Genomic DNA, 69,223 nt, shown 5'->3' with positions numbered 1-69,223 from the left:
GACTCACGTTCAGCATGGCTGGTGAGGTCTCAGGAAATTTGCAATCATGACAGAAGGGGAAGCAAACATGTACTTCTTCACATGGTAGCAGCAAGAAGTGCAGAGTGAAGGGTATGAAATGCCTCGTGTAAAACCATCGGATCTCCAGAGAACCCACTCACTATCGTAAGATCAGCTTGGGGGTAACTGCCTCCATGATTTAATTACCTCCCACTGGGTCCCTCCCACGATACAACACATGGGAATTATGGGAACTACAATTTAAAAGAAGACTTGGGTGGGGACACAGCCAAGCTTTATCACCAGTAAACATGAGCAAATGTTTTTCTGAGTTTTATGAATTGCTTTCAGCAGAGTATTAAATCGAAAGGAAGGTTATAGAAACCCTTGAATCTGTAGCCAATTTGGACACCAGTTATGAGGACCTTGGGAGCCTGGGACTTATAACTAGTAACTGAAGTGAGGGCAGTTCTGTAAGTCCAAGCCCTGTAACTCGTGGAGTCTGCACCATGGGATGTGTGGTTTGCAAATATTTTCTACAGTCCGTAATTTGTCTTTTCATCCTTATAGCAGGAATTTTCACAAAGCAAAGGGTTAAATTTTGATGAAGGGTTAAATTTTAATTATTTCTTTTTATGGATTATTCCTTTGGTGTGAAGTCTGATAACTATTTGCCTAGTCCGAGGTCTGAAGATTTTCTTCTATTTTTTTTTTTTTCTAGGAGCTTTATAATTTTATATTTTACATTGAAGTCTATGATCCAGTTTAAGTTAATTTTTGTATAAAGTGTGAGGTTAAGGGTTTTTTTTTGTTTTTGTTTTTGCCTACGGATAGTCAATTGCTCCAACACTATTGCAAAGACTATCTTTTCTTTTTTATTAAATTGTTTTCTTTCTTTTGGCAAAAACAATTAGGCATGTTTATGTAGATATATTTCTGGCTTCTCCAGTCTGTTCCATTGATTTGTTTCCATTCCTCTGTCAGTACCACCTTTTCTTGATTACTGTAGCTACATAATAAGCCTTCAAATCATAGAGAGAGATTTATTGTTCTTTTTCAACATTGTTTTGGCTATTCTTAAAGCCTTTACCTTCCCATATAAGTTACAGAAAAAGTTTTTCTATGTCTACAAAAAATGCTGATGATTTTTGGATAAGAATGGTGTTAAACCTACAGATCAATTTAGGAAGAACTAACCTGTTTACTATGTTGAGCCTTTCGGTCTGTGAACATGATGTGTCTCCTCAAGTATTTAGGTCTCTTTTTTAAAAATCAGCATTTTGTAACTTTCATTATACAGATTCCGTATACAGTTTATTACAGGGGTCTCCAATCCCCAGGCCACAAACTGGTATTGATCTGTGGACTGTTAGAAATGGGGCCACACTGCAAGAGGTATGGTGGGCCAGCAGACATTACCACCTGAGCTCCACCTCCTGTCAGATCAGTGGCATTCGATTCTCATAGGAACACAAACTCTGTTGTGAACTGCTCCTGCTAGGCATCTAGGTTGCATGCTCCTTATGAGAATCTAACTAATACCCGATGATCTGAGGTGGAACAGTTTCATTCCAAGACCATCCTCCGCTCCACCCTCTGCCAGTCCATGGAAAAATTGTCTTACATGAAACAGATCCCTGGTGCCAAATGGTCACTGCTTTATTAGATTGACACTTAACGTATTTCATTTTCTTTGAAGCAATTCTAAATGGTATTGTGCTTTTGATTTTGGTTTCCATTTGTTCATTGGTAGAATATAGGATTTCAATTGATGTTTGTGAGCTGATCTGTATTCTGCAATCTAACTGAACTCTTAGTTCTAGGAGTGTTTTTGTAGATTTCTTAGAATTTTCTACATAGACAACCATGTTATCTGAAAATAGAGACAGTTTCATTTCCTTTTCTCCAATCAGTCTGCCTTTTAATTCTTTTTCTTACCTTATTACAATTAATACAACTTCGAGTGCTATGTTCAATAAGAGTGATGAGAGGTAACATTCTTGCTTTTTTCTCCGTTTTAGAGGAAAAGCATTCAGCCTTAAGTATTCATCCTTAAGAAAGATGATAGCTGTAGATTTTCTCAGATGCTATTTATAAGGCTGAAGAACTTGCCTCTATTCCTGAGAGTTTCTGGGAGTTTTTGTTTTTGAATTTTGATAAATCTTAAAGGGATGTCAAATTTTGTGAAATCTTTTAACCACATTATTGATATCATTATTTTTATTTTTTAGATTCTTGATATAATAAAACATATTGCTTGATTTTTAAATATTAAGCAAGGCTTGCATACCTGAGTAAATCCCCCTTGATTGAGGTGCATTATTCTTTTTACTGTTGAATTTGATTTGCTAACATTTTTGTGTCGACACTCGTGAGAAATACTGATTTATGCTATTCTTTCTTTTTCTTTTGGTGCTATCTTTGTCTGGTTTTGATATCAGAATAATTCTGGTCTCCTAAAGTGCACTGGAAAGTGTTCTCTTCTATTTTCTGGAAGACAGTATATAAAATTAGTGTTAATTCTTCTGTGAATGTTTGGTAAAACTCTACAGGAAACCATCTGGGTCTGGAGATTTTGTTTTTAGGAACTTTTAAATTGTGAATTGAATTTCTTTGCTAGTTATAAGGCTATTCAAGTTATCAGTTTCTTCTTGACTGAGTTTTGATTATGGTTTTCAAGGGGTTGGTTGATTTCTTCTAAATCTTTAAATTTATGAGTTTAAAGTTTTTCATAGTATATTAGATTTCCAGGGCTGCTGTGATGAGTACCCCAAACCGGGTGGTTTAAAACAACAGAAATGTATTGTCTCACAGTTCTGGAGGCCAGGGTCTGAAATCAAGGGGTTAGCAGGGCCATGCTCCCCCTGAGGCCCATTGGGAGAATCATTGCTTGTCTCTTTCTAGCTCTGTGGCTACTGGCAATCTGCAGTACTTCTTGGCTTCCAGGTGCCTAACTCCAACCTCTGCCTTTGTTGTCACATGGCATTCTCCCTGTGTGTCTCTGTCCTCACATGGCTTCTTCCTGTAAGGACATCATCATACTGAATTAGGAGCCTGCCCTGCTCCTGGATGACCTCATCTTAGCTAATGACATCTGCAATGACCCTGTTTCCAAATAAGGTCGAATTCTGAGATATTAGGGGTTAAGACTTTTACATTTCTATTTGGGTGGGGGAATGCATTCACCTCATAACAGTAGTCTTTTCTTATTAGCCCTTTAATGGCTGTGGGATCTGTTGTGATCTCCCTGTTTAATTCCTGGTATTGGAGATTTGTGTCTTCTCTCTTTTTATCTGTGTCCATTTTGCTAGAGGATTTTAAATTTTATTAATTTTTAGAAAAACCAAACTTTTAATTTTCTCTGTTGCTTTCCTGTTTTCAGTTTCATTGGTTTTCTGTCTTATCTTTAGTATTTCCCTCCTTCTGCCTATGATGGTTTGTTTGGCTTTTTTTCTAGTTTCCTGAGATTGGAACTTAATTTATTGGACTCACCACCACCACCTGAGGGGTTTCAGGAGGCACTGTGAAGTCGAGCCTGGCTGCATTCTGCATAGTGTCAACACCTGCTCTCCTTCGTCTCCACCACGCGTGTCTGGAATGATAAAGAAGATGATGTATAGGAAAGTTAAGTATCTGAGCTGTACTTGGAGTAAGACCTCCCCTCCCTCTTTCTCCCAACCTTCAAAAAGTTGGATGTATCATTTCCTTACAAGAATTTTATTCTTTTACTCAATAATAACTTCAAAATATAACCTCAATGCATTATAAATGATGTTGGTAATACTAAGGATGCCTCTGGCACCCACTTTTAGATTTCCCTTTAGGTCTGCCCCACATTCTTTTGGTGGAGCCTCAGAGGCAACCACTCTTCTCTTTCTGGTTGCTGATCTATGCTCTTTCAATGTGACTAGAAGAGCAGATTCAGCTACATAGGTATTTGGGACTTAAGTCTTTGCATCTTTGGGGGAATATTATCAGAGATTTGGATCTAAAATGCAGTATCTATCTACACTCTAGATTAGTCAAACATGAGTCACTATGATATTTAGAATAAAATAGGTAAGTCAAAGACATTGCATTGAAATAATGTTGAAGTTCAACTCACAATACTTTAGGGAATGGATGCTTTCTGTATATTTTGAGTGGAGAATATAATTATGCTTCAGTAAGTGAGCTACTAAACTGAAGAAGTATAAAAAACCACCATATGAAATTGTAAAGTAGAATATCATCTTTTCTTCAGTCTCTGCAAACAGGTTTTTAAGGTCTTTTTTGCATGTTCACTACAGGTCAATGTCAGAATCGCTCATTATAGTTCTTTGCCTCTGCCTTACTCTGCTGACAAAGCTGAATCCCATGGAAAGTTGGCCATTACACTATAATTGCAGTCAAACAGTATTTGGAGCCATTGTTACCAGAAACTTGAAAAATTGGGAGTGGCAGTGGAGAAAAGACTATGCCAGGAACCAGAAAAAGTACTTTGAGTCAAAGTTAGGCCGTATCATTGCTGTGGGCCAGGGATGAAAAGATTCTCTGACCAAAGAAGATCTGCATCGAAGGGAGTGTCTACAGGATTGTTGAAGAATGCATAGGTGATGGGATATTGGTCTTGACTATTTTTTAATTTACAAAAATTTATGAATGGCTTTTTTTCATGATCTTGTAAGGTGAATAATGAAGAAGTTATTCTGAGACTTTCATATCTATGCCTGAGACACCATCTCATGGACGTTATTCATTGTACATTTTTCTGTTCTGCCTGCTATATCCTCCTACTCCCAATTTTTGGAACACTTTTAAACCTTGAGAAAAGCTAAAGAAATAATATGCTTTGCCCATAGTGTCTTTACTTTCTGTATCTTTTTTTTTCTGACTTCTTAATAATTTTTCTCCTCATGACAGCCTACCATTGAAAAAAATTTTTAACACTGTAGAAACAGCCCTTATTGGTTGCAACATGGATTGGAAGAGGAGAGGTTACGACAGCTCCCACTCCTGGGCCAGCATCCAAAAAGCTAAAAAGAAACTTTATTGTGTATATTTAACATATACATGATGTTATGGGATACATATAGACAGTAAAATGATTTCTGTAGTGAAGCAAATTAACATACCCATCATCTCATATAGGTACTCTGTGTGTGCGTGTGTGTGTCTGTATGTGTGGCAGGAGCAGCTAAAACCTACTCATATAGCAGAAATTCCAAATACTGTACAATTTTATTAATGGTAGTTCTCATGTATTACCATTAACAAAATTGTACATTGGATCTCTAGACTTGCTCATTTCCCCTTTTCTGCTACTTTGTAACCTCTAACCTCCATCTTCCCATTTCCTCTCCCAGCCATTATTTTCTGAACCATTGGAAAGTAAATTACAAAAACCATGGCACTTCATCCCTAAATATTTCGTTATACTTCTCCCAAGAATAAGAAGATTCACTTTCATGTACAATGCAATGTACATTTCTTAGATCACATCTAAGAAAACTATCAGTAATTCCACAATATTATCTAATATACTGTATATATTCAGATTGCTAGAGTTGTCTGCAAAAGGTTTTTTATGGCTGTGAGTCTCTTTCAATCCAGGAGCCAATCAAGGTTCATGTTTTACCTTTTATACCTGGTATATTTTTAATCTAGAATGCGATCTCCTCTCTTTCCCTTTTTCTCTTATCAAATTGTCTTTTTTGTAGGATTAGCAGATTTAGAAAATGTAGAAAAGGATGCTCAGTTAAGCTGAATGTCAAATAAACGATGAATCATCTTTTAGCATAAAATGTTCTGTACTTATACTAAAAGCTGATTTGCTGTTTATCTGAAAATCAAATTTAGCTCAGCATCCTGTAGTTTATCTGACAACTCTGCTTTTTAAAAAGTTCAGACAGCTGGGCATAGTGGCTCACACCTGTAATCTCAGCACTTTGGAAGGCCCAGGCAGGCCAATCACTTGAGGTCAGGAGTTCAAGACCAGCCTGGCCACCATGGGGAAACCCCCTTCTCTACTAAAAATACAAGAATTAGCTAGCCGTGTGTGATGGTCGGTGCCTGTAACCCCAGCTGCTCCGGAGGCTGAGGCAGGAGAATCGCTTGAACCCAGGGGGCGGAGTTTGCAGTAAGCGGAGATTGCACCATTTCACTCTGGCCTGGGTGAAAGAGCAAAACTCTGTCTCAAAAAAAAAAAAAAAAAAAAAAAAAGGTCAGACCGGTTGTATTATAGAGGAGCTCAAATTCTGCATTAGCTTGTTTTCTAGTGATTTGATTTTGTAAACATTTTTTACAAAAATTTCTAGATGATGTTGTATATTTCTTATTGCATCACACTAGGTGGTACATAACTACTCATCTCATTTGTGAAATTAAGTTTGATTACTGGCTAAAGATGGTAGCTACAAATCTGTCTGGTTAAAAGCACTTTCTTTTTTTTTTTTTTTTTGGTATTATTAAATAATTGTGGAATAGTGTCCCAAGACCAGGTGAATAGCCGTTCTCAGTCATCTTCTGCACAGTAATTTTAACATTCCTTAGTGATCACTTCCTGAATTATTTCCTTGTGGGTTATGAAATAATGTTTTAATGATAGCATCCCTTCTACTTTATTACTAGCTGACATTCATCTGTAAAGAAAAATTTTCCATCTTTAATGCTCTCTTTCTTGTAGTATCACTGTATACTAAGGAATTTTAAAAATTCAATTTTTATAATGTGTTACTGTCATTATTCTGTTTATTGTTAAAATTACCCCAGTTTTGGTCAATGGAAGCCCCTTGCAACGCTGCTCTTTGGTCCCTTGGATATAACCCCATTTTGTCCTTGCATGCTTGCTTTCATCCTATCACGAAAAAATATCCCAGGCTCATTTTTGTACTCTCGTTGTCCAGGAGGAATAAGCCTTTTCCCCAATGAACAGTGCCAGCTGTCAGAGTTGTGCCTCCCTGCTGCAAATCCATTGCCTTTGCATTGCTGTGTGATGCTGCTGGAGTTGAGTCTTGTAAACATGCTTCCTTTGCCAGCTGGCACAGTGGCAAGCTTTGTCAGTAGGGGGCACTGGAGGGACACTGCTGTGCACACAGCGCACCTTATGGCACTCGTCCTCCAGCCAACTTCCTGCTCAGCTGGCCCGCCCCATGGTTTTCCTTCTTTGCTGGCCTCAGTCTGCTGGAATCTCTGTGGAAAGTCTCTTGTTTTCCAACATGAGGCCACCAGTTGGACCACTGTGGACCAGCTCCGATTCAGGATAACACAGCAGACTTCTCTGCCATCCCTTGGGCTGTGGCTGTATCCTTTGCAGTGAAGTCTGAATCTCAGCTTTAGGGAGAAGGCCCCTGCTTTTGCAAGTTGTGCCTTAGATGCGCACTCTCAGCCCCATGGTATTGTTAATGTTCTCTTTCATCCTCTCTGGTTTACCCCCTCTTTCTAGTTAATAATTCTTTAAATTAAATTTTTCGTGTTCAAATTACTGGTCTCTTTTCTGTCTTCTGAATGTACCCTGACTAATGGAGAAATGGCGCAGGGAAGTGTTGTTAAACAGTACCAGTATTCAAATGAGTGATTTCAGGATTAACTTGGTCATGCGCTTGGATTTGGGCATAGTGCCAAGTTCCTTGCTAAGCACGCGGGAACAGCACCATCAATCCAGCCATCACCTGCAGGCGAGTGTGAGAAGTGCCAACTGAAGCAAGTATGCTGGGAGCCTAAGGGGCTGTTGCACCTGACTAATGATATCTGCAAGGACTGCAGCATGGCATTGTCTTCTCATCGTTAGGAGAGGTTTCCTCACACCCAGACTGTGAAGTTACTCACTCATGTGTTTATCTAATATCTGTATAGTTTCCTTTTAAATCTATTGATTATTTTTTAAATTGATACATAATAGTTGTCCATATTTTGGGGGCACATGTGATGTTTTGGTCCATGCATTTAGTGTATAATGATTCAATTAGCATGATTGAGATACCCATTTCCTCAAACATTTATCTTTTCTTTATGTTGGGAACTTGAATTCTTATCTTTTAGGGCTTTGAACAAATGTATATACAATAAATTATCTATAGTCACCCTACTCTACTGTCAAATGCTGGATCTTTTTTCTTCCACCTAACTGTATATTTGTACCCATTAATCAACCTTTCTTCATCTGCCCCTAGCCCTCACCCTCCCCACCCTCTGGTGGAACCACCAATTTACAGTGTATCTCTATGTGATCAACTTTTCTAGCTCCCACATATGGGTGAGAACATGTGATCTTTGTCATTTTGTGCCTGTCTTATTTCACTTAACATAATGACCTCCAGTTCCATCCATGTTGCTCCAAATGACAGGATTTAATTTCTTTTAATGTCCATATAGTATTCCATTGTGTTTATATGCCATGTTTTCTTTATCTATTCATCATCAGGGACATTTACACTGCACAGCTTGGCTATTGTGAATAGTGCTGCAATAAACATGGTAGTTCAGATGTCTCTTCCACATACTGATTTCCTTTCTTTTGGTTATATGCTCAGCAATGGGATTGCTAAATAATACAGTAGTTCTATTTTTATTTTTGAGAAGTTCTCCATACAGTTTTTCATAGTGGCTGTACTAATTTACATTTCTTACCAGTGTACGAGTGTCCTTCCTTCCCCAAATCCTGGCCTGTGTCTGTTATTTTTTTGTCTTTTTAATAAAAGCCATTTTAACTTGGGTGAGATGATAACTTATTATGGTTGTGATTTGCATATCCCTGATAATTAGTGAGTGATGCTGAGCATTTTTCCATATACCTGTTGGCCATTTGCGTGTCTTCTTTTGAGAAATGTCTATTCGGATTTGTGCCCATTTTAATTGGATTATTTGGGTTTTTTTTTTATATTAAGTTGTTTGAGTTCCTTAGGTGTTCTGGATTTTAATTCCTTCTTAGATGCATAATTTGTGCATGTTCTCTCCTGGCATTTTTGACAACATAGGTGAGCTTAGAGGAGGTTAAGTTAAATAAGCCAAGCACTGAAGGACAGCTACTGCATGACCTCACTCATATGTGGAATCTGGAAAAGTTGACCTCATAGAAGTAGAGAGTAGAATAGTGATCACCAGCAGGTGGGAGAGTAGGAAGTTGGATGGGGGAGGTTAGTCAATGGGTACAAAGTTACAGTTAGCTAGGAGGAATAATTTCTGGTATTCTATTGCACAGTAGGTTGATTATAGTCAATAATAATGTATCATACACTTCAAAATAGCTAGAACAGAGGATTCAATGTTCTCACCACAAAGAAATGACAAGTGTTTGAGGTGATGGATGTGATAATTACCCTTTGATAATCATACAGTGTATGTATGTATCAAAACATCAACACAGCACCCCATGAATATCTACAATTATTATGTATCAATTAAAACCAAAATAAAGCTTTAAAAATGTTACATAGGCAGTAAAAAAGGTTATATTTTATTAATTGCTGGACAACTGTGGGAAAACAAATAAGCAATCGACACCACCAAATTCTTATTACATTTGAGATGAAAGATTTATTCACACCACGAAAGAAAGATAATCACAACAAAATATACACTAACTTAAAAAACAAAAGATCGTAATGACATAAAATGTTATTCTTTTTTAAGTGCGTAAAAGTATTTTGTTTTCTTCTACATAAATTTCTATTCATAAAAGAATAACAAACATTAAAATACAGTGACAGTTTGTATTTCTTCTATAGAATGAACATAGACATAACCCTGAAGCTTTTAGTTTACAGGGAGTTTCTATGACAAACTAAACTAATGATCAAACACATTAGTTATTTCCAGATTCACATAGATACACATTCACCCACTAAACTGAGAAATAAGCATTTCATATTCCCTTTCATTTTGCTATAAAGCATTTTTTCTTTCTACTAAATGTGAGAAATTGTATTTTTTCTTGTTTTAATTGACCTCAGAAGATGCACTATCTAATTCATGAGAAATGCGAAATTTCAGGTGTTTATCTTCTTCCTTACTTTTAGGGTCTACAACTAGCATATCTTCCTGGCTGTGAAATTCATGGCTATGGAACTCACGGCTGACTTTGGAAACTTCCTGACTATCAACCACTTCAGAATGCTCATTGCTCTCATCACTGGCTTTCCGCTTATGTAATCTGGACTTCTCATGGCTGTGGGTTTCCGCACTTTGGTCATCCAGCTGACTCATTTCATGACTGTCCTTCCCATGGCTGTCCCAATCAGAAGGCACGTTCAGGCTCTGGGCAACGGGGACGGCCTTGTATGCATCCTTCAGCTCCTCGCTTTCCATGTGTGAGGTGATGTCCTCAGTAGCATCAGGGTACTGAATCACAGCACAAATGAAAAAGAATTATATGAACAGCTAGGGATGGGAATATGGTAATCCTTTTCTGCTCTCTAACATTTAGGCCAGCTTGTACTAAAAATTGTCTAAATCTTGCTGAAATAATATTAGCATGTTACTTTGTATAGTACTTTACCGAGCCCTTTCACCTATGTTATCTCCTTTAGTTTAATATGTACATCACTTATGTATGTAATGAAACCTATGAGGTAGGTTTCATTATATCTGTTTTACATAAAGAGGAAGTGAATTGGAAGTTAAAAAGTAAAGAGAATAGCAAATGGCAAGTCTATGTCAAATCCAGATTCTCTGACTAAGGATTCAGTGTAATTTGCAACTCTACAATTGCTCTTAGGTATTTAACTTCAAAACATGACTATTATATTTTTAAAATAATTAGTGTTTTCCATTTTTTTAATCTAAAAGTAAGTGATCCAGGATTTGAAAAAGTAGAATTGTGTTTGAGAATCAAATCTATAGAGGAATTATGTAGACTTACAAAAATCACCAAGCAGAAAAAGATTTGTATTCAATGATCATGAAGTAGAATATGAACAACTTCTTGCTGAATGGATGAATGAATGGATGAATGAAAGAATTAATATGCAAACTATGGTTTCCTAGACTTGAGCTCTAGTCAGAACCATCAGATAATATCTTTTAAAGGATTTACCTGGATGTCAGATCTGCGGAATTTCTTAGATTTTGATCTCAGTCCATAACCCACACTATCACCTCGGCCATCATATGTGTCTACTGTGGGGACAGCTGGAGTGAAAACTTCGGTGGCTGGCAGGTCCGTGGGAAAATCAGTGACCAGTTCATCGGATTCATCAGAATGGTGAGATTCATCAGACTGGTGAGAATCATCAGTGTGATCTACTTCATCGGAGTCCTTCGAATCAACGGAGTCCTGGCTGTCCACATGGTCATCATCATCTTCATCATCCACGTCGTCCATGTCGTCATGGCTTTCGTTGGACTTACTTGGAAGGGTCTGAAAATTAAGATGGCCAGGAAAATTAGTGTATGGGTTTTTATTTTCCCTTAGACTTTATAGCATGTTAGTCTTCTATTGCCTTTCTTTTTATTTGATTTCAGAATCTTTGCATTCACAGTACACTCCATGGCTTTTAGGAGCTAAAGTGAGCATCTTCCAATTTTTCTTTTAACACGGGATAAATAATAACATTCTGAGGAAATTTTCTTACTTTCTAAGAAAAATTATTTTCATAGATATTTTCAAGCCAAATATGTGATTATAATCTTCATATCAATAACATTGTTTTTTCTTATACATAGTAAACATTAATTTACTAAATTCAATGTTGTAATAGATACAGACACATAATTATGAGACTGATTTTCCGATTTGAAATGAGATTTATCAAAAGAGAAGAGCATTCATATTTTAATGTGTGTACCAAAATCTATAATCACTTTCTTATTAGCATGGATAATTGAAAGGTGACTCTGTTATGCATGTGTATGTAAACTGCAGCTCAAAACTGTCCATTGAATTAAACAATATCTATTAAAGTTTCAATTGACAAATATATTGGGTCCTTTAACTTGCTTTAATATTATTAGTATATTCAAACTGAATCTTAAAGAAAATAAATTTACACTTTGCTTAGCAAATATATGAATGATTCTAACAAAAAGAATAGTTGTTGAATAAAATATTTTATTAGGAAAGAAAACATTCCTAAAGGCAAAATCTTAGATTTGATAGGCATTGATTAGATGCTTATTAGATATTAGTTAACTACGAAATACCTTAAATATATTGCAAGCAACTTAATATTTCAAATAACAAGCATTAATAAACATTTTCTATAATGCTAAAGTTATCTGAGGAAACACAGTATTTCTAATATTTAGTAATTACGTGTTTTCTTTCTGAGCAAGTTTTAGAGCGCCAATTTACTGGAAAATTTGCTAACGAAATTTTATCAGAAGAGAACCCAGGCAATGGCTTATTTCATTTCTTCAAGTGATGATGGGCCTCTGATTGAAAATGAGAACTTACCTCTTGTTTAAAGTCATCAGTTTCTTCAGAGGACACAGCATTCTGAAGAAGGAATGACACATGTTAGTGTGCATCACACCTGCCTAGCTTTTTCGTTCAAAAGCTAACTTTTTTAATTCAAAGCAGCGTTTATTTTGCAGCCTCATCCGTGGACGGCTTAACACAGGAAGAAGCTAACATGGCAGCTCAGTCAGTGCCCTAAGCACGTATTTGCCAAGCAGGCAGGCAGGATTCATCAGACCAGCCCAAATGGCCTGCGTGTAGCTGTCTCTCATTGCTGTAGCTTAATTTTGAGAAGTTTAAAAATACCTGTGGGGCTAGGAGATTCTGCTTCTGAGATGGATCAGGCTTTAGCCACGTGGCCACAGCATCTGGGTATTTGTTGTAAAGCTACGAAAAAGTTGCATGTTTATTATTATTAAAAAAAGAAACGGATGAACTGAAAAAAACAACCATTCCCCACCAGTTTTGATGACTAAGCAAATAGTCACCCAGACTTTTAGATACCCTTTGGTAATTTTTTTTTTTTCTTTCGAATTTTTATGAAGCACATACTGTGGGCTAGGCACTCTTTCAAACTGCTTTCCAAATACTAACTCGTTTGATCCTCTCATTCTCCTATGAGGTAGGTATCATTATTATGCCCACCTTTAACAGATCAGAAAACTCAGCGACCATGCAGTTCGGTGGTAGGAAATGGCAGAGCCAGGCAGGATTCACACACAGGCAAACTGGTTCTTTTTTTTTTTTTTTTTTTGAGACGGAGTTTCACTCTTGTTACCCAGGCTGGAGAGCAATGGTGCGATCTCGGCTCACCACAACCTCCGCCTCCTGGGTTCAAGCAATTCTCCTGCCTCAGCCTCCTGAGTAGCTGGGATTACAGGCGTGAGCCACCATGCCCAGCTAATTTTTGTATTTTTAGTAGAGACGGGGTTTCACCATTTTGACCAAGATGGTCTCGATCTCTTGACCTCGTGATCCACCCGCCTCGGCCTCCCAAAGTGCTGGGATTACAGGCGTGAGGCACCGCGCCCAGCACAAACTGGTTTTTAACACTGAACTTCACATTGTGCTTTCTTTTTGTATGTTTCCTGGGTAAATTTCCTCTCAGATAAGCACATCTAAAGCAGAGGTGCTCTTAATTACTTTGATCTTCATTGTGTGCAGTCCAAGGAACAAGAAGGAACTCTCTAAGGCTGAGCTGTCTAATACAGTATCCTCTAACCACATGGGGCTATTTAAATTTAAGTTAATTAAAGTGAAATAAGATAAAAATTCACTTCCTCAGCTCCACCAGCCTACATAGCCCACTAGCCCACATTTGAGTGCTCAATAGCCATATGTATCCAGCAGCTATCTTACCAGACAATGCAGAAATATAAGATTAAAATCATTGCACAAAAGTTCTATTGCTCTAAGGTGCCCAAGATGTAAATGAAATGGATTTTCTTTAGCCAAGTTATTTATCTGGAAAATACTGATAGTGTGGTACTGCAGAGGAGTGGAAATTGCGTTGAGTAAGTGTCATCTGATCGGCTGAATCATCCAGGGTCAATCTCAATGGCATGTCCCTGTCATTGAGAATGAGATCTCTGGGGGTTGCTCAGAGTCCCTTCTGCAGCCACCTAAGGAGTGGATGAGTAGGCAGAGAACCAGTCAGCAGCATTTAGGGTTTCTCTCATGGCTGGCTCTAACCAGATGAACTTCACATTGGCTTCTCTGAAAGGTTTTGCTGAAAGAAGGGGTCCCTTGCTTTAAGAAGATGCAAAAATGATGGGACAAGATGAGTTCAGAGTTTTCCTCTTCACTTTTTCGTATCTATCTATCTATCATCTTTCTGTCTATCCTCATGACACATGTAATACAGGCTCAGAGAGAATGGATTTATAAGTTAAATTTATAATATTTAAAAAATAATATGAAGAAAATAAAGGTAAACACAATGAATAGAATAAAAACCACCCAATAATCCTGACACAGATAACCAGTGTGTATTTTCAAGTGTATAGAACTTCCCCAATTTTTTTACTAGCTTTAAATTTCTGGGATTCCAGAAAGCTGAGCCTTGAGCTCTTCACTTATTTCTTAAATTGGTAAGGCTCCACTTGCCTTATAAAATGCATCTTTGCCATGTTTTTGTCTATTAAAATGGCACTAATTCTTGCCTCAAATAGTGTGACATCTTCTCAGGAGTTGTTAATTTTTCTGGTTTATTATTATGATTCAGCACCCGTGTTTTCAAATCAGTTGGAAAACAGACACCCTTACATACCCCACTCACACACATACACAAATGCACACACAAACACACAGAATACTTCTTTTAATGTCTTCATTAAGCATTCTAATTGCAGTGGTCCCCCAAAACTCTATTTCGGCCTTTATTCTGTTCAACTGGAATTGAACTCTGTGTGCCTTTTTGTCCAAGCTTCTGGGGACAATGCCCATTTGTTGTTTGGCTGGCACAGTTTCATCTGTTGTGGAGGGGTAGGTACATCTTTAGTGCTGATCGAATAATTATAATAATGAGTTTGGTCAGTCTTATGTTTGGTTAGAAAAATGTGATCTAACATCAGCTGACAATCACAATAGGTACTAACAGCACACACAGACTTTCTTTTCACAATGGGCTTCTCAGCTAATATCTCAGACAATATTGTGAATATTATGGTCATACAAACAGTTCTAATATCCAGTGTGAATTTTAAACATCACAATCCACTAAATAAAGCAAAAGATAGAATTTTCTGCTTTTAGATCAGTATGTGGACTAATGGAAAAAAAGTCACACAACTTCATATAACTCATTTTACATGTGATAATGGCCTAGACATTATTATATTTCAAAAATCTGGGTTGGTTTTACAAATATATTTAATAAAAACTATACTGTGCTTGATACTGGCCTAGATTCATAGCAGGCAGTCAATAAATACTTATAAACCAATAGATTTGACTGGAAAGACAAGTAATATTGCAGCAAATATGTTTGTTGCACCTCTTGCCATAATTGAATAAATGATTTAACTGTATAATAAACCTAAAAGATGCTTACCTGCTTTTCCTCGGAACTTCCAGAATCAGCCTGTTTAACCTTTGAAACAGAAAAGAGGAAGAAAAATTACAAGAATGTCCTCCTAGTACATGGAAGCACATAATTCATTATTTTCAGGAATTTTCTTTAAGATGCAGCTGTACTCACTGGTAGGGCATAGGCGATGCCTAAGAGGCAAAAGCAAATCACTGCAATTCTCATGGTAGTGATTTTTCCTGCAAAATATTTAATAAGGAATAGCTGACATCTTCATAGGTTACAACAGGGATACCTTTGTATACTACCACATTACAAAATAAGCACAAATAAAATATATTTTCTATAGGATCTTTTTACTTCTTAGAGAAGCCTTTTAGTGTTATGGTCTTTCAAGTTCATATTTATATTGCCATGTATTCTCCATCTTGCACTGTTAGGCAAGGGAAATGAAAATTTTGCAAGTCTGTATTTATTCAACTTTTAAATTTAGAGTTCCAGAAATTATACCATTACTACCTTGTATCTCTGGCTCTCTAAACCTGCAAACAGGTCAACAGTAACTTAATTACAATAATAAGCTAGGATGGGAATACTTACTTTTTAGATTAAAAGACACACAGAAAAAAATGAAAATAATTTGCTTTATACATTTTTCCAACATGTACTTTAAATATTATTTTTAACTTAAATTATTAAGTAGGTGCTGCCTAGGTGAAATGAAACTATCCATCTCTTAAATTTGTTTTTTTAAGTGAGATGTTCTAAAATTTTGAAATGCAAAAGAAAACATTGAGAATAGCCAACAGCTTTTCTATTTACAATAATAAGTCTGCATAGTGTTATACAGGTATCTTGGTGAATATTTTAACAGCTAAATTTAGCAGTAACATATTCAGAAAGGGGTTTTTTTCCCCTTAAAAATGAGACACATCATTTAAAAAATAGCATTGTAATTGGCTTAATTAGCATAAAAGATCCCTTTTCTTTTAAATGCCTGCACAGTCACCCATTTAAAATGATATAGGTATAATTATTTCCAAAGGGAAATTGAATTTTACTATTTTCTACCAGCAGCAGTAGTTTCTGTTCTTTTGAGGACCCAGTGGAAGTATTTTTAAGTTTTATATTTGACTGGCATTCGAATTATCTAGACACCTTTGTTCCAGGAGACCTACAATACATCTACTCTGCTTATTAAAAAAGGCTAGAAAATTTAGGTCTGCTTAACAGCATTACAGTTAAAAATATTTTTCCTTAGAACCTGAACCTCCCCATGAAATTCAGCTAAATGCACAACCCAGTAGCAAACTGCAGGCATACCTTGGTCAGTGTTTGGCTGAAAAGGCTGCAACTGGCCTGAGAAGAGTCAGTCCCAGAGGAAGCTGTGCTCTCTGTCTCCTCCTGCTGCTGCTGCTGGCAACCAAGCCCTTCCAGAATTTAAATGCTGCTGCAGACATCCTCCACCACCACAGGGAGGCGGAGAGATGTGTCATGAGGTTTTCTGCCACGGCCCAGCCCACCTGCTCCCACACTTCCTTCTCTGGTTTTGTGGTTAAAAAAAAAAAAAAAAAATTGCACACACACATCTACAGTTCAAACATTACTCATGAGCAATATCATTAACTAGCTTTTTCATTTACAGGATGGGCATTCAGCATCCAGGAAGAGCACTTAGGGAGCCCATGAAAAAGTGAGAAAGTAGGGAAAAACATCAATGTAAATCATCCCTAAGTAAAATGGAATAGAATGGGCCTTTGTTTCTTTCTGTTTAAGTAACATAAAGGCAATATCTGCAGCCACTCTTGCATCTATAATTATACTTATCGAAGAGCTAGAAGGCTATTGTTCAGGTTTACAAAGAGTTCAGAAAATCTGTCTCTGTTTTACTACTCAAGCTTAGTTTTGTCATTTCAAGTATGCAGTTGATTGTTACTTAGACAAATGGCACTAGTGACATTAAAATTCCTGTTCATGCCCATTAAGTTGAATTTACAGTGACTTTTCAAAGACATGGACTTTTGTTGTACTGTTTGAATCGTTCAGAGATGATGAAATGGATAGCTTGCGGTATGAAATAGAAGAATGGTAATTTACTCTAGATGTTGCAGAAGTAAAGCGGTTTCTGACTGAGAGCAAGATGACTGCTTGAGAGGGCTGCTTCAGGAGCCAGACGGTGGCTCTGAATTCCGCTGTGTCACTGATGACCTGTGCAACCTTGGGCAAATCGCCCAGCCTGGCTCTCCTTGTTTCCTCATCCATAAAATGCAGATACTATTACCCAGGTCATGGGGTTTTTGAGAGGTTTAAGTAAATTAGTATATATTAAACTAACAATGCTTAGCTCATATAAATGCCCTGCATATCTTAAGGACTGTATGTGTGTTAACTACTATGACATTTTTAAGAGGGGCAGGTAGTCATGAGTCATCATGTCTTTAAAAAGGATTTATTAAAATGAGAGTAGATGTAAGATCTTTCAATGGTATGCATCAATAAGGAAATTTTGCACATTTCTAAAGGAACAGAGTAGATTTTGGAATTATCTTTTTCTAGTTTTTCTCCCAGGGTATATAAAGTAGGCTACTTAAAAGGAAACACATTTTAAAATAATTTCCTGTATTAAAAAATGCTTTACTAGGTATTTAAAAGGTGTTTGAATAAAATAAAATTACAAGGGAAGTCTGAATATTAGAGCAGAATTCAGGGATAGCAAATTCAGAGGACCTCTGAGTCCTTTTAAAATATTTAATAGGGGCCGGGCGCGGTGGCTCAAGCCTGTAATCCCAGCACTTTGGGAGGCCAAGGCAGGTGGATCACGAGGTCGAGAGATCGAGACCATCCTGGTCAACATGGTGAAACCCCGTCTCTACTAAAAATACAAAAAATTAGCTGGGCATGGTGGCGCGTGCCTGTAATCCCAGCTACTCGGGAGGCTGAGGCAGGAGAATTGCCTGAACCCAGGAGGCGGAGGTTGCGGTGAGCCGAGATCGCGCCATTGCACTCCAGCCTGGGTAACAAGAGCGAAACTCCGTCTCAAAAAAAAAAAATAACAATAAAAAATAAAATAAAATATTTAATATTGTCTTCAGGTTACTTATCTTCATCTACTTTCTTAGTTGTGAAATGTAGATTGCACTATTCATTTACCTTACATCGTTACAGTAAGACTTGGGTGTAATCAAATGAAAAAGAAATGGTCCTATTTATTATTAGGTTGCTGCAAAAGTAATTATGGTTTTTATTTGTTCTAAAGTGTCAGCTTCTTTTTGCCAAATATTGCTTTTAATATAAATATAGATTAAACAATTGTTTGCAGTGTTAGTATATGGCTAATTCATAGGTTTCATGGACATTCGGTAGGGGGAAATATGTCTCCCTTAAATTGGATGTATTCCAGATGAATTGATATTATTGATTTATAGGTAATAAACACGCGTTTTAATAAGTGAGATGACAACTAGTTCTGTAAAATAGAAAGCACTCAGATTACGAAGTTTGCAAAATAGACTTTTTTCTGCTTTTAAAAACTATTTTTTTCCTTTAAACATATATCCACATAAGCTTGACATGCTGTCAGTTTAGGGGGGGGAAGTCCGAAAATTCTAAAAACAACACGATTTCCGCAGGATTTACTGTAGTTTACTCTGTGCCCACAGGAATGATTCAATATGAAGTTAGAATTAATTATAGGAAGAGATTATGCTGGAGTCCAGCCATCTTGAGATGAACCATATGACCCTTCACAGGACTCTTCTGGTCATAGCTCTATAGTGCCACACGATGGCAGCATTTCTGAAAAAAATTTCAGACCACAGTCTGGTTCTATCAACTCTCAATTTTCTGATTCCGGCAGGATACAACACCCATATATTTAATGACAGAGCTATGTACAGCTGTGGAGCTCTTCATTTCTTGGAATGGCAGGTGAGGAAATATTTCCCCACAGTGACCTGCTATGCAATCAGGGACAGAGACCCAGAGATCCAAAGCATTCTTGTTTTGCTCTGTTGTTGCCTTAGGCAATCTCAGGTTGACACTATTGTCTCCTTCCCCACTTCTACACTCACTCAAAAAGTTCCTAGTCCCAAGGCCTCTCTCAGAGAAAAGGTGTGAATTCACAGGAGAAGACTGTGCCTTGGACGCTTCCGAGTTGAGAAGATAAAATGATTTATAATGGGAGGCAATAATGTAAAATAGGAAATGGAGGCTGTGTCATTCTGACTATTGAGGAGGCTCATGTTTCTTGATGCTTCTTGCTGTTTGTATTCAAACATGCTGTTGCTGGTTGTTTTTTCTCAGTAGGATTTTCTAAGTGTCAGAATTAACATGTTAAATGATTTAAGTCACGGAGGCTCTATCTCTAATATTTCCGAAGTTTTCATTCTTGATTGGCTGATTGGTTGTTAGAATTAAAAGGTCAAAATGCACAAATTCCCTATATATCTTGTATGTGGAAAAGAAAAATGTTTAGTTGTCAAACTAGAATACAGAGAGTAATTTGTGATCTTAAATTACAGACAGTATAAGAGGACATATGAAAACATATAAAGAATCTTACGATCTTTTTTCTGAATTACGTGAAAATTCCCATGTAATAAAAAAAATAAGTGTTCAATGCCTCTACTTTGGTGGACAACTTTTAAAAACTGACTTCTAGTTTATTTGAACATTTCTAATTACATTTTTCTTAGTAAAGTGTAACCAACTATTTTAGTGTTTTCAGCTCTACAAATATTTTTTCTCTTGAGTCAAGGTTCAGATATGACTCTGATATCTTGATAACACCACTAATCTGTCTTAAAGAAGTTGGAAATGAAAGCTAATCCGAAGCTATCACCATTCATCATGTATAGACTGGGAAAAGGCGCCTTATTTATCACAGGGTAGCAAGCAAAAGTTCATGATAAGAGGATGCTATCTTCAAGTTTAGACATGAAATTAGAATATTTCAGAAATGAGAAAAGAACACCATACAACCTTTTATTCCATTGCTCAATAATGTAGACAACCGAAGTCAGCTCTCGAAAAAGTGGTTTTACTATTGGTAAATATTAGTTTCAATTTAAAACAAATGAAAAAAGTTTTTCTTTAGACTCATAGAATTGCTATGGAGTAAGTAAGGGCTCAATAAATTGTTGCTGATTATGCACTCAGCCCTGCATATATGACAATGAATTCTGACCTTATAGTTTTTGCTTATGAATACAATGCATAGACACTATGCTTGAATTCATATTATGTCTCATATATTGATATCTAATATCTGCCAGTGGTCAAGAATCTAGCATGTGTTCATTAAAGTATTATTAGTAATGCTGAGGAAATTCTAATGCCCTTTAAATGATAGATTTTTAAAAACTATACTTAAATTACTTTTTTTATTCTTACCCTCATGGAGCCCATTTATTCATGAAAATCAACTAGGAAATTTGAAACTTGAGTAACCAATGAGGTTAAGGGGGTGTGGCTAAACAGTAAACTTGGCAGCACCCTGGGTAGAGAAGGTATATGGTAGACACCCTATGTCCATATTTGGAGTTGAAGGGATGGGTATTCTGGGATTGGATTCAAACAGGAAATCCCCCTTCTCACATAACGTCAGTCACAGCAGCATAAACTCTAGATCTGTAGAGTTTAGACAATCTGGGGAACAATTGAGGAGGCGGTAATCAGAGAGGACCCAAAGAGGGAGGTAGAACACAGAGGAAAAGCGCAAATAGAAAGTCTAGCAGCTGCAGGAGGACTTTGTTCAGCAAAAGACATTCTGTGGCAATAAGCCACCAGTGACAGGGGAGAAAAGCGTTCTCTGAAATCGGTTTATGAGAATTCTTACTTAAAATCTGATGTTTGAGTAATTTTTGTTAGAGAAGCTATATTATAAGGTTGATATGAAAAGGTGACCATTTCAGCGCAGAAGAGAAAACAAAATCAGAAGAAAGGGGACCAAAACTAAACAACAAAAGCAGCTCGATCAGATATTTTTCTGGTCACAATTGGCTAAGGTTTTTTGTTTTGATAATTCTTGTCAAGGCATAATTTACATTAATGTCCCTATCCCATGGTATAACATTTCTGTTTTTTTAGAACATTCTGTATTAAAATTTGATTTCTTCTCTAATATTGGAATTTCTCATAAAGCATAAGTTCCACGATACGCTAATCCCTCCATAGTTTATGTGTCAAAATATATATTCAGTGAAGAAATTTAGCTCAATTATGAAATGTATATAATTGTTATGTAAATTGAATTATTCTTGCTGCTTATTTTCTGTTGCTTTCGTAAAGCCCCAAATTAAACATATTTATTTATTTATTTTTTGAGACAGTGTCTCACTCTGTTGCCCAGGCTGAAGTGCAGTGGCATGATCTCAGCTCACTGCAGCCTTGACATCTCAGGATTCAAGTGATTTTCATGCCTCAGCCTCATGAGTGGGTAGGATTACAGATGTGCACCGCCATGCCCAGCTAATTTTTTTTTTTTTTTTTTTTTTTAGTAGAGATGTAATTTCACCATATTGGCCAGGCTGGTCTCAAACTCCTGGCCTTAAGTGATTGGCCCACCTTGGCCTCCTACAGTGCTGGGATTATAGGCATGAGCCACTGCACCTGGCCTCCCAAGTTAAACATCTTTAGATTCCAAGAGGAGGAGTGTTCAGCTTGAATGAATTTCACCTGATAATTTCAGGCATGCTTCCAGTGCCCAACAATGATTGCTCAGGTGATTGCTATTTCTTACATAACATGAGGTACTCTGGGGTCTGGGATTCTTTCATCTCTTCAGCCTTATTTCCACCCAACTTCTCTCCTGTACTCCCTACAACCATGCAGAGCCACACGGGTTCCCCAGTGTGTCATTCATTGCGGGTCTCCATGCCTTTACTCACATTGCATGGTCCTTATATCTAGAATATCCCTCCAGTCTCATCCACCCCTGTCTCAGAAATATTTGCATGTCATGCATCAAAACATCCCATATAAAGCCTTTTCTGGTCAAAATAGAAACAACCAATTCCCACCTTTTTACCCCTCCTGCAGCCTGCACTTGATTTAGCATAGCACCTATGATATTTTATTGCCTTGTTTGTCCTCCTCACACTAAAAAGCAAACCCCATAGTCAGGGTCTGAGATTTATTCATGTTTGTATGCACAGTTTCCTGCTAGCCACTCAGTAAATGTTTACGGGAAGAAGTGAATGAAGGAGCATTAATAATGTTTAATCCTATGATATCCACAGGTAACATGTGTGTTGAGTATAAACTCCAGGAAGCTGGAGCTCCTGCTGGGTTCTTAAAATAATTTATATATACATTTTAAAAATACCATTGCAGAATTTGAAGAGCCTATATTTTCTTGTCTCTCTTCTCAAATTATTTTCTATGGGGTTCTGGCATATCCTTTCTCTTGTCTGGGTCTCAGGTTCCTTGACAGAGTTGATCTGGATTATTTTAAAGGTCAATTTCAGCTCTAAAATTCTGTGATCTATGTTTCCTTTTTAAGTTCTTGAAGAATAAAATATTGACACTACAACAAGAAGAGTAAACAGGTGGTAGAAGTAGAGACGGCCTTGAGAGAAGTTCACATCGTAGAAAGATTTGAACACAACAAGTCTTCAATAGACCAGTAGACAGGCCAAAGTTGAAGGGTTATGATGTTTTTAAGTAAAATATCATATGTCTCGCTATATTTTAAACTGTAGTTAAACATTAATGAGCATTATTATAATAATACTAGTAAAAATAAAACTTTTTTTTTTTAAAAGGAGGTAAATCATTCTCAACATACAACATAGATCAATCTTTCATGCTCTGAGAATTTTTTTTTCTTACTTCCTACAATATGGGTTTTCTAGAGGCATTTTCCTAGTATGGGTCACGTGAATTTCAGATTTCATTACCCAGAGGAGGAGACTGAGGAGAAACCGACTGAAAAGATTGGCTTGCCTCTTTCCTGGAAAATGCCTCTTGTGGTTTTGGGGGGTAGTTTTACTGCCAAACAGGTCAGGCATATAGGGCTTCTCCATAATCTGGAGATGTTTTTAGGTTTTTTGTTCCCACATTCACATTTCCTTCATTTCCAAGCATCTGTGGATGTTACTAGTCTAGACAACCTATTAATTTCACTTTGTATCTAATGATATTGTTCAAGAGTCATCCAGAATCAGTTTGTCCTCTTTCCACCCATTTCACACTTAACACAGTATCTACTGCTTGTTTTTTTCCCTAAGAAAAAAGGACATTTTCTTGTAATATGCCCTTAGCATTCACTTTTTCTACAGTAACAAAGAGTAAGCCCAAAACTCTGCCTTTGCCTTTTAAAAGAACAGATATTCAAAATAACAATAATAATAATGACAGCAACAATAATAGTAATTGCACCTATATTTGTGGGAAGCCTATAAAATATTAGATTTAAAAATATGCATTTTGTTTCATATTCCTAATGACTACACAAGTTTGGTATTATGACCTCATTTTTTTCCAGATAACTATAATAGAAGTCCTTTAATGTGCCAATCACTTCTGTTTAACTGATTGTATTTACTCTTTGCACAAATATTAGGTGTATATTTACAGGGTCAATAGGGTTCCAGGGAAGGAAGTGTTTAGTTCTACACATCAGTGTTAAGAAAAGCTTTCAAGAGTGTGCTAAAATGCAGCTCAGATGAGGAGCTAATGTTTAGAGACAGTTATTAATTTATTTATTTGAGACAAGATCTTGCTCAGTCACTCATGCTGGAGTGCAGTGGTGTGATCACGGCTCACAGCAGCCTTGACCTCCCAGGCTCAGGTGATCTTCCTGCCTCAGCCTTCCTGGTAGCTGAGATTACAGGTATGCACCACCAGTAAGGGGCATATTTCAGCCCTGTTTGTGTTACAACTCTTTTACCATCACCATTCCATGAGTCCTGAGTTCTTATCCTATGACCAAGAAGAATGAGGTACACAGAGAAGTGGAGGGTGAGAAAGACATGGAGGAGATTTACTGAGCAATAAAACAGCTCAGAGAAGACCCACAGTGGGCAGCTCCTCTCTGTAGCCAGGATGTCCTGACAAGTGCTCAGCTTCTGTTTCAGAGATGTAGATAGGTCATCCCAAAACGTGTTCAGTTCTCAGCAGAGCAGGTGGCTCCTCTCTGCAGCTGGCTGTCCCATCATCTCTCCATCCTCTGCCCTGGTCTGGCTGAGCCTAGGGCATTTATGGACCTCAGAGGTGAGGAAGTGCACACCAATTGGCCCCTGGGCAATGGCGAGCAGGCCTGGAAAAGGCATCCCATGTCTCCACTCCAGTCTGTGGGACTGGCAGCCTGGCCCCAGCCTTTAGGCTTTCCCTAGCCTGAAGGTGGGGCCTCACTGGGACCTGCCCTCTTCTGCCCAGGAGCCCTCGGTCTCCTGTGGCTGTCCATGTCGCCCAGGCTGCTTGCACAAAGGGGCACTTGCAAGCCATCACTGAGCTGCTCTCATTCCCATCTCCACTTCCCTCTGCCCCACACTCACCAATGCTTAAAGTATGGAGGAGGCTGAGGTGGTAGGGGGCTAGGGTGTCAGTGCTGTCCCTAGCATATGCACACCCTGCTGTGCTGTGACAGCTCTCTGGCTTGGCCCCAATCCCACTCCAAGACTGGAGTGGGTGCCAGGAGTGGGGAGAGACCAGGCAGCAAGAGCAGACAGGCCCCCAAAGGTACAGACTATAGAGGTCCTGCTCCTGGGAGGCCAAGGTTCCTGCCCACTCAGCTGGAGGTGACCCCTCTGGGAGTGGATCTCAGGTCCTGGGCCAGCAGTTGAGAGTATCAGGCCCAGTGGTGACCTCAATGTGGGGCAGACCCCTGGACACATCCCCAGGCAGCCCTGTGCAGAGCCTCATCCCAAAGTGCAGCAACCTGGCAGACTTGGTGGGGTGGATGCTGTGACTGCACCATTGGCCAGGTCCCGAAGCGGGCACTGATCCCACTTCCAGCTATGGGCCCCTGACATGCGCCCCTGGTCATTGCCTTGGCCCAGCCACCATGCTCTGTGTGCAAGCGTTGCACTGCCCCAGTCCCAGCTCTGCCTTGGGCCCCTCTCTGACTGACCAAGCTGCTCCTCTGCCAGCAGGTGACCTGGCCTGGCCCCATCATGGTGGGGACCCAGGGTTGTGGGCTTTGGGGACTGTCTCCCTCCTCCCCATGTCCTCCCTGCAGCAGCAGTAGGTGAGAGCAGCAACGTGGGGTTAGTGTCAGAGCTATGGAGGCTCCATCCAGGCCTGGGGGTGGGTCCTGCCCAGCCACGCTAGAGTGGGGGTATACAGTCGGCTGCTTCCAGGACATTGGGCCCAGGGGGCACAGGGCACAGGGGTACCCCCCCAAGCCACCACTGCTGTTCCCACAGCCGCTCCTGCCACCACCTCTGGCACCTTCCAGCTGCAGCCGGCAAGGTGACAGCAGCCCTAGGGATAGCCCATCATTGCCATCAATGCCAATGAGAAATAACTTTATATTGCCTTAAGTGCCTGATATCTCTTAAAATAGCAGATGTTACCTTAATTAACACAGTGTCATATGCATAATATTGCTCAATCCATAGCTTTCAGATTTTATCTTCTGTGTTCCAGATCACTAGACTCATGAAACTGAATTTAAGTTACGGTGCTATAAGTATCTATTTTCTCTTAATTTTTGCTTCCCCATTTCTAAAAGCCAGAATAAGTTCATGCGAGGTTACTAATATGTTAAAATTGAAGTTGATTATTTTATACAATAAGTATGTGATTCATTTAATTCCACAAGGAAATGGTATACAATATCAGTAGATAAGTGAGGAGGAGAGCAGGTTTCTCTTGATCCTGTTTTTGTTTTTCTCACTTTTGCCAGAAGAGAATCAACTTTGGTAAAGGTTTCAGTGGATGGTGCCCAATGTTGGGAATCTGGAAACCTGAATTTTATCTTGCCTATACCACATCATTAAATATTGTTAGGCTGGCTTATTTCTGAGAAGAAAGAGGCTATAGCTGCCTTCCATTAAATGATAAATTCATCTTGCGACTCCGAATTGTTTGCACAGCATCATTTGCTTTTACTGCTTAGGTGACATGTTTTTTGGATACCTTTTGTGAACTGCTGGCAAGGAGACAGTGACAGAGATCAGGTTAAATTGGCCAGGTTCAGTCCTCATGTCTGTAATCCCAGCACTTTGGGAGGCTGAGGCAAGCGGATTGCTTGAGCTCAGGAGTTAAAGATCAACCTGGGCAACATGGCAAAAACCCTGTTTCTATAAAAATAAATAAATAAATAGATCAAGTTAAAATCAACCTATCTAGTTATATTTGAGAGCTTAAAGTCATGTTCTCTGAAGGTTTTGAATGACTTCTGTTTACTAGTAAGGATGTGTTCACAGATTAATTTTAGTCTTAGTTGCCTCTCACCAAATCAAATATTGTGTGGGAGGTAAATTCTAGGAATCTTGGAGAAATTTAAAGCACTCTACCACCCTCATATGGAGATGACCATAATTAGAGGAAACAGTAGGTTATGTAAGAAGCTGTTTATTGTTGGGAGCTGAAGCTTTAACCATTTCCTGTATATTTATGTCATTGATATTCCCAAAGCTTTGGTGGCCTTTTGGTCTATGGGTCCTAGCTAGGCTAAGGGGTTAGCCAGAGTTCTTAGTGAAGCAGCAAAAGTTCCTGTGTGTGGCATATCAGCAGAGTGGTACACCCATTTGTCTGGGTTGGGGAGGAAGTGGAGGCTGGGGTCAGCAAAGTGGCTTTTTTTTCTGCCAGAGCATCTCAGACTGGGGTTTCAGCTTTATTTTTGTTTATATGGAGTTGGTTCAGACACTAGTGAAATTGTGGTGTCTAAACCTCTGGTATAATTTAAAACATACACGTTGTTTCATCAAGCTTGGTCTCTTACAAATCCAGCTTATCACAGAGATGACGTTATTCTGAATGTAGAAGGAAAAGGGTGACAGAGTTTCATTACAAAGATGACAAAGATGATGATTACCAAGGTTACAAAAATTTTGTAGTCTTTGAATAGGATGTAAATGAGCATAAAAATTTTACTTTACAAGAAGGATAGAAATCCTACATGCAGTAAATCTATGTTTCTAAACATATTTTAGTTCCACAGTAGTTTTATAAAATTGGCAGCTGACTTACTTTTCTGTGGTCCGTTCTTCTATCCAGAGTGTTAAGCAGGTGGACAGGCAGCTTAGGACCAGGAAATAAGATCAATTAAACTTTCATCCTACTGTACTAGGTTTGAGTGGGTACATGGTTGTGTGTAGATCTTTCTCTCACACGAAGGATTTGAGTGTTTTTTGTTTTTACAAAATTTATGAAACATAAAAGTATATAGTAAACAGTTGAGGAATTTACTTAAAGAAAGCTAAAAATTTAATACAATTTATAAGTGTTGGAATAAATACTGCAGGAAATATAAAACATCTCGTTCTATATAATGGCATGTAAATGTTAATTTTACTTGCTTTGAAACAACAAAATACAAGTACCAATTTCAGTTATTATAACTTAAAACTATGCATTGTGCGTATCTAGTCAGTTAACCAAAATGCATCTGTGAAAAAAAAGGGTAATAGCAATCCCAAAAGATAAAAACAAGACCTCTATTAAAAATAGTACATCCTAATCTAGTACCATGATTCCAGTCCTAGACTCTCCCAGCTGGAAAAGAAATAGTAGGAAGGCAGGGCATTGAGAAAAAAGGGGATGGTTCTTGACTCGTGGCTTCATTTCAGTGCTAAGACAACTTAAATTCTAAAAGGACAGAAAATCAGAAGGTATCAAGTCTGACTGGCAGACTCTGGCCAAGCAATGGATGAAAAATTACGTTGACACAGGTTTTTGCCTGAGAGAGCACGGCCACGTGGCTAGCACTGCTTTGGCACCACTGAAGAGCAGCCTGGTGTGCCGCCCTGATAAGCCAGAGAGGCTCTGCATTTATTTAGCACAGATTTAATGACAAAGGTCTCGAGTAAATACCATTAGTGAGTAATTAGCTTTGCTGACTCCCTGAGTAGAGAGAACAGTTCTGCATGTAGATGATCAAAGGTGGGTTTTAGGACAACAAGCTATTTAGATAAACTCCTTTACATTCCCTTGTTATCTGGTCTTTGCTATTAGCTCAAAGTAAGAGGATTAGGCTGCCCTCAGCTGTAATTATCTCTAGAGGCTTTTGCAAAACCTTCTAGCCTTCCAAGAAGGTTTGCATCTTTATAATTTTTCCCACCACGCTGACCAATCTCCTATAAGAAGGAATGAAGATTAGAGCAGATTTAGTTCAAATAGAATAGAATGCCCTCAATGATAGTCAATTCTATGTACTCAGAAAGCAGGACTGGAATTGCCATTATGAGCTGGGAAGGTGGGTTTCTTCTTGGCATTTGGGTCTTTTCTGTTATCTTTAATCTTTAGTAAGAAGAAACTAAAAGATTTCAGCTGCTTGCATCATTTGTCTTTATCTTTCTAGATCAGGAGTTCAAAAGTCTTTTGCCCAAATCCACTCATGGATTTTTTTTTTTTTTTTTTGAGGCGGAGTTTCGCTCTTGTTACCCAGGCTGGAGTGCAATGGTGCGATCTCGGCTCACCGCAACCTCCGCCTCCTGGGTTCAGGCAGTTCTCCTGCCTCAGCCTCCTGAGTAGCTGGGATTACAGACACATGCCACCATGCCCAACTAATTTTTTGTATTTTTAGTAGAGAAGGGGTTTCACCATGTTGACCAGGATGGTCTCGATCTCTTGACCTCGTGATCCACCACCTTGGCCTCCCAAAGTGCTGGGATTACAGGCTTGAGCCACCGCGCCCAGCCCATGGATTGTTTTTGTAAATGAAGTTTTATTGGAACATGGCCATATCCACTCATTTATGCATCATTTATAGCTGCTTTAGTATTACAACAGTAAAGTTGCATAGTTGGGGTAAAGACCATATGGCCTACAAAGCCTAAAATATTTTCTCTCTGGCCCTTTACAGAAAAAGTTTGCTCACCTCTCTTTCAGATGAAATATCTTTTTAATTTTAGTCTATTATTTAGCTGAAGTACATGAGTCAATCCTTCACCCTCACTCCCACCCTGTTATTTCTAGTTATATCAAGTCAGTTTTGAGGTGCAATGGACTGTATTCCATGTACTGTGTCAGATGTGTGATCATAGCTTTGAACCATTCAATTCAATGCTGTCTCTTTTGTTTTCACCCATCCTGGTAATGCCTTGTAGTATGGTCAGTATGGGATACTGAACCAATGTTATTAGGGATAAGTATTTAGTGATCTTTTGATCCCTTTCTGGTAATAACTAACAGTTCATTTTACAAAATCTTGTAAATGTACTTTGAATTTAAACTAGGTGTAAATAATCCTACTTGCATTTGACATGTAACTTATCTGACACTTATCTGTTACTTACCTGTTACTTTTCCTGCCTTTTCTTTACAGTCTCTTGTGAGATAATTCTGTAGGTGCCCCTGTTGTCCTCACTTCCTTAAAAAACTTCTTTTTTTTGAGACAGGGTTTTGCTCTGTCATCCAGGCTGGAGTACAGTGGCCCAGTCATGACTCACTGGTGCCTTGACCTCACAGGTTCAAGTGATCATCCCACCTCAGCCTCCTTAGTAGCTGGGACTACAGGCATGCGCCACCTTGCCCAGCCATTTTTTTTTTTTTTTTTTTTTTTTTTTTTTTTGTAGAGATGAGGTCTCACTGTGTTGCCGAGGCTCATCTCATGTTCTCACCTTCACTAATCAAAGATCTTAAAATCATTTGTAAATCTTTGAATTGTAATAATAATAATAATATCAGTATCTTTAATATGCATGGTCCTGGCCAGGTGCGGTGGCTCACACCTGTAATCCCAGCACTTTGGAGGCCAAGGTGGGGGGATCACAGGTCAGGAGTTCAAGACCAGCCTGGCCAGCATGGCAAAACCCTGCCTCTACTAAAAATATAAAAATTAGCTGGATGTGGTGGCACATGCCTGTAATCTCAGCTACTCGGGAGGCTGAGACAGGAGAATCGCTTGAACCTGGGAGGCAGAGGTTGGGCCACTGCGTTCTAGCCTGGGCATCAAGAGCGGGACTCTGCCTAAAAAAAAAAAAAAAAAAAAAAACTAGTATGGTCCTTTAAAAATTTGAAGTGCTTTCAAATTGACTATCTAAATTGATGCTTGTAACAGTGTTTGTTTGCTTCTGGAAAAGGAATCTGATTGGCTAGATAAAAGAATGGGAAGGAAACAAATTTACAGAGAAATAATTTTTATAGCTTTTAAATTTTGTTTGACGTGTACATTAGCTACCTATTGCTGAGTAGCAAATTACGACAAGTTTAACAGAGTAAAGCAACACACATATATTATCTCAGAGTTTCTGTGGGTCAGGAATGTAGGCACAGCTTAGCTAGTTCCTCTATAACAAGGTGTCTCACAAAGCTGTTATTAAAGTGTCAGTCAGGGTTGAGTCTCATTCAAAGGCTTTGTTGTGGAACTATCTGTTTCCGGGCTTACATAGTTGTTGGCAGGATTCAGTTCCTTGAGGACTATTGGACAGAGGGCCTCAGTTCCCACTTGTCTGTTTGCTGGAGGCCTCCCTAGTTCTCCATCATGACAAATTGCCTTATCAAAGCATACAAGCTGAGAAGGCAATAGGGGAGTTTACTTGCAAAACAGAAGTCAAAATTTTGTGTTACCTAATCATGAAAATACTATCTCATTACTTTTGCCATCTATTCTAGTCCTTAGAACAAGCTGTTAGGCCATCCCACACTCAAGGGGAGGGAATTACATGAAGCCATGAATACCACAAACTGGGGATCATGGTGGGCTATTTTAGGCTCAGCCCAGCACAAATATATATTACCTATTTAGTAAAATTAAATCAAGTGCTTTTAGGTATCCAAGACCTTTAAATGAAAATGCAAGTCTCAGTACAATATGTCAAATATGATTCAATTTTTGTAAATAAAAAAGAACATGTGCATATACACATGTGATGTGCACATACACTCATGTATAAAAATGTATACAAAATGATGAGAATGCTACACCCCCAATGGTTAGCAATGATTATGTCTGTGGAGCAAAGTGAGATGAATGGGTACAAAGAAACTTTCACAATTGAATCCGGCTCTTTGTTTTCTTCCCAACATGACAAGAAAGGAATTATGGTCATTTTATTAATACAAAGTTGTAGAGAATAAATGACTTTCCAATGGCATATACTTACTTAATTGCAAGACCAGGTCTCAGAATATGGTTTGTCTGAACAGCCAAGATTTTTCTATCTAAGTTTTTTATTTTTAAACTAAATTGTCTTATTCAGATTATTTATTAAAAAGTTTAAAAGATCATTTATAAGGATGATCAATATCAGTTTCTCCAATGATACCTGGCAAATCTCATTGGGTGGCCATCACCATTCAATATGTTTGATTATCAAGATATATTGTAACTCATGATAAAACAGAAATTTATGTTTAATCCTATGGTGGGTATTATGGTTTGAATGTTTTTGTCTCCTACAAAGTTTGTGTTGAAATTAATGCTTAATTCAACAGTATTGGGAGCTGTGGGCTTTAGGTGATGGAGTCATGAGGAGTCGACCCTCATACAAGTGGGGTTAAGTGTCCTTATCAAAGGGTTGGATAGAAGTTTGCCCCTCTTGTGCCCTGCTGTCTTCTACCAAGTGAGAACACAGCATTCCTGCCCCATTGAAGATGCAGCAACAAGGCACCATCTTGGAAAAGGAAGCCCTCAACAGACAACCAAACCTGCCAGTGCCTTCATCTTGGACTTCCCAGCCTCCAGAATTGTGATAAATAAATGTCTGTTTTTTAAATAAAGTATCCAGTTTTAGGTATTTTGTTATAGCAGCACAAATGGACTTAGACAAGAGGGAGGCCAGGTTTAGCAAAAGAAAATGTGGCACTTTCCACTTGTCGGTAGTGAAGTGATCTTTTCCAGCAGTCCCATCAGCTGTCAAGTTTTCCCTTTTGGGGAGGAAAAATCTTCTCATGTCTCGTGGTCCTATACATGCCTAATTCTGTCATCCATAGCCTTCTGCAAAGAGTACAAGGCAGATAAATCTAAAGAGGATGGTAGTTAACATCCCATAGTGTCAAACCTATTCTTAGCCAAAGGGTCTTTACTGAGAGGGGCCTCTAACCCCCTAAATCTTAGGAAGGACTCTAACCTTCCTAAGTTGGTCCTCAAACCTAAGTTTGGTCAAGCATCCTTGCATTTTCTTAAGAGGGGCCTTTAACTCACTCTGTCTTAGGAGAGACTCTAACTCCCCTAAATTGGGCCTCTAATCCAACCCCATCCTTTACCCAGCTATGCACCCCACTTACCCAAAGTCAGCCAACTGGTGCACACCGATGGTTTTCCCTTGAGCCGGGCATCTCTACAGTATTGATCCTTCAGAGTTTGCCAGGAAGATGTTACTGGACCCTACCACTTACCCAAAGGTAGCCTTTGAGTTGGGGGTTTCCTCAATATAATCCCTTCCATGGTCACCAGAAAGATATTACTAGAAAGGAATCTGGATCCAGACCTCAAGAGAGGGTTCATGTATGTCATGCAAGATAGAATTCAGGGCGAGTCCATAGAGTAAAAGCAAGTTTATTAAGAAAATAAAGGAATAAAATAATAGCTATTCCACAGATAGGGCAGCCTATTACAGGAGTTTGTAAGGGAATGACTAAAGGTAAGAAAGTGCCAAATTGAGTAAAAACAGGCCAAGTTGTTATAAATGTCCATTGTTTTGACTAAAGATAAGAAGTTATCAATTGGATAAGAACAGATCAAGTTGTTGGGAATGTCTATTAGCTTATAAATTTTGTGTTTTGGGTGGTTTTTAACACATCCTAGAATGTTTTTTAAATGATAAGATATAATGAGTGCTTAACGTAAGAAATTTTTGCAACTGAGAAATTATTTTAAAATACTTTACAAAAGTTGAACATTACTTTTTTTTTTTTTTTTTTTTTTTTTAGTTTTCATCATCTTTTCTGTTCTTCTAAAATAGTCATTAAACATCTCGGTGGGAGTATAAAGTAATAACGTAATTTACTAGTATAACTATGTCAAATTTGGCTTTATGACTATATTCCAGGAAAGCAGAAAAGCAAAACTCAATAAGGAAATAGTCTGCAACTAAACTTCAATAAATGTCCCAAAGCATGGAGCATTTGTGTCAAGGTCCTTTGCACATCAATTTAATATATTTTCTTTCGCAGTTTTAAATGCACTATTTCTTGAAGCTTATCCCTATGATGTAATATTATTGGATGACTGACCAGTTACTACATGAGTTCTAAAATTTCTACTTTTTTGATTGAGTAATAGCTCTCTGATGGGAAAGGATGACTATGTGTAGCCACAGAAAAGTGCAAGAGAAATGGGAATGTACTGATGTCTTAGTCCATTTCTGTGGCTTATAACAAAATACCTGAAACTGGGAAATTTATAAAGAAAAGGAATTTATTTCTGACAGTTATGGAGGCTGAGGAGTTCAAGATGAGTACTGGCAACATAGCAAGACCGCATTTCTACAAAAAATTAGCCAAACACAGTAGCGAGCATCTGTAGTTCCAGCCATTTGGGAGGCTGAGGCAGGAGGATTGCCTGAGCCCAGGAGTTTAAGGCTGCAGTGAGCTATGACTGCACTACTGTACTCTGGCCATGGTGAGTGAGCGAGACTGCCTCAAAAAAATTTTTTTTTGTCATGAATCACAGATCCATTCACTCCTCTACATTATATTATAGCATTACTTTTAGGAGCAAGGGCTTTGTGCTCAGGCTGCCTTAGTTCAAAGGCTGCATTGGTCACTTCCTAACTGAGGCACCTTAAGCAAGCTATTTATTTTCCTTGGGCCTCTGTAACCTCTCTGGGCCTTTCTGTACAACAGGGACAGAAATAGCACCTCCTCCAGAATGTTGTAAAAATTAAACGAGCTCACACATACAAAGATTGCTTAGTTCCAAGTGCCTGGAACTAAGGCTTCACTGAAAGTTGAATGTTATCTCTCAGAAACAATGTCTGAGATTCTAGAGTTTGTGCTAAATTCAAAGCAGAGGAGATACATTTTAGATAAATGCATAAAATTATATATGACATTAGATGTAGGAAATCATGTTAGTTTATGACTTTTCCATCTTACAAGCAAAGGAGAAGAGAAAACCAGTTATAGCCAGGAGATTTGACAAATTGGCAGCATTAGAAAAACATTTAAAAATGAAATTCCTTTAATCAGGCACGCTCTGCACATACATGATGAGAAATGCTGCTGTATGTTATAATAGCAGAGAATGCAGAGTCACTGGAACTTGGGAATCTGCAACAAAATGAAGATGGACAATGTGTTGGGAAATATCAAATCTAAAACTGTGGTCAACATTTAGCTTCTGTTCCCTTTGTTTCCTGAGTGTTTTCAGCTTACTGAAGTCAAATGATATTTTTTTGCAGATGGAAAATTACGAGCTGTTTAGGGAAATAAGCACATGTCCTAATTATGCTACATCATCTTTTCCATGAAAAGTGTAAATGCAACTATTAAAAATAGTTTAGATTGAAAACAATTGATAGAAACTTTGTTTCCTTGTTCGTCTCTCTCTATATGTCTCTCCCTTGCTTCCTTCCAATGAATAGTGGTGCCAATCTTTGCATTAACAAATATCAACCCAGCGAAAAAGCCTGCCGGCTGCATTTTTGAGGGGACCTCCATTTTGTCATTGCTGGGACACCAATTTTGTAGCAGGCACTAAGTCCTGCTATAATGATGTTGATGGCTGGTAGGGTCCATGCAAGATTTCCCCTGTGAAAACTCTGGAAACAAAATACTTAATTGAAAATAGCTAAATGACACTATTTAAACATATATTCAGGTTTAGGGAATGGTAAATAATCATGTGCACACTTCTCAGGGAATTTATGATAACACTTTTTCCCTCCAGAACAAAGTTAACCTTTGTTGACTCAAATGCATTGGTGTTCCCTTCTCACTTGACTCATGTGGCTGGAAATGAGTTTGCATGCCAATGTGGGGCTGGCCGTCTGATTCTTCTTGGAAAAGATAACAAGTATATCACTGTGATTTTGAGCTAAGAAGCATGAAACAGCAGCACATTTTCCTTTTACGTCTTCATAGCAAACCCACTGATATACCTATGCCAAACACAGGCCGTGTTTTGACACTAACCCCCTCTCCCCAGAATCTAGAGATGATTCTGACCTTAGGCTAGTTTAATGTCTTCACCTGCTCAAATGTGACAGAACATTTATTAAAGGCAATTACAGAGCGACGTTTATAGAACTAGAAATAAACACACAGGTTGCAAGTGAAAGCAATGAGAGTGAATGGTCATTATGTGCCTGGGCCCGAAGGGAGGTGGGTTGCAGTGGGTCTCCAAAGCTCAGATCTCTGTCTTTCTTCTAGTTTTGTTTATGCAGCCAATTAATTGCTACCACATCACTGCCCTTGGACTCCCTCCTGCTGCGAGACGCTCCACCATTCTACAAATACTCAGAGGGATGAAGAGCTCAGAGCAGCTAAGGTAAATGTGATCAATCACAATTTTTAGGGAGTTCATAAGTTTATGAGCAAAGGAGAGGATAAAATGCACATAGTGAAAGCAGGAAGTTTTGACAAAAGGGGAGCAATTACACAAAGCTGACAGAGGAAAGGAAGCTGGAATCCATGGGCAACTAGTCCCTTTCCCCGCTGTGGTCACACTGTTTGTATGCGCTAGCACCCATGAGAAGGAATGTTATTTCTTCCATTGTGATGGCAGTAAGCGGCATCTCTCCTGCAAAATCTACCTGGCCATCCCTAAAGAATTATTATCTTTCTCCTCTAAATTACCATAAAGCTTGAAATATGCTTCTTTTCATGGGAAATAATATCTGTTCTCTTCTTCAGCTAGATGTGGAGAGGGAGGAGAGGAAAAAAATACAAAGAAATCCAAATAAATAATTAGATTCAATAATTACAAATAAATTATTTAGATAGTGTGGTCACAGAAGGCCTCTCTGAGGGGATGCATGTAAACTGGGACAAAGAAATTCATGGGAGTTTGCTATAAAAGCAAGAAAAAGAATGTTCCAGAAGAGAGAGAACAGTATGTACACTATCTGCGAGAAGAGAGAGAGCTGGGGTGTGTACTTGAGGAGCTGAATGCAGGCAGATTTGACGGGAACTTGGTGAACATTCCTTAGGAGAAAAGAGCCTGACTACCACCTTCAATTTCATTGGCCAAAATGGTTTTTAAAAGTACCTTTTTTTTCTGGCATATATATTGCTTGACAGACACAGTAGACTTACTCTTAACATTTAGCATTCTTTGTTCAATGCAGAAAATATAGAAACTGTTTCTTATTTAATTGCTGACCATGGAAAAGCTTCAATTATAAAAGGTATTGCCAATTAAAGGTATTTCTACTTAATTTTGATTTTGTTCACAATATATATGAAGTTTATAAATGAATTTCAATTTAAAAACACATAAAATCCAATACAAGATAATTCCTTATTTTTGAAAAATACACATTTTTGTTATCCCATCACCATGGGGAAATCATGAACTTACCAAGTAACTTTATTATTATTCCTTCCATTTATTTTCCTTTGCATTTGAAAATCATAGAATCCAAAACTAGAGAAACAATAAGTAAGCAATGTATTGCTTAAAGGAGTAATATAATTTTTTTTTTACTAATTCTGTTAAGGTTTGTAATTACAAAATGACAGGAATATTTTATTTTGCATTTTCATGTTATGATGTAATTAATTTAACTATTTTTATAGAGCAAAAGAAACATGATACGTAAGTACGTACAGGTAACAATCAGAAATTCATTCATTCAGTTAATGAAATTGCATTGAAACCAAACAAAGCCCCTGCCTTCAAAGAGTTTGAATTCTAGCATGAAAGCTGATTGTAAAAAAGCTGACAACTAAATATATACCACAGCTGGGTGCTGTGGTTCACACCTATAATCCTAATACTCTGGGAGGCCGAAGCAGGAGGATCACTTGAACCCAGGAGTTTGAGACCAGTCTGGGCAACAAAACAAGACTTTGTCTCTACAAAAAATACAAAAAAATTAGCCAACATGGTGACACAGCCCTGTAGTTCCAGCTATTCAGGAGGCTGAGGTGGGAGGATCGCTTGAGTCCTGAGATGTCAAAGCTGCAGTGAGCTGAGATCTCTCCACTGTGCTCCAGCCTGGGTGCAGAAATATATTTATCCAGACAGGACAATCCCTTCGTCCTCCCTCCCCCCATATGTGTGTATATATATATATATATATATATACACACACACACACACATGTATGTATATATGTGTATATATATATACACATACACACACATATATATAAAATACAACATTATGTAATAATAAATGTATTACAATAGCCTATTGTGTTCATAGTGTTGAATAGCAAAATACTTATGTTCAAATTAGGCTGTTATAAAAATTTCTATTTTTGTCTATTTTAGAAAATCATGAAAAGCATACTCCTGTATAAAATATAATCAACATAGTTTGTTTCCTGTTACAAAAAGGTATAATTCAGAAAGCAACTTGGAGTTAAAGAAGAAGTTATCAGGCAGTTATTTTTGGCTCTGGTTTATGCAGTTTTTAAAAAAATATATGAAGTTAGGTTCATGAAGAAAGTTCTTGTCTCTTTAACTTCCTGGTTAAGTAGTAAAAAAGAATTCTAGGAAAGTCCACTATAACCAAGCTGTAATGACAGTTTATTCATTGGAGACCTTTTTTCTCCCCTGCCCATAAGCATAACATCAGAAAGATGAAACTCTCACCAGAGCACATGTGTACATTTTGCTCAATTGATAAAAATTACATAATTCAAATCCCAATCATCTAAGTTGGGAATTACACTGGAAAACTGAAACTGACAAGACTACAGTGATAAAAAGATCAGTATTTGAGCCCTCAAAATCAGTTGTTTGGAAGAGTAATTACTAAGAATTTAATAATTTAAAAAACATTCTTCAAAATCTGGTCACTAGATGGAAAATGCGATTCATACATGGAGATCCTTCTTTAGCTGGCTGAAAAAATAAAGAGAAATGTTAAAATAAGTAGCCCTGTTCCACAGTAATTTGTTTTGCATGTTAGCTAAGACAGTTATGTGTGCTTTAGAGGTAATGAAGTATTTGGAATGTTCAGAATGCTGGGAAGATGGCCGCCTAAGAACAGCTCAGGACTTCAGCTCACAGTGAAAGTGCAGAGGGTGAGTGGCCACTGCATTTCCAGATGAATTTTTATTGCCCACAGACCAGAAGGTACCCAGGCAGAGGGGTCGCCAGTGCCACTGTTCCAGCCAGTGAGGCTGTTTTGACCCCCACGGGGCTGATTTGGCCCACGTGGCTGCTCTGACCACGCCCTGTTGCGGCGGTTCTCCGTACAAAAGCCACTGGTCTGGGAGCCCTCTTAGCTGGTGATCGGAGCCCTGAGAAGGCAGAGTTGCCCATTCATCTGAAATAGTGAGCCAGGCCAGGAGATTTCTAGGCAAAAAAACTGCCAGGAGCCGGCGCAGCTGTTTGAGCCGACTTGGTGAGTTGCAGCACGGGAGATCCTGGCGCCTTTTCAACAAGCGACTGGAATGCAGGGTCGTTCAACTTAAAAAATAAAAAAAAGACTCTGAGTCAGGGAGCCAGGTGATCAGGCTCGGTTGGTCCCACCCCCCACCCCCAACAACAACGAAAACAAAAACAGTAATTGAAAATGCTCTGGGTTGAGCGTTTCACAGCAAGCACAGCCAAACCTGGGACAGTCGGGCTCTGTAGGGGAGGCACGTCCACCATTGCTGAGGCAACCTGCCACAACAGAGAGAGTCCGCCATAACAGAGGTGGGGCCACTGTTGCTGAGGCAGTTCTAACTACGCCCATATAAACAGGACTGCAGGCAAGAGCCCAGGGCAGCTGGGCAGAGCCCACAGCAGCTCAGCAAAGCCTCCACAGGCAGACAGTGGCTAAGTGGGCTGCCAGCTGGGCGGGGCAGGCCTGAAAAAAATAACAAAAAAGGCAGTAGCACAACGGAAACTCATAAAGCCCCAACTCCCCAGGACAGAACACTTGGGAACAAAAAGTGCTTTATGAGTTCAACTGCAGCAGACCTAAACATACCTGCCCAGCAGCTCTGAATGAAGAACAGAGCTCATAGCTCAGGACTTAAGCCGCAATAAAAGATAGACTGTCTCCTCAAGTAGCTCCCTGACCCCCATAGATTCAAAGGGTCACCTCATAAAGGAGAGAACGGACTGACAGTTGATGAGCATCCTTCTGGGACAAAGATAGCAGAAGAGGAAACTGGTAGCAACCCTTACTGTTCTGCAGCTGCTGCAGGTGATCCCCAGGCAAGCAGGGCCTGGAGAGGACCTCAGAAGTCCTACAGCAGAGGGGCCAGACTGTTAGAAGGAAAGATTTAAAAAAAAAAAAGAAGAAGTAACTTCAGCATTCACGAACTAGAAGTTCACTCAGAGACCCAATCTGAAAGACAGTAACTACAAAGACAATAGGTGGATAAATCCACAAAAATGGGAAGAAACCAGCGCAAAAAGGATGAAAAGTCCCAAAACCAGAACACCTCTCCTCCTAAAAGGGATCACAATTCCTCACCAGCAAGGGAACCAGACTGGATGGAGAAGGAGTGTGATGAAATGATAGAATCAGATTTCAGAAGGTGGGTAGTAAGAAACTAGAGTGAGCTAAAAGAACATGTTCTAACCCAACGCAAAGAAACTAGGAAGCTTGAAAAAAGATTGGATGAAATGCCAATGAGAATGGACAACACAGAGAGGAATATAAGTGAATTGATGGAGCTGAAAAACACAACACAAGAACTTCGCGAAGCATGCACAAGTTTCAAAAGCCAAATTGACCAAGCAGAAGAAAGGACATCAGAGGTCGAAGATCAACTCGATGAAATAAAAAAAAAAGGCAAGAACAGAGAAAAAGAGCACAAAAAGGAATGAACAAAATCTTCAAGAAATGTGGGACTATGTGAAAAGACCTAATCTACATTTGATAGGTATACCCGAATGTGATGAAGAGAATGAATCCAAGCTGGAAAATACTCTTCCGGATATTATCCAGGAAAACTTCCCCAACCTAGCAAGGCAGGCCAATATTCAAATCCAGGAAATACAGAGACCACAACGAAGATATTCCTCAAGAAGAGCAACCCCAAGGCACATAATCGTCAGATTCACCAGAGTTGAAATGAAAGAGAAAATGCTAAGGGCAGCCAGAGAGAAAGGTTGGGTTACCCACAAAGGGAAACCCATTAGACTCACAGCAGATCTCTCAGCAGAAACCCTACAAGTCAGAAGAGATTGGGGGCCAATATTCAACATCCTTAAAGAAAAGAACTTTCAACCCAGAATCTCCTATCCAGCCAAACTAAGCTTCATAAGTGAAGGAAAAATAAAATCCTTTGCGAACAAGCAAGTACTCAGAGATTTCATCACCACCAAACCTGCTCTACAAGAACTCCTGAAAGAGGCTCTACACATATAAAGGAACAACCAGTACCAGCCACTCCAAAAACATACCAAATGGTAAAAGAGCATCAACACAATCAAGAATCTGCATCAACTAACCAACAAAACAGCCAGATATCATCAAAATGACAGTATCAAATTAACACATAACAATACTATCCCTAAATGTCAATGGACTAAATGCCCCAATCAAAAGACACAGACTGGCAAATTGGATAAAAAGCCAAAACCCATCAGTGTGCTGTATCCAGGAAACCCATCTTACATGCAAGGATACACAAAGGTTCAAAATAAAGGGATGGAAGAAGATCTACGAAGCAAATGGAGAGCAAAAAAAAGCAGGAGTTGTAATTCTCATCTCCGATAAAATAGACTTCAAAGCAACAAAGATCAAAAGAGACAAAGGAGGACATTACATAATGGTAAAAGGATCACTGCAACAAGAAGAGCTAACGATCCTAAATATATATGCACCCAATACAGGAGCACCCAGATACATAAGGCAAGTTCTTAATGACTTACAAAGAGACTTAGACTCCCACACAATAATAGTGGGAGATTTTAACACCCCATTGTCAATATTAGACAGATCGACCAGACAGAAAATCAACAAGGATATCCAGGACCTGAACTCAGACCTGGAACAAGCAAACCTAATAGACATTTACAGAACTCTCCACCCCAAATCCACAGAATATACATTCTTCTCAGCACCACATCACACCTACTCTAAAATTGACCACATAATTGGCAATAAATCACTCCTCAGCAAATGCAAAAGAACGGAAATCATAACAAACAGTCTCTCAGACCACAGTGCAATCGAGTTAGAACTCAGAATGCAGAAACTAACTCAGAACCGCACAGCTTCATGGAAACTGAACAACTTGCTCTTGAACGTTGACTGGATAAACAATGAAATGAAGGCAGAAATAAAGATGTTCTTTGAAACCAACGAAAACGAAGACATAACATACCAGAATCTCTGGGACACATTTAAAGCAGTCTGTAGAGGAAAATATATAGCAATGAGTGCCCACATGAGAAGAAAGGAGAGATCTAAAATTGACACCCTATCATCAAAATTGAAAGAGCTAGAGGAGCAAGATCAAAAAAACTCAAAACCTAGCAGAAGACAGGAAATAACCAAGATCAGAGCAGAACTGAAGGAAATAGAGACACAAAAAAGTCTTCAAAAAATCAATAAATCCAGGAGCTGGTTTTTCTAAAAGATCAACAAAATAGACAGACCACTAACCAGATTAATATAAAAGAAAAGAGAGAATAACCACATTGATGCAATAAAAAACGATAAAGGGGATATTACCACAGACTCCACAGAAATCCAAACCATCATCAGAGATGATTACAAACAACTCTGTGCACATAAACTAGTAAACCTGGAAGAAATGGATAAATTCCTGGACACCTGCATCCTCCCAAGCCTAAACCCGGAAGAAGTTGAAACCCTGAATAGACCAATAACAAGGTCTGAAGTCGAGGCATCAATTAAGAGCCTACCACTCAAAAGAAGCCCAGGCCCAGATGGGTTCACAGCCGAATTCGACCAGACATACAAAGAGGAGCTGATACCATTCCTTCTGAAACTATTCCAGACAATCCAAAAAGAGGGAATCCTTCCCAAATCATTTTATGAGACAAACATCATCCTAATACCAAAACCCGGCAGAGACTCAACAAGAAAAGAAAACTTCAGGCCAATATCCATGATGAACATAGATGCAGAAATCTTCAATAAAATACTGGCAAGCTGATTGCAACAGCATATCTAAAAGCTTATCCACCATGATCAAGTAGGATTCATCCCAGGGATGCAAGGCTGGTTCAACATACCCAGGTCCATAAACGTAATCCACCACATAAACAGAACCAAAGACAAAAACCACATGATCATCTCAATTGATGCAGAGAAGGCCTTTGACAAAATTCAACAGCCCTTTATGCTAAAAACCCTCAATAAGCTAGGTATTGACGGAACGTATCTCAAAATAATAAAAGCTATTTATGACAAACCAACAGCCAATATCATACTGAATGGGCAAAAACTGGAAACATTCCCTTTGAAATGTGGCACTAGACAAGGATACCCTCTCTCACCACTCCTATTCAATATAGTACTGGAAGTTCTAGCCAGAGCAATCAGGCAAGAAAAAGAAATAAAGGGTATTCAAATAGGAAAGGAGGAAATCAAATTGTCTCTATTTGCAGATGACATGATTGTATATCTAGAAGACCCCATCGTCTCAGCCCAATATCTCCTGAAACTGATAAGCAACTTCAGCAAAGTCTCAGGATACAAAATCAGTGTGCAAAAATCACAAGCATTCCTATACACCAGTAACAGACTTCAAGAGAGCCAAATCAAGAACGAACTGCCATTCACAATGGCTACAAAGAGAATAAAATACCTAGGAATACAACTAACAAGGAACATAAAGGACCTCTTCAAGGAGAACTACAAGCCACTGCTCAATGAAATAAGAGAGGACACAAATGGAGAAACATTCCATGTTCATGGTTAGGAAGAATCAACATCGTGAAAATGGCCATACTGCCCAAAGTAATTTACAAATTCAATGCTATTCCCATCAAGCTACCAATGACCTTCTTCACAGAACTGGAAAAAACCACCTTAAACTTCATATGGAACCAAAAGAGAGCCCGCATAGCCAAGTCTATTCTAAGCAAAAAGAACAAAGCAGGGGGCATCACACTACCGGACTTCAAACTATACTACAAGGCTACAGTAATCAAAACAGCATGGTACTGGTACCAAAACAGAGATATAGACCAATGGAACAGAACAGAGGCCTCAGAGGAAATACAACATGTCTACAACCATCCGATCTTCGACAAACCTGATAAAAACAAGCAATGGGGAAAGGATTCCCTGTTTAATAAATGGTGTTGGGAAAACTGGCTAGCCATGTGCAGAAACTGGACCCCTTCCTGACACCTTATACCAAAATTAACTCCAGATGGATTAAAGACTTAAACATCAGACCTAACACTGTAAAAACCCTAGAAGAAAATCTAGGCAAAACCATTCAGGACATAGGCGTAGGCAAGGACTTCATGACCAAAACACCAAAAGCAATGGCAACAAAAGCCAAAATAGACAAATGGGACCTAATCAAACTCCACAGCTTCTGCACAGCAAAAGAAACCGTCAGTAGAGTGAATCGGCAACCAACAGAATGGGAAAAAATTTTTCCAGTCTACTCATCTGACAAGGGGCTATCCAGAATTTACAAAGAACTAAAACAGATCTACAAGAAAAAAAAAAACAAACAAGCCCATTCAAAAATGCGTGAAGGATATGAACAGACACTTTACAAAAGAAGACATACAGGAGGCCAACGAACATATGAAAAAAATGCTCATCATCACTGATCATTAGAGAAATGCAAATCAAAACCACATTGAGATATCATCTCACACCAGTTAGAATGGCAATCATTAAAAAATCTGGAGACAACAGATGCTGGAGAGGATGTGGAGAAATGGGAACACTTTTACACTGTTGGTGGGAGTGTAAATTAATTCCACCATTGTGGAAGACAGTGTGGCGATTCCTCAATGACCTAAAAATAGAAATCCCATTTGACCCAGCAATCCCATTACTGGGTATATATCCAAAGGATTATAAATCATTCTACTATAAGGACACATGAACACGAATGTTAATTGCAGCACTGTTTACAATAGCAAAGACCTGGAACCAACCCAAATGCCCATCGATGATAGACTGGATAGGGAAAATGTGGTACATATACACCATGGAATATTATGCAGCCATCAAAAATGTTGAGTTTGTGTCCTTTATAGGGACATGGATGAACCTGGAAACCATCATTCTCATCAAACTGACACAAGAGCAGAAAATCAAACACTGCATGTTCTCACTCATAGGCGGGTGTTGAACAATGAGAACACATGGACACAGGGAGGGAAGCACTACACACTGGGGTCCATTGGGGGGAAATGGGGGATGGAAGGGGGGGTGGGGAGGTGGGAAGAGATAGCATGGGGAGAAATGACAGATACAGGTGAGGGGAAGGAAGGCAGCAAACCACACTGCCATGTGTGTACCTATGCAGCAATCTTGCATGTCCTTCACATGTACCCCAAAACCTAAAATGCAATAAAAAAAAAAAAAATCTTTTCAGTACATTTTCATTCTTTCTGGTAGGTTTCACATTAATGTATCAAGGTATTTATTATTATGTATCAGCATATTTATTATTCATCACATGGCAATATATCAAGGCAAAGATGGGTATTGAGTACTAGTCTAAGTCTAATCAGGGTTGCCACCTGTTAAATTTGAGAGCACAGATTTAACACATAGCATCTAAACTCCTATTTTCTGTTAATGTTAAATCAGAAAAACATTAACTATCTACTTCACTGAACCTTTCCAGAAGGAATCTGACCTCAGTCACAGTGGATACATTCAGTGTAAAGTAGTACACCAAATGACAGCTATGTATTAAATATTTTCCTTTCTTCTCATCTACTTAAGAATCACTTTCTGCCTCTAATCCCATTGCTTTTAGAGGCTGCAGCTGGCAGATCACTTGAGCCTAGGAATTTGAGACCAACCTGGGCAACATGGTGAAACCCCATTGCTACCAAATAATTAGTGGGATGTGGTGGTGCTTGCCTATAGTACCAGCTACTTGGGAGGCTGAGGTGGCAGGATCACTTAGATCTAAGGGATTGAGGCTGCAGTGAGCCATGATCACGCACCACTGACACTCCAACTTGGGCAAAAGAGCAAGACCCTTGTCTCAAAAAACCAAAAATTAAAAAAATTAAAAATTAAATTCACTTACCAGGCATGCCAGAATCCCTCTGGGCCCTTCAAGACAGAAATCAAGCATCTCTCAGGGCATTCATTCCATGCCGTCCAGTCGCACCATGGGTCTGAGAAGCAGCTGCTTGGGTAACTGAGGTCTCCACAGGCTCCTCTTGCTCTGATATCTGTAGCTGTGGAAGTTTTAGTGTTCACCTCCCTCTTGTTTCTTGCAACTACAATCTTTTTTCTAAATCCCTTTACCCCCCACTAGACAATGCCTTGATTCCTTCATTGACCAAAACAACAACAACAAATACACAAGACCCCCATAAGGTATTTGTATATAGCATCCTATGACTGAAGCTTTGGAGTTGTGCAGTAGAATTAGAGTATTACTGACTACCAGCCAAAGGTTAAACCTTAATAATAGTCATCGTGGTTCTACCATGCCTCCATTGGCCATCTGTCTACCATTTCTTACTGGCTGTCTCTCCTTAGACTTGCTTGCTTTCACTCTTGGTCACCGCATTGCCCACTCCTGCTCATGTCCTTTCCCTGTCATCTCCATCTCCAGTATTAGTCTGCTAGGGATGCTATAAGAAAGGATGCGGACTGGCTGTATTCTGTGAAACAACAGACATATGCTTTCTTACAGTTCCAGAGCTAGAGTCCAAGATCAAGATGTAGGCAGGGTTGATTTCTCCCGAGGCCTCTCTACTTGGCTTACAAGCAGCTGCCTTCTTGCTGCATGCTCACCTGGCCCTTCCACTGTGCTCACATATTCCTAGTGTCTGTGTGTCCTAATCTCTTCTTATAAGGAACATAATCAGATTGGATTAGGGCCACCTCATTTAAGTGACCTCATTTAACCTTAATCACCTCTTTCAAGACCCTATGTCAAACTATAGTCATATTATGAGATTATGGAGGTTAAAGCTTCAATCTATGAATTTTGGGGGACACACAATTCAGTCCATAACAGCTTCCAAGTCCTTTCTTCTCTTCTGTTTTAGCCTCTAATCCTCAAATTTTGGTTCCATTTCTAAAGCAGAACAACTTTGTTTTCTATTCAATACCTCTCTGCACGTTTTTGTTTGTTTGTTTTTCTTTTTGGATTTTTTTTTTAGACGGAGTTTTGCTCTTTTTACCCAGGCTGGAGTGCAATGGCAGGATCTCGGCTCACCACAACCTCTCCCTCGTGGATTCAAGCAATTCTCCTGCCTCAGCGTCCTGAGTAGCTGGGACTACAGGCTGCACCATCATGCCCAGCTAATTTTTGTATTTTTAGTAGAGATGGGGTTTCATCATGTTGACCAGGATGGTCTCAATCTCTTGACCTCATGATCCACCCACCTTGGCCTCCCAAAGTGCTGGGATTATAGGTGTGAGCCATGGTGCCTGGCCCACCTCTCTGCATGTTAAACACAAATGATATCTACTTTCAGACTTCAGATGAAAGTTACTTATGTTAAACACAAAATGGTATCTATTTTCAGACTTCAGATGAAAGTTACTTATTTATTTATTTATTCGAGACGAGGTCTCATTCTGCTGCCCAGGCTGGAATGCAGTGGTGTGATCACAGCTCACTGCAGCCTTAAATTCCCAGGCTCAGGTGATCCCCTGGCCCAAGCCTCCTGGGTAGCTAAGACTACAGGTGCACTTCACTACGTTTAGCTAATTTTTTATATTTTTTGCAGAGACAGGATTTCACCATGTTGCCCAAGCTGGTCTCAAACTCCTGGGCTCAAGTGATCCTCCCACCTCAGCTTCCCAAAGCGCTTGGATTACTGTGCCTTGCCCCAGATGAGTTTTGACATTACAGTTTCTCCTGTAATATAAGGGAGTTCTGTGGTAGGATTCTTTTCACCACCAATCTTCGTGTGCAGTGGGAACGAATGTGATTTATTCTTTTTGTGCTGAAGTTCTCACAGGGCCATTAGATGGGTGGGGATGGGTTGAGGTTGGTTTTCCTTTTGTGCTTTCACATGGTGTCTCTTGAGTACTCACTTGCATTGCAATAAGAATTGCTAGAGGTACTAATTCTGAAAGAAAAGGAAACATCTTGTCAACTGTTCATATATCAGTTTCAGGATTCTTTTTAAACAAAAGATTATCCAGTCCATAACAGTTACCTTACAAAAACAGGCCAAAGAAATGCAGTTGACTCTCCAAACCTCTTCCCTAATCTCTCATCCTCATAGCTGCTCCTTCGATTGCACCCTTTTGGAAACTTCTCTTGCAATTCCAGGGCACTCTCAGCACTCGTTGACTCAAGTCATCTTTATTGAGCAATTGGTCTGTATTATCTTTACTCTCTACAACATCCTGCAATGCCGATATTATTAAACATATTTTACAGATGAAAGGTTATAGCTCAAAGTCTCAGTCAAAATCACAATCACATGCTACTTCATGATAGAACCTGAATTTGATCTATGTCTGCCAGGTTCTTATGTCCTGCTGTTTTCACTGTACAAGAATATCAAATATAAGATACTCCAGCTTTTCAAATTCTCACAGGGGCTGGAACTGCCAAAATTCTTAGTTTTGTCTGCAGACATTTGAGTACTGTACAGTCTATCCATGTTTCTATTCCTTCCCCACGACCCTTTTTAAAATCAAAGAATATTTGCAGGGTAATTATCCCCAATCTCATAATCCTATGAAATGACTCTTAATTTTGCATTTTGGCCTCCCTATCCTGGTTGGCATAGGTTTATATATTGGCTAGCTCCTTGACCAGCCCTTTCTGGTTTTAGGCAGGGAGAAAGGTGACTCATGCCAGTCAGGGTCATGCATGGCAAGAGAAGGTGCCCAATAGTTGGTGGGAGGCATTGAAGGGAAGGAGATCTGGGCCAGTGCCCAAGGAGTGTAAATTACTGAGACTCTGTTCCAGGAAGCAGCAAACTACTGAAAGGTTTGGAAAAGAAACGGAACATTAACAAAATAAAAAAGAGTTCATAAGTTGAATCAAGATGAAAAACTCACTAGCAGAGGCAAGAGAATGAAACAAGATGGCCAAGGGCCAAAGGAAATAAACATAGACAGCTTGAAGAATGGTTCAGGAAGAAAATCTCTAACTGTGATTATATTGTTCTTTATGCATATCTTAGCATGTATCATCAAGGCCCTGTTAAAATGTCACTAGGGCTGGGATTTTTAAATTTAACTCTCTGTAATGAGATATGATCGACACCTAGATATTTAACTTAACTGCTCGATGAGTATTGCTTGGTTCTTCTGAATTCCTTTTTTTTTCCTGAATGTTTTGTGCAAAAGAGAGACACAAACATAATCAGTGGTTAATTTATCAAATATTAAGACATCCTAACATGTCTGTGATGTAACTTTATTGTTATTCCCATTATACAGATGAGAAAATGGTGGCGCAGAAACGTTAAGTACCTTTCCAAAACAATGATTTGAAATGATTACTATGCAATATGTTAAGAGAGAAAATTATACAGTACAAACAAATGAGATCCAATGAATCCTGCTTGGATGAGGATCAGGGAGAGATGTACTAATGGAATTATATACCTCTTTTTGGGTTATCTCACAATTTGGTGCCCATACAAATGTTAATATTATGTCTGCTTGTGCTGTCACATAAATATTCCTGTTGCAACTGCTCTCATTACACGGACACCGAAAGTAATACATGAACGAAAATTATTTTCCTGATTTTTTGAACCAAATAACCCTAAATTTGGTTTCATTTGTTTGTTTTTTGAGAGAGGGTCTCACTCTGGTGCTCAAGCTTTATCATGATCGATCAGTGGCATGATCATGGCTTACTGCAGCCTCAGCCTCCCCAAGCTTAGGTGATTCTCCCCACTCAGCCTCCTGAGTAGCTAGAACCAGAGGCACGGGCTATACATGATCTGGATAATTTTTGTGCTTTTGGTAGAGATGGGGTTTTGCTATGTTGGCCAGGCTGGTCTCTACCTCTTGGGCTCAACTGATGCTTCTGCCTTGGCCTCCCAAAATGTTGGAATTACAGGTGTGAGCCACCTCTCCTGGCTGACTCCACGTCTTAAAGACATTCCCACTCCACAGGGCTGGGGTGTTCCATTCAAGTTCAGGTTTGTTTCAGAAATTCTAAATGTCAATTACCATTTTTATAAATAAGTTTTAGTAAACAGATATGAAAGCAGTTATTTGATCTCATTCAGCTATCTGTCCTTTTGTCATTCTACAAGATCCACTCTATGGCAGACTTGTCAATATTTTAACTGAAATTTTTTAATAAGAACTAGTAGTGTGAACGATATGTGAAGATTCCAGTGATTATTTTTAGACATCAGGGAATTTGGATGAGAGAAGAGGGTACTTTCTGGACATAATGTTTTCCTGTGACATAATGTTTTCTGGGCAGTTACACAAAGGTTGGCTCTTGGTAGCCACTGCAGAGACTAGGGTTGGTACCGGTGACATTTGTTTATTCATTTCATTTATTTGTTTATACAACAAAATTCTGAAACATGATGTGTCAGGAACTGTAGTAGCTCAATAGTAAGGTATAAGGATTCTCTGCCCTCATCAAGAATAAAGTCTATCAGGGAAGATAGGCAATTAAACAAGCAATTAAAATCAATCATGATAGTGCTATTATGAGGTAAATACGGGATGATATGGAACAGGAATAGGAGGAGGAGGTGGCTTCTGCCAGTTTATGGGAGCTGACTATTAAATTTCCAGGAATTTAATAATGTCTGTAATTTACACAGACATTATTAAAACATACACATTATCAAAAACTGTTATGTAAACTTATAATTAGATAAATTACATTAAAAATAAATTAGATAAATTATACTAAAAAGCAAAGGTACTAAATGCCCCATCGTTTTCTAATTATCTTGCTCCTGAGGTTCTTTACAGCTGTCATATCTGTGTGGTGGATTTTTTTTTTTTTTTTTTTTTTTTTTTTTTGAGACGGAGTTTCGCTCTTGTTACCCAGGCTGGAGTGCAATGGCGCGATCTCGGCTCACCGCAACCTCCACCTCCTGGGTTCAGGCAATTCTCCTGCCTCAGCCTCCTGAGTAGCTGGGATTACAGGCACGCACCGCCATGCCCAGCTAATTTTTTTGTATTTTTAGTAGAGACGGGGTTTCACCATGTTGACCAGGAGGGTCTTGATCTCTTGACCTCGTGATCCACCCGCCTCGGCCTCCCAAAGTGCTGGGATTACAGGCGTGAGCCACCGCGACCGGCGGATTTGTTATATAATGCTGGCGACTGCACACATTTCCCTAACTCTTCATTTGATAACATGTTGGTAGTTGGAGATAAACCATGGTGTGATTATTACACCATGGAAATTGCTACAGATTAGGTTTTTTCTTTCAAAGAGCCAGGTATAGAGATTTACCAGCATGGCACCTAACCTCACCTGCGGACATCAGACAAGGATCCTGAAAGGGGAATCAGGAGGTAACTAGATGAAAGCTGCATGGACAGTAAAGAGTATCCCCTCCAACAGCAAGGCCAAGCAGATGAGATCGCTCTTGTCTGCATCCAGCACATCATTCTGCCTCTGTATGTATGGCTCTTGTCTTCAGGTCACCCTTCCAAAAATACATATTCCATGTGTATCTATATCTATATCTATATCTATATCTATATCTATATCTATATCTATATCTATTATCTATACCTATATATGTTATCTATATATATGAATAACACTATTAAGCTTCATTAAATTTCTTTTCTGTTCATTTAGGACAATATTTAATTAAAGCCATGATAGAAGTGCCCTAACAGGATGTATTTTACCTTGTTTACTCAGTTTCTTTGTTTTTTTTAAATTTTTTTTCATTTAAAATAATCAAGGTTTTATTAATTATAAATTGGGAATATTATGTTTATAACTTCTGAGATAAGAGGAAAAAGAATATATGTACCCAAATTTGACATTTATTTTTATCTTTTAAAAATTTTTTAAATTTTTTAATTATACTATTTCTGGGATACATGTGCAGAATGTGCAGGTTTGTTACATAGATATAGATGTGCCATGGTGGTTTGCTGCACCCATCAACCCAACATCTATATTAGATATTTCTCCTAATGCTCTCCCTCCCCTTGCCCCCACCCCCCAACAGGCCTCTATGTGTGATATTCCCCTCCCTGCGCCCATATGTTCTCATTGTTCAACTCCCACTTATGAGTGAGAACATGCGGTGTGTGGTTTTCTGTTCCTGTGGTAGTTTGCTGAGAATGATGGTTTCCAGCTTCATCCATGTCCCTGCAAAAAGCATGAGCTCATTCTTTTTTATGGCTGCATAGTATTGCATGGTGTATATGTGCAACGCTTTGTTTATCATGCCTATAATTGATGGGCATTTGGGTTGGCTTCAAGTCTTGTATATAGTGCTGCAATAAAAATAGATGTGCATGTGTCTTTATAGTAGAATTATTTATAGTCCTTTTGGTATATACCCAGCAATGGGATTGCTGGGTCAAATGCTATTTCTATTTCTAGATCCTTGAGGAATCACCACACTACACTGTCTTCCACAAGGGTTGAACTAATTTACACTCCCACCAATAATGTAAAAGCTTTCCTATCTCTCCACATCCTCTCCAGCATCTGTTGTTTTCTGACTTTTTAATGATCACCATTCTAACTGGTGTGAGATGGTATCTCATTGCAGTTTTGATTTGCATTTCTCTAATGACCAGTGATGATGAGGTTTTTTCATATGTTTGCTGGCTGCATAAATGTCTTCTCCTGTGAAGTGTCTGTTTATATCCTTTGCCCACCTTTTGATGGGGTTGTTTGTTTTTTTCTTGTATAGTTGTTTAAGTTTCTTGTCGATTCTGGATATTGAGATTAGCCTTTTGTCAGATGGGTAGATTGCAAAAATTTTCTCCCATTCTGTAGGTTGCCTGTTCACTTTGATAATAGTTTCTTTTGCTGTGCAGAAGCTCTTTAGTTTAATTAGACCCCATTTGTCAATTTTGGCTTTTATTACTTTTGCTTTTGGTGTTTTAGTCATGAAGACTTTGTCCATACCTATGTCCTGAATGGTATTGCCTGGGTTTTCTTCTAGGATTTTTATGATGTTAGGTCTTACATTTAAGTTGTTAATCCATCTTGAGTTAATTTTTGTATAAGGTGTAAGGAAGGGGTCCAATTTCAGTTTTCTGCATATGACTAGCCAGTTTCCCCAACATCATTTGTTAAATAGGGAATCCTTTCCCCATTGCTTGTTTTTTTGAGGTTTGTCAAAGATCAGATGATTGTAGATGTGTGGTGTTATATCTGAGGTCTCTGTTCTGTTCCATTGGTCTAATTCTCTGTTTTGGTACCACTATCATGCTGTTTTGATTACAGTAGCCTTGTAGTATAGTTTGAAGTCAGGTAGTGTATTGCCTCCAGCTTTCTTCTTTTTGCTTAGGATTGTCTTGGCAATACAGGTTCTTTTTTGGCTCCACATGCAATTTAAAGTAGTTTTTCTAATTCTATGAAGAAAGTCAATGGTAGCTTGATGGGAATAGCATTGAATTTATACGTTACTTTGGGCAGTATGGCCATTTCCATGACATTGATTTTTCTATCCATGAGCATGAAATGTTTTTCCATTTGTTTGTGTCCTCTCTTATTTCCTTGAGCAGTCGTTTATAGTTCTTCTTGAAGAGGTCCTTGACATCTCTTGTAAGTTGTATTCCTAAGTATTTTATTGTCTTTTCAGCAATTGTGAATGGAAGTTGACTCATAATTTGGCTCTCTGTTTGTCTGTTATTGGTGTATAGGAATGCTTGTGATTTTTGCATGTTGATTTTGTATCCTGAGACTTCTCTGAAGTTGCTTATTAGCTTAAGTTTTTGGACTGGGATAATGGGGTTTTCTAAATACACAATCATGTTATCTGCAAACAGAGACAATTTGACTTTCACTTTTCTTATCTGAATACCCTTTATTTCTTTCTCTTGCCTGATTGCCCTGGCCAGAACTTCCAATACTGTGTTGAATAGGAGTGGGGAGACAGGGCATCTTTGTTTTGTGCTGGTTTTCAAAGGGAATGTTTCTAGCTTTTGCCCATTCAGTATGATATTGGCTATGGGTTGTCATAAATAGCCTTTATTATTTAGAGATATGTTCCATCAATACCTAGTTTATTTAGTGTTTTTACCATGAAGAGGTGTTGAATTTTATCAAAGGCCTTTTCTGCATCTGTAGAGATAATCATGTGGGTTTTGTCATTGGTTCTGTTTATGTGATGGATTACATTTATTGATTTGCATATGGTGACCCCACCTTGCATCCCAGAGATGAAGCCAATTTGATTGTGGTAGATAAGCTTTTTGATGTACTGCTGGATTCAGTTTGCCAGTATTTTACTGAGGATTTTTGTATCTATGTTCATCAGGGATATTGGCCTGAAATTTTCTTTTATTTGTTGTGTCTGCCAAGTTTTGGTGTCAGGATGGTACTGGTCTCACAAAATGAGTTAGGGAGGAGTCCCTCTTTTTCAATTGTTTGGAATAGTTTCAGAAGAAATGATACCAGCTCTTTGTACTGCTGGTAGAATTCAGCTGTGAATCTGTCTGGTCCTGAGCATTTTTTGCTTAGTAGGTTATTAATTGCTGCCTTAATTTCAGAACTTTTTATTAATCTATTCAGGAATTCTACTTCTTCCTCGTTTAGTCTTGGGAGGGTGTATGTGTCCAAGAATTTATCCATTTCTTCTACATTTTCTAGTTTATTTGGGTAGAGGTGTTTATAGTATTCTCTGATGGTAGTTGGTATTTCTATGGGATCAGTAGTGATATCCCCATTATCATTTTTATTGTGTCTATTTGATTATTCTTGCTTTTCTTCCTTATTATTTTCACTAGCTATATATTTTGTTAGTCTTTTTGAAGAAAACCAGCTCCTGAATTCATTTATTTAAAATTTTTTTTTGGGTATCTTGATCTCCTTCAGTTCTGCTCTGATCTTAGTCATTTCTTGTCTTCTTCTAGCTTTTGAATTTTTTTGTTCTTGCTTCTCTAGTTCTTTTAATTATGATATTAGGGTGTCAATTTCAGATCTTCCCTGCTTTCTCCTGTGGACATTGAGTGCTATAAATTTCCCTCTAAACACTGCTTTAGCTGTGTCCCAGAGTTTCTGGTACCTTGTGTCTTTGTTCTCATTGGTTTCAAATAACTTATTTATTTCTGCCTTAATTTTGTCATTTACCCAGTAGTCATTCAGGAGCTGGTTGTTCTGTTTCCATGTACTTGTGCAGTTTTGAGTTTCTTTTTTTTTTTTTTTTTTTAGACGGAGTTTCGCTCTTGTTACCCAGGCTGGAGTGCAATGGCACCATCTCGGCTCACCGCAACCTCTGCCTCCTGGGTTCAGGCAATTCTCCTGCCTCAGCCTCCTGAGTAGCTGGGATTACAGGCACGCACGACCATGCCCAGCTAACTTTTTGTATTTTTAGTAGAGACGGGGTTTCACCATGTTGACCAGGATGGTCTCGATCTCTTGACCTCGTGATCCACCCGCCTCGGCCTCCCAAAGTGCTGGGATTACAGGCTTGAGCCACCGCGCCCGGCAGTTTTGAGTTTCTTAATCCTGAGTTCTAATTCAATTACACTGTGGCCTGAGAGACTGTTTATGATGTCCATTGTTTTGCATTTGCTGAGGAATGTTTTATTTCCAATTATGTTGTCAGTTTTAGAATATCTGCTACATGGTGCTGAGAAAAATGTATATTCTGTTGATTTGGGGTGGAGAGTTCTGTATATGTCTATTAGGACCACGTGGTCCAGAGATGAGTTCAAGTCCTGAATATCTTTGTTAATTTTCTGTCTTATTGATCTATCTAATATTGACAGTGGGGTATTAAAGTCTTCCACTGTTATTGTATGAGACTCTAAATCTCTTTGTAGGCCTCTTAGAACTTGCTGTATAAATCAGGGTGCTCCTATATAGGGTGTGTATAGATTTAGGATTGCTAGCTCTTCTTGTTGTATTGATCCCTTTACCATTATGTAATGCACTTCTTTGTCTTTTTTGATCTTTGTTGGTTTAAAGTCTGTTTTATTAGAGACTAGGATTAAAACCCCGGCTTTTTTTTTTTTTTTTTTTTTTTTGCTTTCCATCGGCTTAGTAAATATTCCTCTATCCCTTAATTTTGAGCCTATGTGTGTATTTGCGTGTGAGATCGGTCTCCTGAGTACATCACAGCAATGGGTCTGACTCTTTATCCAATTTGCCACTGTGTATCTTCTAATTGGGGCATTTAGCCCAATTTCATTTAAGGCTAATGTTGTTATGTGTGAATTTGATCTTGCTGTTATGATGCTAGCTGGTTATTTTGCCCATTAATTGATGCAGTTTTCTTTGATGACCGATGGTCTTCACATTTTGGTACGTTTTTGCAGTGGCTGGTACTGGTTTTTCCTTTCCATATTTAGTGCTTCCTTCAGAAGCTCTTGTAAGGCAGGCCTGTTTGTGACAAAATCTTTCAGCATTTGATTGTCTGTAAAAGATTTTATTTCTCCTTCACTTATGAAGCCTAGTTTGGCTGGATATGAAATTCTGGGATGAAAATTTTTTCTTTAACAATGTTGAATAATGGCCACACTCTCTTCTTACTTGTAGGGTTTCTGCAGAGAGATATGCTGTTAGTCTGATGGGCTTCCTTTTGTGAATAACCCAACCTTTCTCTCTGGTTGCCCTTAACATTTTTTCCTTCATTTCAACTTTGGTTAATCTGACAATTATGTGTCTTGGGGTTGCTCTTCTTGAGGAGTATCTTTGCGGTATTCTCTGTGTTTCCTGCACTTGAATCTTGGCCTATCTTTTTAAAATGGGCAAGTTCTCCTGGATAATATCCTGAAGTATGTTTTACAGCTTGGTTCCATTCTCCCTGTCACTTTCAGGTACACTAATCAAACGTAGGTTTAGTCTTTTCACGTAGTCCCATATTTCTTGGAGGCTTTGTTCATTCCTTTTTATTCTTTTTTTCTTTAATCTTGTCTTCACACTTTATTTGATTAAGTTGATCCTCAATCTCTGATATCCTTTCTTCTGCTTGATCAATTTGGCTATTGATACTTGTGTATGCTTCATGAAGTTCTCATGCTGTGTTTTTCAGCTAATCAGGTCATTTATTTTCTTCTCTAAACTGTTTATTCTAGGTAGTAGTTTCTGTAACATTTTATCAAGGTTCTTAGCTTCCTTGCATTGGGTTATAACATGCTCCTCTAGTTTGGAGAGGTTTGTTATCACCCAGCTTCTAAAGCCTACTTCTGTCAATTCTTCAAACTCATTCTCCATCCAGTTTTGTTTCCTTGCTGGTGAGTAGTTGTGATCCTTTGGAGGAGAAGAGGCATTCTGGTTTTTTGAATTTTCAACCTTTTTGTCCTTGTTTTTCCTCATCTTCATGGATTTATCTCCCTTTGGTCTTTGACATTGGTGCCTTTCACATGGGGTTTTTGTGTAGGTGTCATTTTTGTTGATGTTGATGTTATTGTTTTCTGTTTCTTAGTTTTCCTTTTAACAGTCAGGTCCCTCTTCTGTAGGCTTGCTGGAGTTTGCTGGAGGTCCACTCCAGACCCTGTTTGCCTGAGTATCTCTAGCGGAGGCTGCAGAAGAGCAAAGATTGTTGCCTGTTCCTTCCTCTGGAAGCTTTGTCCCAGAGGGGCACCCACCAGATGCCAGCCAGAGCTCTCCTGTATGAGGTGTCTGTTGACCCCTGCTGGGAGTTGTCTCCCTTGAGGAGGCAGTCTGTCCCTTATCAGAGCTTGAGTGTTGTGCTGGGAGATCCATTGCTCTCTTCAGAGTTGGCAGGCAGGAATGTTTAAGTCTGCTGAAGGTGTGTCCACAGCTGCCCCTTCCCCCAGCTGTCTCAGTTTCTTTTTTGTAGTAGTAGATTCAATAGCTTCTCTACTAATGCTTTCTATCATGCTGATTTTAGTTGTATCTTTGTATTTGTATTCAGGGGCTTCATTTTGGCTGAAGGAAAGAAAACATTCAGTCACTGATTTACTGAATCCTGGGAGAAATGACCTCCTGTAGGCTTGCTTATGTGTAGCTCTAATGCTTTGGTGTCCCAGAGGATAAGCCTGGACTATTGACTCCTTACGAAATCTATAAATGAATTAAAACTCCTCTTTGGGTATCCCACATTGGAATTCCAGGTTTTCTGGAAAAACTGCAGAGGACGTTGTTTTCAGGTTTCTCTATCATTTGTCTTCTACAGAAATCACCAGAGTATAATATTATTAAGAGTGTCGGCCGGGCGCGGTGGCTCAAGCCTGTAATCCCAGCACTTTGGGAGGCCAAGGCAGGTGGATCACGAGGTCGAGAGATCGAGACCATCCTGGTCAACATGGTGAAACCCCGTCTCTACTAAAAATACAAAAAATTAGCTGGGCATGGTGGCTCATGCCTGTAATCCCAGCTACTCAGGAGGCTGAGACAGGAGAATTGCCTGAACCCAGGAGGCGGAGGTTGCGGTGAGCCGAGATGGTGCCATTGCACTCCAGCCTGGGTAACAAGAGCGAAACTCCATCTCAAAAAAAAAAAAAAAGAGTGTCTACTTTTATTTTTTTAATTTTTGAATATCATAGATCTAGAAATTTAGTCAGCTTCTGATGTCTGATGCATTAGCTCCCATTGATGGCAAAACCTACACCTGTCATTTTGGTGAATGATCTATCCAGATCCTGTTATATCATTATGAGGCCACAAATAGAAAAGTAAAAACAAATGAAAGCACAGTATAAAAACTATGTTTCCAGAAGCATTTAAAAAGAATTTCCAGTCTCTCTCTCTCTTTTTTTTCTTTAAATCTGCTCCCAGAGTGTACCCTTTAATGACATTTATGCCTGGTCTTCATTTTTTTTTTTTTAATAGAGAACATGGCCCTTGTATAGTTTGTGACCATGACTTGAAAATTTTTGTATTTCCATGAGTATCTTTAAGGGGAATTAAAAAAAAATGGAGGAATGAGTGCGGTGGCTCATGCCTGTAATCCCAGGACTTTGGGAGGCAGAAGCAGGAGGATTGCTCAAGCCCAGGAGTTTGAGGCCAGCCTGGGCAGCATAGTGAGACTCTATCCCTACCAAAACTGTAAAAGTTAGCCAGATATAGGGTGCGTGTTTGTAGTCCCAGCTACTTGGGAGGCAGAGGTGGGAGGATTGCTTGAGCCTGAGAGGTTGAGGCTGCAGTGAGATCATTGTACTCTAGCCTGGGCAACAGAGCAAGATCCTGTCTCAAAAACAAAACAAAACAAAACAAAACAAAACAAAACAAAACAAAATGAAACACCCCCCCAAAACTAGAAACGACTTTTTATAGAATTTCTTTTGCACAATTCTACACTTAAAAAATATGCTTTTGCTGTTTTCAGTGATCTGAAATAAGAAAAATTCCCTAGGGATTTATATCATTTCAACTCTTAAGAAGAAAGTATGGACAGGCAGATTTCAGGTGTAACATACATGGAGTTAATTAAGTTGTCATTTATTTTGTTAACCAGAGAGGAACCATTAATTTTGTCAAAAAGATGTAATGCTTTGGTGTCTTCAAAAAATCTAATACAACATAGCTTCCCACTTAATACTGAAGAAAATTCTCCTGACAGTTTTTTCTCCATTATGCAACTGGGAAGAGCCAAACAGAGAATACTTTCCTTGTGCTGAGGCTGGAATAATGAAGAAAGTCGCAGACCTTGGGCAAATTACTTCTCTAAGTGTGTTGAAAAGTCTGTTTTAAATTAAGAACTGATGGAGTGAGCAGCACTATTTTTATAGCAAGGGCGATTTAAAAAATGTTCCTTGTAAAAATATTACATGAAAAATATTAGTTTTAGTTTTTGTTAAAATAAGATTCTATTGACTTTCTACCAGAAGAATAGAAATAGGAAATAGCAAAAGGCAGCAATTTCTCCTTTCAGTACAGTCTCCCAGAAGCAATGCCTTTTAACAACATGTAATCAGTGATATGTTGACATGACTGTTAAGACTATTATGAATAGGCCAAAGAAAGCAGCATGAAAGCAAGATTGACAGACTCATGCAGGGAAACAAAGGCTAGTTCCTGGCTCACTCTCCTAAGGGAACTCCTGTGTGAGCCTCCGCAGGTTCACACTCATTGTTAGAGTATGGTTACCCTTCTGCTTTCCGGGTTCTTTTATATCGAGGCTTCAAAGTGCTTTATAAATAGTTGCACCAGAAAATAAGTACCTTTAAGGATCTTATTGGATAAAGTAATTTGCCTTAGCTGTACACTGTCTAGAAAATAGGACATCCAAATGCAATAATTTTTTCTGAACTCTGGAGATCGCACAAGAACCAGCCTCTGTTTTTGGTCCACCCTGCTCACCGCTAAAATGTGAATTGTCCAGATTCTTTTGCACTGGCAACTCTGTGCTGAGCTCAGCCATCAGGACCTTCCCTGCATGAGGTGAGGGTGCTTATTTTATTTTGTTTCACATCCACATTCCCACACCACTCAGAAGTTTGGCAATTTCCAAGGGTGTTTCCCTGGACAGGACACAGAACTCTGCTTTTTATGGAAACTTTTACCTAAACTTCCTTATAAACTCAGGGAATCCAATTCCCTCCTGGAGAGAGACCAGATCTCCTTTTGACCTCAAAGCCTCAAATCCCCCACCAACCACTAATAGGACACTACTTTATTCCCACTCTAACCCTGAAATCCACAAGTTATTAACACTTCCCTGAGCAAGATAGGGCAGCATTCAGAAAAGATTAGCCAGATGTTATTTTTATTTGAGCAAACAACCTTCTCATTCCTTGGCTAATGAGTCTATACAGCAGTGGGAAAAAAGTATTAATATATTATTTTGGGGGAACCATTTGTCAATGACTGTAGATTACCACAGATATAAAACGGTAATGCCACTTGCAGCTGTCGTGGTATCTTCACTGAAACAGCAAAAGAAGACATAGCCCTTGGCTTTTATGTAGTTACTGATCTAGCAAATGCTTTTTGACCACTCTATCAGCTAACTTAATAAGAAGCAGTTTGTTTTCAAGGTGCAGGGATAGCAGGATACCTTACTGACCTCTCTAAGGGCCATCTACGTGAATTCATGTAGTGAGCGTGTCTTATAATGTGGTTTGGAGAGAACAGAATTTTGTGCTAGTCCATTATGTTTGTGAAATTATGCTAATTGCACTGCATGAGTAGGAACTATCAAGAACCTATATGCCTTAAGTGAGCACATGAATGGGAGAGGGTGAGCCAATTCAATTGCAAGGATCTGTCACATAGGTAAAGTTATTAGATATCCAGTCATCTTGTTTGGATACTCTGGGATATTCTTACTAAAGTGAAATATACATTTCTGCATCTTGCCTGGTCCACTGCAAGGAAGGAGGCGCAGCATTTTGTAGGCTTCTTTGGATTTGAGAGGTTTCATAGACCACATATGGGGACGCTGCTCCTATCGTTTGCTGGAAAATCTGGAAGGCTGCCAGTTTTGAGTAGGATTCACACCAAGAAAAGCAACAAAAGGCTCTTCAGCAAGTGTAGGCTGCTTCCCTCTTATGACCTATTAGACTCAAGCCACTAAACATTAGTTTCAGACAGATGTTATAGAGAGCTTCTGGTAGGCTCACAGAGTGAGACTCTCAGGTGTTTGGAATAAGACTTGGCCTCTTCTGACAGCTATTCTTGACTTGAAAAACACCTTTCAGCTTGCTGTTGGGTGAGTCAAAGACTGGACACCTGACTTTTTAAAATAAGAAAATGCGCATCATAAATTTAAATATGCACATATTATTTCAGAGTAAAGTGAAAATGTTATATATGAGACAGGACCAAGAAGAGTCAGGAGGCACAAATAAACTGCATGAGCAGGTGGCTCAGAGTTTCACAGTAGCTGCTCTTACTACTTTTCTGTTTTTCCCTTGGACAACAGCTTCAATTCATTGGGGTAATTCTCTATGACCAGCTGAAGGAGGAGAAAGAATGGAGCTGCTTATGGATGGATGGTATGTGGACCTCTAACAGAAATGGATAGTCACTGCATGAATTACAGCCCCACGTGGATGGCACTGAGAGATAGTGATGAAAGAAAATGTTCTCAGGAGGCAGAATTTTGGGCAGCCTTCTGGGTGTCTATTTAACATGGAAGGGGAGATAGCTCAAAGTATGAATTTATACCAACTGATTGGCCATGGGTCAGGAATTGGAAAGAAGAAAATAAGAAGAGTGGTGACAAGGTCTGGGAGATGTCTGTGATGGGCCTCTCAGCATGAGCACAGAGCGGGAAGATATTTGTGTCCCATGGAAATGCCAATTTGAGGGCATCCAAGTGGTGATGAATGAATGCTTTGAATAATTAAATGGATAATTTAATTATTGGATACTTAAATGATTAAATGGATAATAATTAGATGGATTATCTCTCTTAGGAATGTCAGTCAGCCCATTTCCCTAGCAATTTATATGTTTGGCTAGGGAATCATATAAACAGCTAGGAAAATAGGCGGACATGGTGCCAGGAATGGAGGCTATACATGGGCTCACCATTATGGGCTCAGTCTCACTGTGACCGATTTGTCTATGCCGTGACCGAGTATTCAATCTGCCTATAGCAATATGAACCTGCAATCTGGTATCATGCATGATATTCAGGTCAGTCTCCTGTGGAATGGCATATGTAGACTCATTTGTGGCACCATATGGAGACAAATCTTGTGAGGACAGGGTGTTATTTATATGATGCAGTATATTCCTTAAACAAGTGCCTAATATAAGTTCCAGTGTGGGAAACCATATGTCCAAGATTCAAGGGCTGGAGATGAGAATGGACTTCCTTATACCAAATATTTGTTTTGGGGAATGTTTTCTTCCCATCCCTGCAATCTTGGATTCTGTGAATTTATTGTACCAGAAGGAGAAATGAATCCATAAGGAAATACAATAATATTTCAATTGAATTAAAAGATGAAATTGCCCATTGGCCATTTTAGGCTAATGAAGCAAAACAGAGAAGAGCTTATTGCATGTACTGGCTGGGTGATTGATCTTGAGAAATGAATATGCAGTGGGATGAGGAGGATTATTTATGGAACCCCAGTGGGGTTCATGGCTACTTAGGACTTTATTACCCCGTGGCCCTTGGCAATAGAAAATTGTGGCAGTGTAGTAAAGATAGGACCACCAAAGGACTCAGCTCCTCTAGGACTAAAGTCGACTCAGGCAATCAGGTTAAAAACCCATTCAATCAAGATACTTTAATAGAATAAGGAAACATGAAACAGGCATTGGAATAAAGACGTTGTGGTTAACAACTTAGATCTACTGACCAGTTACAGATGCAGAAATTTTAACAGCTACGTCCTCTGTTCATTGTCTCTTGTCCTCATGTTTTCTCCCACTCCTTTTATGAAGAACAGTGCTGACGGCTAATATTTTTAGGTTGCAAATGACTTGGCCTTGAAGATATGGTAGCTGGTTGGGAGCATAAAGGATGAGAGAGGATGTCAAGAAATAGGACTATGCTGGACCCTTTCTGCTCTACCAGATCCATCCTCCAACCTCATCTATCATTGGCTGTGTGGCTATTCATCAATGGACTTTGCCTCTGGCTCCTGATTGGGTTTGCCCAGTGGGAAGCAGAAGAGAGTGAGGTTGTGGCTCCTTCTCTTCATAGAGCTGCAGGTTGGCCATGCCCATTTCCTGAAGCCTACAGCCCTTTTGCCAACTAACAAACTCCTCCAGGGTTAGAGAACCACTAAAGTATCTTGCCCCCTCAAGATTAGGGGGTAATAGGTTCCCCTCTTTTAGTAGCCAGTGGTTAATGAACTATCTCTGGTTTATTCCTTAAATCTTGCCCATAATAGTTATTTAAATAATTCTCAAATTACCTTGCCTTAGTATGTCCCACTGGAACTCTGATTCATGCACATACTTCATTTGTTCTTTACAACTACTCAGTGGCATAGATGGGCAGGTGACGTCACTTCCATGCTTAAAATGCTTTAGTGGCTTGTCACTGCAATTGAAATAAAACCCGAAGACTATGATTTGCAAAGCTGTCCTTGACCTGATGTCTGCCTCTCTCTCCAAGCCAATTTCTCCCCACTCTCCTTCAACCCTGTCGCACAAAGCCGCTTTAAGATCCCCGGTGGCTCTTTCTCTTGAAGCGCTCATCACCACGGTCTGCCTGCCTGTACTTCAAATTTCAATTTAAATATCACTTCTTCAGAGTCTTTCCCTAGCTTTCAGTCAAAAGCAGTCATTTAAACACTGTTACATTATCCTATATTAATTCTCCTCATAGGACTTAATAACAAGCAATTAACACTTGCTGGTATTTTCTTGTCCGTTTTTATACCTTTAATCATCTATCAGTTATGTCAATCATGCCTGCCTGCCTGCCTGCCTGCCTGCCTACACGCCTGCCTTCCTTCCTTTCTTCTTTCCTTCCTTCCTTCCTTCCTTCCTTCCTTCTCCTCCTCCTCCTCCTCCTCCTCCTCCTTCTTCTTCTTCTTCTTCTTCTCTCTCTCTCTCTCTCTCTCTTTCTTTCTTTCTTCTTTTCACAGGATCTCACTCTGTTGCCCAGGCTGGAGTCTGGAGTGCAGTTGTATGATCATGGCTCACTGCAGCCTTGACCTCCCTGGGCTCAGATAATGCTCCTACCTTAGCCTCCCAAGTAGCTGGGACCACAGGTATGCAACATCATGCCTAGCTAATTTTTGTATTTTTTGTAGAAGCAGGTTTTGCTGTATTGCCCAAGCTGGTCTTAAACTCCTGGGCTCAAATGATTCTCCCACCTCGGCCTCTCAAAATGCTGAGATTACTGGCATGAACCACTGCCCCTGGCCCCACTATCTTCTACAAGAAAAATTTCCTGAGGACTAGCTTTTAATATTTGTTGATATTGAATAAAAAAGCAGGGATTAGCTCCATCCTATCAACAAGGTAACAGGAGTTCAGAGATTACAGTGTCAGAATCAGCACCTGTGACTTCTGATATCCATATACCAGAGTCCATTCCTCATCTGATTTCCCGAGCCTAAAAATGTTATGGGAAAGATATGTAATCAATCTAAGTGTCTATCAATGAATGAATGGATAAAGAAAATGTGGTATATATACACAATGAAATAATCAGCCGTAAAAAGAAAAACTGTCATTTTCTACCATCATGGATGAATCTGGAGGATATTATGTAAAATGAAATCAGCCAGGCACAGAAAAACAATCTCATGATCTCACTGATATGTGGAATCTAGAGAAGTTCATCTCGTAGAAGTAAGGAGCAGTGGTAACAGTGGTTAACACTGGGATGGTTGGTGGGGAGGAAAGATGGGGAGATGTTGGTCAAAGGATACATAACTACAGTTGGATAGGAAGAAGAAATTTTAAGAGACCTATTTTATGGCAAGGTGACTATAGTGAATGATGATATAATGTATTCTTGAAAAATGTAAAGACAGTGGATGTTATGTGCTCTTGCCACAAAAGTAATAATGATGTTGGTAATACATTTTGTTAGTTAGCCAAATTTAGCCATTTGACAATATATATGTGCTTCAAACCATCATGTTGTGCATGATAAAAACATGCAATGTACTCTTTCAATTTTGAAACATAAATTTAAAAGATGCAGAAGAAAAATAAAATAAAAATGCTATGGGAGATGAAATACTAGGAGGTAGTGAGTACGCCTTAACTTATGTGAGACAGAACTCCTGGAAAAATCCTGGGAGCCTTCTGTCTCCTTAGCCCATGCTAGATTTAGAAATGGATTGTTCTCTGATATTAAATTATCATTTCCCAAAGAGGAACACAAAGCTGTTGCACAATTCAGTAAGATGTTAAGAATATCTTCTTATTCCATGATTTAACAGCCCAAACAACTTTGTTAAATATTTGGCTAACGTCTCTTTACTGTAAGAATCCCTAGAGCCTTTAATATGTTTCTTGTGAAGGAGGCAAATGTACTATGCGAAGCTACCCCAACTGATTAGAATAGAAATAGAAAATACTTTCATGAGAATCCTATTAACATTTCATAGAACATGAATTTCCTGGACCTAAGTTGAGTAAACACTGAAATAAATCTTAGTGATAGACATCATTGGCAGAACAATCTCATCACAATTAATAAATTTAATAATGAATTATTTTGTGTGTAGAGAAGGAAGAGGGAGTATGTTTGTATTGGCATCTTCTGAATTTTGTTCTTGTGTGTCGTTTATTCAGTTTTGCATGAAAGTCTTTTTCTTTTTTTCAAGTTTGTGTCTGCCAACATTTTATTTCCCTTGTCAAACCATGTATTATTTCTGACTATTCTGGTAGAAGTTTTGAAATATTCAAGCCTATTGCAAATGTTTTCGGTCCAGATCCAGATAATTTCTAAAGGATTCCGATTGATGTCGCGTTACTGCTAGGGCTGTCTACACTGCTGTAGTTTGTAGTCTATTTGCTTATAGTGTGAATTATGTCATTAAGAAGACTTAAAGTATAAAAACTTGAGTAACTAAGATGTTTCAATGAGAAAAAAAGGGACTTCAATGATAATGTAAAGAGCACAAGAATAATGTCAAGGAAGGAAGGGGGGAAGAAGGGAGGGAGGGAAGGAGGGATGAAGGAAGGAAAGAAAGAAGGGAACGAAGGACAAGGACAGAGGCTAAACCTGCTAAAATGCTGGGATAACTGGCATGGAGAGGTGCTATCACTGGAGAAAGCAGGTTGGAACTCAAAATGGGATCAAATATCTGAAACTTTAAAACTCCTAAAATAATAGGGAAGAATCTTTACAAAGCTGAAGTTGGCAACAATTTATTGGTTATGCATTCCCATGGGCATCCAGAGTGATTATTTTTTTCCTTTGCAGAATCTCAGTATGCTCTGGAGAATTAGATGGACTGGAAAGATCGATTCTTTTGATTATTTGTGAGCATTCTTGGCAGCTCCTTGAGTGGCAGTAACACAGAGTAAATTTCTACCCCAAAAATACCTTAATAGATCTTGAGGTTCAGACTTATAAACTGGTAGATATATTAGTTTTTAGATTTCATATTTCGGTTATGTTGGATTCTACTAACTCAGTTCATGACATGAATTCATGGTATTTTCAGAGTTCTCTACTGTCTTTTCATATCACACTTTCTTTCTGAACAGTATGCTCCAGGAGGACAAGAATCTTTTTGTTTGTTTACAGATGCATAACAACCATCTAAAACAATTCCTGGCTCACAGTGTTACAGTTTGGATTCGCCACTGGTAACTGAGATATCTGCCATAGGTAACAATGACAAGTGTTCAATAAATATTTGTTGAATGAATGAATAAATGGTGAATGGTGTACTCACAGACTGAATGTCAGCTTCTCATTTGGTTGAAGCCGTAACTGTGTGAACAAAGATTCAGAAGGGATTCTTAGGATTTCAACAAGGCCAATTGCTTTTGATTCAAGATACTAAAGGCTGTAAAGATGCTGCTACTTAAGTCTGCTTGTACAGATTGGTAATGGTATCAACAAAAAATCAGCTGTTCTAAACGTCTAAGGAAAGGAAAGAAGAAAAGGAGATGGGCAATGGAACAACTGGTGATAGAAGAAAGGAGAGAAGGAGGAAAAACTCAGGGAAGAAAGACAAACTTAGAAACTGAGGCAGGCTTCGTGTGACCTAGAGTAGGAAATTCAGGTCCAAAAATTCTGTATCTGCAATTCTGAAATTATGAAAGCATGAAAACAAACATTTTTTCTTAATTCATTTGATAGCAAAACTTGACCTGAATTACTGTGAAGGTCTTCATAATCTTTCTCTTATGTAGTGGGAATATTTCTTTGTTTTACTGCAATAAGATTAGTATTGTGGATGAAAAAGAGTCAAAGTCTGTAAAATATTTGAAAGGTTTTATTCTAAGCCAAGTATGAATGACCAAGGCCTGAGGCACTGTCTCAAGAGGTCCTGAGAATATGTGCCCAAAGTGGTTGGGTTACAGCTTGATTTTGTACGTTTTAGGGGAATGGAATTTACAGGCAGATGTCAATCAACATTTGTAACGCGTAAGTTGGATTGGTCCAGAAAGGCAAGATAACTCAAAGCAGGGGCTTCCAGGTCATAGGTAGCTTCAAATGTTTCTTGTCTAGCACTTGGTTGAAAGAGTTATTAGCTAAAGAACTGGAATCAATACAAAGGAATGTCTGACTTAAGATAAGAGATTTTGGAGGCCAAGCTTCTTCTTACGTAGGTGAAGCCTCCAGGTAGCAGGCTTCAGAGAGAATAGATGCAAATGTCTCCTATCAGACTCCAGAAGGTGCCAAACTCTTAATCTCTCCTGGCTCAGGAAAAGACCTGGAAAGGAAAGGGGATTCTCTATAGAATGTAGATTTTTTTCCCACAGGAGACAGCTTTGCAAGGTTATTTCAAAATATGCCAGAGAAATATATTTTGGGGTAAAGTATTCAGATTTCTTTCAGGATCTGCTATCTATCATGTGATGCTATACTAGAGTTAGGTTGGAATTTGGTATGTTATTGCTACAAAGAGTCTATTTTGTCAGTCTTAAGATCTCCGTTTTAATGCTAATGCTGATGAGTTGTGCCTGAATTCCAAAGGGAAGAGAGTATAAGGAAGGATGTCTGGATGCCCCTTCCTCCCATCATGGCCTTAACCAGTTTTTCAGGTTAACTTTGTAATGCCCTTGGCAGAGAGAAAGGACCATTCAGTCAGTTGGGGGGTGTAGTCAGTCAATTGGGGGGCTTTATTTTTGGTTTACAATATGATTGATTATGGGGTATTGCTCTACACTCTTCTCTGATATACATATATGAATGTCATTATCTTTATAAAAATCAAGACAATCCTGAACTCTCACATACCTCTGGCCCCAAGGGCTTCAGATAATGCAGTATGACTGGTGTTCATATAAAAAGAGGAAATTTGGGTATGGACAGTCATAGAGAGAAGACAATGAGAAGAGACACAGAGAGAAGATCACTATCTATAAGCCAAGAAGAGAGGCTAGAACAGATCCTTTCCTCATAGCTCTCAGAAGCAAGTAACCCTGCCCACACCTTGATCTTGGACTTCATGAGACAATAAATTTCTGTTGTTTAAGTCACCCAGTCTGTGATACTTTGTTACAGGTCCATAGGAAACAGATACAGTAGATATGTGAGTGCTGTGAACCCCAAATATCTGAGACAGGTCTCAGTCAGTTTAGAAAGTTTATTTTGCCAAGGTTAAGGACACATCCATAACACAGCCTCAGGAAGTCCTGACATTAATTGCCCAAGGTGGTCAGGGGTGCAGTTTGCTTTTATACATTTCAGGGAGACATGAGACATCAATCAATATGTGTATGATGTATATTGGTTCCTTTAGATAAAGTGGGACAATTTGAAGTGAAGGCTTCCAGGTTAGAAGTAGATAAGAGACAAAAGGTTGCATTCTTTTGAGTCTTTGATCAGCCTTCCACTGAATACACAATTTAGTCTGACTTAGTGACTCTGCATTTTTACATAAACAAAAGGGC

The 69,223-nt window shown here is 38.9% G+C and overlaps 1 protein-coding gene across 1 annotated transcript; it reads right to left on the bottom strand.

Annotated features, from left to right (window-relative positions):
* Positions 1–9,487: 9,487 nt before the first annotated feature.
* SPP1 (secreted phosphoprotein 1) lies at positions 9,488–16,826 on the bottom strand. Its single transcript, XM_003923998.3, has 7 exons — positions 16,725–16,826; positions 15,573–15,640; positions 15,426–15,464; positions 12,680–12,760; positions 12,371–12,412; positions 11,012–11,335; positions 9,488–10,317 (listed from the first exon to the last, which is right to left on the bottom strand). Exons 2-7 carry the CDS (start codon positions 15,624–15,626, stop codon positions 9,916–9,918), a joined length of 942 nt encoding a protein of 313 aa, XP_003924047.1. The 5' UTR covers positions 15,627–15,640; positions 16,725–16,826; the 3' UTR covers positions 9,488–9,915.
* Between the last annotated feature and the right edge of the window lie 52,397 nt (positions 16,827–69,223).

The sequence above is a fragment of the Saimiri boliviensis genome, chromosome 3, assembly GCF_048565385.1.
Source record: "Saimiri boliviensis isolate mSaiBol1 chromosome 3, mSaiBol1.pri, whole genome shotgun sequence".
NCBI lineage: Eukaryota > Metazoa > Chordata > Mammalia > Primates > Cebidae > Saimiri > Saimiri boliviensis.
The sequence above is the reverse complement of the archived record's forward strand: the minus strand, read 5'-3'. Positions and strand labels throughout refer to the sequence as shown.

Bases quoted from the DNA above. Each gene is read 5' to 3' on its own strand.
- SPP1 (XM_003923998.3), bottom strand. From the start codon at position 15,626: ATGAGAATTGCAGTGATTTGCTTTTGCCTCTTAGGCATCGCCTATGCC. The intron at 15,465-15,572 runs GTGAGTACAGCT...TCTGTTTCAAAG, and splicing joins GCATCGCCTATGCCCTACCA to GTTAAACAGGCTGATTCTGG. The intron at 12,761-15,425 runs GTAAGCATCTTT...ACTTTTTCGTAG, and splicing joins GAAGTTCCGAGGAAAAGCAG to CTTTACAACAAATACCCAGA.